We start from the raw sequence: 72089 nt of genomic DNA on the forward strand, positions 1-72089 counted from the left end.
ATCTCTGCATGTTAATCAATAAACTCATTACCTCCGGTGCTTAGTGAAGGGTTCCCTGATGCCCGCTCACTGATGTAGACTGAAAAAAAAGGAAAGAGGGAGGGAGGGCAGAGGGTGATGAGGAGGAGAAGGAGAGGTGGAGAGAGAGGTTGATTATAATTACAGATTTTAGCAGCCTGTGCCTTAGCATAACCTGCTCATTACAGTGAGTGTGTGTGTGTGTGTGTGTGTGTGTGTCGGCCTCACACTTTCAACACAGCCCCATAGCCTCAGCAGCGCTCCCCAGCTTCCCCGTCTGCAGAAAGCCAAGAACAGCCGACACAAGTGGCCCATTTAAAATATAAACACACAAAAACCTGTTATTTCAATTGACCTTCGTCACATCAAGCTGTCAATGATCTCAGCTCTGTACTCTTAGTCGTTTTCTCCTTCTCTCTCTCCAAGGCAGGCTGCATGGTAATGAACATTTGGTTCAGAATAGGTGAGGCAGAGACAGAGGGAAATGATATGCCAGGGCATTTAGCCTAGCAGTGTTTCTGGTGTAGGTAAGACAGCCAGCAGCATTTATGGAAATGGACAGAGCTGAAGGAGGCACTATGGCTGCTGCTGTGTTTTCCCCCCAAACTCCCAACAGCGGGGAATTGGAGAGTACTCTGACGGATTTGGTATTCCTTTGTTAAACGGATCTGCAAACTTTCATTTTGCACCTGATTTGGGCTTTCCTTTGTCATTAAATGCAGGCAATCTTCTCTATTTGCTTACTTCTAAAATAAGACGCGGGCACAGCGGCAGTGACGCCGTATTTCACATTTTGGATCTTCTGTCACGTCTGCGGATCTGAAAGCGCGCGCTTGCATGTGTGCCTGCGTCGGTTGCAGATTGTCAGTGGTTGTTGATCATTATATTTGTCAGTGTTGTGCCGTGGTGTGTCTCGCATGCATCCCTGGCCTGCTTCTGGCTTGTGATTACGAGATGAGAGGTGGTTATGATTGACTGAGCCATCCGCTGTCACTGTACACATCCATTAGCATAACTCTCCAAGCCGTCACTGTTTATCCACCTACTGTAGCGGCGTGTTATGTCGGAGATTGAAACCAGTAATTATGAATAAGGAACTCCTCTTCCTGCATTCTATCAGAACTCGTGTCATTTACACCACAGCTGACTTGAGCTCCAGCGTCCAGCTTCATTTCGTGATGGCTCGTGGAACATTGAGTCAGTTGGACGTGTGCCTTCACTCTAAATGTTTTCCTCGGGACAGGTAGTGTCATTGAAGTGTTGTTGGCAGAGGCAGTCTGCTGTGAGATTAGGTGATTAGAAAATGTAACGTCACATGCGGTTTCACCCGTAATAGTAAATGTTTTGTATGAGGGGGAGAGAATCGTTCATTTTAGGCTCTTTGTTTTTTGTTTACCGCTGTCAGCGAGTGAATAAAAGGCAAGGTAAATGGAGGTAATGGAATCTATATCTGCATATCAACTCACTTTGAGGTTTTAATGGTGCTGGGTAGTCTCATTCCAAATCCATTAATATTCTGTTTAATACAGCTAAATGCTGCTAACTGTTTTTAACACTAGGAGACAGTCTCTGGGCTGTCTGTGTTTGTGCTGCCAGCACATCCACAACATCAGGTCGATGGATAGAGAGGCCATAAATGACTGTGACAGCCAGTTTACAGTCAGTTTAGACGCTTCTACTTTTCCGTAAAGCTACATTACGTCTGCAAGCAGCAGGAGCAGCTGCACAGTCCTGTTTAGCTCAGTCTATTCAAAGAGACTCTGATTTTATATACGACCATACGGCTCATACAACTGTAGATTTAACTACTAAACAGTACATATAATACAGCTACTGTACAAAATGTTGCTGTAAATGTTTGCTCTTCATAAATATGTACATTTTGCCGCTATGACTGATGCATGCCTATTTAAAGCTGCACTCATCATTTTATATAGTGTTTATATGTCTGTTATATGAAAGGGGTCACTTATAGTGATGAAGCCACAGAGAATTATCACCTGACCCTGTTAGACCTTGTTATACTGAGCATTTTAGCAACTTTCAGCTCATTGCTTTTGCTTTAGTGACCTGCAACTTTACCTTTTTGGTACTACTGGACTTAAATTTTGCTCCAGTTTAATGTTAATGTTTCTCTGTGTCTGCTGGATGTGAAAATAAGGAACCATGTAAGAACAAGTTCAACGTAACAAGTTAAAAGGTAGTAATATGTCAATTTTGTGTTTATAACTTGCTTCCACTGCCCCCAGGTGGCCAAAAATGTTATTGAAGCTTTAAGTTTATTATTGTATATTTGTAGTCGCCTAATTTTGTGCTAATTAAAAAAAGATTTGGAGCAAATATTGGACTGCTCTCTGTCTGCTGGATGTGTGATTAACACATTTGCCATATCAGCTTTTAAAGGCCATAATATGTCAAACATATGTTTGTGTTCATTGAGGAGTTCTGATCACCGAACTGTACTCACGTAATGTTGGAACTAGTTAACTAGTTAAAGGAAGCGGTTGCCTGGTGGTGATTTTCGGATTCACTGTGTGTAACCTTGTCTAAATGTAATGTCTATGTGGGCAGCAAACAAACAAACAACCAAATAAACAAACAAACAAACTGATCCATTCTGCTTTGAGTAAAAAAATTAATGCAGAACTTTTACTTGTGATAGTATTTTTCAGGTTTTTATAAATTTTATATAACTAAGTGTTTTGAATACTTTGTCCACCGTTTCCTTCTATTACATCATAGTCTATAATTCAGGTAAACGACTCCTGCTCCAGTCGAGCCTGATCTATTCATGAAATTCCATATCAAGTGCAGGACTGTGACACCAGAATCCAGTTCATGTACACCCTGTGGTCAGGTTCAGGTCACAACAGCACTTAAGGTTAAGGTTAAGGTAAGATCCCGAACGCTGCAGACTTTTTCTGTATTAAAGTAGTCTATGATCTTTCATTAACATTACCCAAGTGCTGTTACTGCCTAAACATACCCATAAAAAAGTTAAATAATGCTGCTTCCTTCAAAACATATTTGCTGTTGCTAATTAGTTGTATATACATAAAATACTCTTCTGTGTCAGAGCCAGAAAAACAGGACAGAAAATGTCTGATTGAGAATGATGCAGCTTTATAAATCAGCCTACAGAAATGCCATATTCCTGTGATTGACATTAACTGCCCCTGGCCACTTCTGCTGCTTCCATGATGGCTGAAAGTGGTGTCAATGGGGATGCATATGTCCATCATTACAGATGTTTTTCAATCCTGGTCTTGGGGCCCCCCTGCCCAAGGATGTTTCAGATGTTTCCCTGCTACAACACATCTGATTCAAATGAATTTATCATTATTAGGCTGCTGCAGAGCTCAATGTACTACAGTGAGGCCACCGTCAGTTGCTTCGTTTGTCTGAGCAGAATTACTGAGTCACATTAAGAAACCACAGCACCTCAGCTCTGCTACAGGTTCCCTCTGTTTACATTTTATGCTACTGGAAGTTTTCTCTATGGCTTTGCTCTTCACTGAACTTTCCCAGTAAAATGTCCTGATTGTTGAATATTTCCAGAAAAAATTTCCAGATGTCTATCTGAGGTCTGACTATTAATCTCCCGCACAGTAACAGTGTATCTTTGTGAAACCAACCCAGTGGTTTGCGTCCCTGTGTAATTATGACCCTTCCATTCTCTTCCATTCACATTTGATCCATTCCATTTCATTTGAGGGCCTTTCTGTTTGCTTTAACTCCACCACTGTCCATTCCATTACCATCTAGTCTCATCCATTCCACTGTATTCAATTGCATCTCTTTTCTGGTAATTTGATTTCATTTTAGTCTTATCCAGCTGCAATTTACCAGTAGCCACAGTGTCCTATAATCTCAGCACACACCATGGAAAGGAATCCAGGAGGGGTGGGGATGACATGGAGAGGCCGATTAACAGACAGACTTGGCCGGATGGATTTTTTGATGGTCCACCGGCCCACCGATGCTGCGGCCCACCAGGATTTGTGCCGGCACATCACTGGCAGACTGTGTAAAATCAGCTTAGTTAAGTCCACTTACTGGAAGGATTGTCAATGAAGCCCAAAACGATCATTTGAAGTCCCTGTTTGTTTCAGCGGTTAGCTAACCTCCTTGCTTCCTATGGTGAGAACATTATCACCGTACAGAACACACATCCCATACGCACAAACACAGAGGCCACATGGTAAACCTCAACAAGTACGAGATGTAGTGAGGTGTTGCCGTGGTGATCTTACACAGAAAAAAGTTGGACTCAAGGAGTGAGGGAAACGCTCTGCCCTTGTCCATGATTTGTTTGAGTTCCAGCCTGGGCCCAGTTCAGTGGCTTCTGGGAAGAGGAAACTGGCACTGTGGGGACATCTGGACGCAAGAGGGGAGCGTCCGTACAGGCGAACTACAGGGACAGCCGTGCCAGAGAAACAGGCCCCCAGATCTGACGCCAGTGTTATGTTAATTTGATTTGTTAATTCAGTGGCCCTGTTTGAGGGAAATCTGCCACCAACACCTGCCACCGTTTCCAAAGGCAAGGACGCAGATCCACTGTGACACCGGCTTCATTAAATAAACAAACCAGGTCCCCCATAACAGCATTTGGTGGAAGGCACCATCAATTCTTATACATTTAGATCACAGCGATTAGAGATGACACTGAGGAGCTATGTCCCACTGTTTCACAGACACGCGGTGTGAAGCCTGCACGCAAGTTAATGTGCGTATCTAAAATGTGTGTTGTGTCTACGACTGTCTCTCCGTCTTTCGCCTTTGTGCGTGCCATGTTGTTTGCGAACGAGAGCGTTGGAGGGTGCGTGAACGCGCCAAGTGTATTTTCATTCTGTCTCCCAGCTTCACCGCCAGAAAAGATGGCGACTGATGTATTTTTCAGGCGTAGTTCCACAATCAAAGAGGCTCTTGTGGCCTTTCTGATGCGTCATGTAAATTTCATAAAGTGTGGAGCGGAGGAGAGTCGGCGAGAGCAACTGCAGCTCTGGAAAGCCTAATGTCTGTTTGCCTTTAACTCTGACAGGCTGTCTTTGCTCCTGTCTATCTTACTTCCCCTCCACTTACTCCCTCCTCTGTGGATCAAGGCCGGTCAAGGAGCATCTCACCACAGGGCCCGATGTCAGACAGAATGTGTGGACGTGTGTGGATGTCAGAGCTCAGCCAGCTCTCAGGAAGAGGGGGAAGTGAGGTGTGGGGAGATATCAAGGCGCAGACCTGGCTACAACAGCACAGCCTAAAGTTGGATTTGCATAACGTAAGAGTGTCGTACTGCATGTGAAAAGTGTGCATCAGCGTGCATCTGTGTTGACGTGTTTACATGCTCCATCTCGGTAACGGTCTTGGACAGGGAATCCGGGCCCTCACATATTTTCCTCAGCTGCAGTTCTGGCAGGTCCTCTGCCTACTGTGTGCTTTTCTAATGATTCAATTGGCTCAATGAGCATATGCTCTCCTCTGCGTCATAAACTTCAATTAGATGTGTTGTAATGTGATTTGAGTGTGTGTGTGCAAGTCCAAATGTGTTGGTTTAAGGGAGGAAGAGAGGCAGAAAGACACGATTTAGTCATTCGGCTTACGTTTTTCTGTTCATTCTAAAACAACAAATGTCATCAGATGTAGCTAAATTCCGTGTATAGCTCATACCTCTAAAAACGGACACTCTGTTATTGAGCAGTGTGGTTTGTCGGGTTGCACCTGTTTGGTCTGCAGTGCCGATGGAATCTTAACTGGTCGTGTGTGTGTCTGTGTGTGTGTATCTGTATCTGTCCGGAGCTGATCTCGCACACTACTGGACCAACCATCAACTACTCTGTTTTATATCGCCATTAGTCTGTTGCAGGCCACATTTTGGCCTTTGTTGTTGCTCAAAAATTGACATCCATACAAAAGTTTGGCCTCATCTTGAACCGGAGCATCTGCAGAGTAATTCCATACCTGATGTGTTATGATTCACTGAAGTTGGGCACGTTATGAGGTGAATAAATCCCTGCTTTTGTTATTTTCGCCACCATCTTGACTGTAACCCCGGTGGAGATCTGCACTCTGCGGAGCGCACTCTTCTAATTCTCATTACTTTATTAAGTTATTTACATTAACATTACCTGAATGGATATTTTCACTGTATGCCTGCAGCAACACAGTGAAACAACTTGACAAATGACACACTGGATGCTGCTCCCCTTCAAAATTCTGTGTAGTTTTTGATGAAAATCATTAACAAAACGTGCCCTGCTTCCAACAAATCTGAGGCGGCAAAGCGTCACAGCTGTGGCTGGCACGGCGAGCTTCAGGGAGACCTTCCAGTTTAGCCGGTTAAGCTGAAAGTCAACAGTTCATAGCTGCACCACCTCATGTTCTCAGCTGCCACGTCTCCCCGCCTGCCTGGGATGTTTACTGCTAAATATTGATAGACATCTGGAGTGCCATTCATCCACCATCAAACTTCAGCGTGCCAGTGAAGTAGTCCCAGCCCTCTCCTCAGTGTGTCACACGCACACGTGCAGGCAGACACAAATGCACCTGGGGAGAGGTGTTTGGCATCGCTGCAAATCAGAGGCCTTGGCTCCAAAATCAGGCCCCTGGAATTTAGAAAGATTGGCTGCTCTCTCAAAGGCACAGTGTTTTGGCAAAAAGCTGTATTGTGATTAGACAAATATGCCTTTGCTTGATGACTGTATTAATGCAGACTCTATATCACCAAATCTTCACAAGCACAGGTGGCAATAACATTGTGTAGCTCCCAGCCTAACTGAATCGCCATTGATTCTGGATGCATTTCTTTTGTCTGGTCGCTCGCACCAGTGGAACGAAGCCTGTGTCGCTGGAGCTGCGTTGTTTGTGTTTGTCATCTGGAACAATGGGAGAGGAAAAGACCTGGTGGCCAATTCGGGATAAACCGAGTTTCAGCAGTTCTGTTTTCACCGCAAACCTCTTCATGTTAGAGAGAGATACTTGTACAGGGTCAGATTGGAAACATGTGTTGTGTGAGCACCATGGAGAGAATGATCCTCCATCTTATTAGTGGAGAACTCAGAGTACACTACACTGGGGTTTACTAGACGCACAAAAGAAGGAGATACAGGAGGAAAAAAAAAAACAAGGCTCTTTTGTCTTTTCTTAATTATTCATGCCCAGGAGGGATGCTCTCTCTCCTTTGTTTTTGTCAGCTGACACATGTACAGGTGTGCAGACAGTGTGTGTTTGTGTGTGTGTTTATGTATTTGTGTTTGCCTCCGTCTCTGTTTTTGTAATTGCACAGAAATGCCAGTTAAATGCGCGATTCTCTCTTTGTCTGCGTGCGCTACGACGCGTACACGACGTGTCCATCAGTGTCTGTGCACACGGGCGACACGCAGCCGGATCAGCCGCGCTGGAAGCAGCAGCTTTTCTCCTCAGTCCAAATCAAAGTGAGGAGCCGAGCGTAACAATGAGCCCAGCAGTTTGAGCCGATGGGCTCTTTAAATCCACCACAGACAACAGCAGCTCGGCGACGACCCTGCCCCGCGCTCTAATCGCTTCAAATGAAGTCATGAAGGAAGCGCAGCACAGCCAGCCTGAGCTCTCCTGTTCCGCAAGGTGCAGCAGCACTTGTTTGTGCAGAATGTCTGGCAATTAAAAATAATTGGGAAGCAGGTTTGCCCGCGAATCTTCCAAGAGTGCCAGTTATGATCTAATGAAGCTTCATTAGGCGTGCTGAAAGCTGAGAGCGCCGTATGACAACGGCAATTAGCCAGGATCATAGGCAAAAAATAATCATTAAAAAATACCTCGGCCAAGATTAGCTTTTCACTTAATGACCAATTCATTAGCTAATTGATTTCTTATTAGTTACAGGCAGAGACGACTGTTTGGGGTGCTGGTGCCGGTAATTAACAGCATTTACGCCATTAGTCAATTGCCTAATTTTCCAGGAAAACAACTTTGGAGGGGAGCATAGCTGGAGGCTTAGGGCCATTTGCTTTTTGCTCCTCTGCTGTATTATCTCTTTAATATCGAGAGGGGAATCATCTTTCAGCTTAGGGGTTGTTAACACACACTAATACCTACTGATTACCCATTCATGTCATGTGACCACGTGTTTGGTGCCCGAATCCATCTGAGCGGAGATGGATGGATGAGGGGATGGGGAGAGGGGAAGGAGGGTTGAGAGAGGTGATGTAATTAAAAGGAAAAAAAAAATCAGGAATTTCACTGCAAATTTGTTACATTCTACATTTAATATGACGCCTTTTTTCAGAATCGCATCTGTGCTGCCTGCACCTATAGATTAGGTGTGTCAAATGAATTGAGGGGGAATTAGATTAATTATTGCTCCCAGCTGCTGGTGAAGCTGCTGTGGTCTGCTGAGGGTCTTCTTCCTTCCATCAGACCTGAGTTAAAGCAGACAAAGATGGATGGATGAGTAGTGACAGGTGCTCGCTGCCTACAGCAGCTCACTGAGCTATCAACTGGCAGCCTATAATGACTGTCTGGAGAGGGCATATACCACTGCCTACTTAACGAACATAAGAAGCAACATGATAAACACACAATCTGGGATGTAGCTGAATACCAATCACTTTTACAACCTGATCTATTGCTAATGATGCAGAAGTTTTCTCTCTGCTGATTCGTCAGAGGACATAATTATGATCTCATGACTTTACAAAGGCCTCACTGCAGTCGCTTAAGTGATGTCTGCCTCTTTGTATTAACATACGCGTGACGTTTTGGCTGCTTCTGCAAATAAAAGTGTCATTTCTGGATTATGATCTCATGACTTTGCAAAGGTTTCATTGCGCTCGTTTCACTGATGGCTGCCTCTTTTACATCTCCTAACTATACAATAATTTGTACATATATGTACGTATACGTATATATGTATGTCTAGCAAGTGCCGAAAATGTCCATTATAAGTCAAAAATACTGCACGCCACTCACGCCCGTCCTCTGTGTCTAAATGCCAATCCAAAGACATTAAACCAGGTTTGAGGTCTGCAGAAAGTGGACTGGAGTTTGACTGGAGTGACTGTAGTTCTGGGCTCCGTCTCTTTGAGGGATGAGAGATTCAAAGGGATGCGATGATAGACATGTCTGATAGGAGAGAGGCAGTGATTTGGCCCATCAAAGCTTGCCTTCAGCCAACCGACACAGCCTGCGGCACATGCCCGATCAGTCTTGCATGCACGCGGGCGTGTTGGTGGGTCACAAGTGTGTTCAACGTAAAGCGCAAGTATGTGCACCCTCTCCTAGGCCGCTGAGCTTCATATGGTGGGTGAACTGGTTTTATTGGGACTCTTCCCTCGGAGTCTCAGCTCCAAAAGGCACTCCTGTCCGATCGCACACTAACCTCTCAGCACGTGAAAACAAGCCTCTTCTTCATGCATTGCCATCCTCATCCTAATCTCTGGCATCTGGTCTCCATTCACCCTTTCTGCCTCTGCTCTACCTCTCTGTTTTCCTGAGCAGACCCCTCTTCTGTGTTTTCCTCGCCTCTCTTTATCCCTCAATCCCCCCTCAAATCCACTCTCTCCCCTTCTGTCTCTCCTCTGTCTGTGTTGGGTCTTCGGTTCTGTTAATTAAATCTAATGAAGTCATCTATCAAGGACTCCTCTTTTCTCAACACCACAGCGTAAATCACTCTCTGTAAAAGAAGCTATTCCTCTCTCTCTCTCTCCCTCTCTCTCTCTAGACCAGGCTTTAATTGTGTGATTGAGAAAGTGTAGCATCACTCCATAAAAGCCAGTCTGCCTCAAAAGGCCGTTCTCCGGCTGACACCAGAGGGACCCCTTATAGCCTGCTGTGGCGAGACGCGCACATACACACAAAGCAAGCGACTTAAAACAGACACTTATTGTAAATGGGCCTCATTGGTCTCTGAAGACGTTGTTAACATGTCTGTGGGACGGTTCCCCTGCCAAGAGGGAACTTGATCCATCTCCACATTTACAAAATTAATTTCTATTACAAGCTGTGACTGACTAACACTGTCCAAATGGGGATTTATTTGCTCCCAGAATGCACAGCAGTGATTTAAAATGGCCAGCACTGAAGGATGTAACTGAAATCAGCATCAAAATGACGGCTGTGCTGCTTGTTGTTTTGTATAATATCTCTTGTTCTGCTCCGCCGGGGGATGCACGATAAAAATTAGACAATTACATAAGTAGCGTGTTCTTCTTCTCGTCGTTTCAGGTCACCGCGCTGTGTCAACTCCAAAGATGATGATGCAAACCTGATGTAACAAAACGTACACGAGAAGCCCAGACACGTCTAAATAATGTATAAATGATACATCTTGTTAGCCTTGACTCGCAGGTTCAGTTGTCTTCTTGTGCACCAAATGATCAATGTCCTCCCATTATCCTCATGCACTCTCTACAGTTCCATTCCCGATTCTCCCCGCCTCTCCCCAGGTCTTTCATGTTGCCCTGTGGGAGCCAAACAAAACATGGTTTTCTACTGCAAATAAGGAGCTAAAACACCATGTGATCAGCCATGAATTATTTGAACGCTATTGATTTGTATAAATTGTTGCATTTCCCTGGAGAATTTGACCATAAGAACAATAGTAGCCTTATGAGGGACTTGAGGAAAATAGTGTCTTTTTTTTTTTGGCACAAATGAATGGAGACGATTTTAAGCAGATGCTAGTAATTAATGAGTAGATTTAACCTGAAGTGCAAACTGTAGCTTGTTACGGAGAGAGAAGGAGTATGTGTTTGATTTTCAAGCATTGTCAGTAGATTACTGTGTTTTCCCTGCAAATCTGCACTGCATTTAAGGATATAATGTCAATTTCATGCCTTTTTTTCTTCAGCGAGAGGCCCCGGTGCCCTGTGGGTAGATCGCAGTCAGAGAATGCACAGGGAAAAATAACAATCCAAAAAGGAGAACCAACATATTCCCAAAACATCCCAGTCGAGTGCGAGCTAATGTTCAGCACATTGTGGTATTTTCATGTTGGATTTTTTTCTCTTTCTCTCTTTCTTTCTTTTTTTTTTTGCCCCGAAAGCCTCATTTAGATGGCAGACAAGGCTTTTGAACACAGAACAGCCTGTAGTCTCCGTGGACCGCTGCAGCACTGGAAAAGGACCTAAATGAAGGCACCAGACAATGTAGCAACCACGAGATCCCTGCACCCCGCAGACAAGCCAGAGGAGTCTAATAAACAAACACACAATCACTGTCATTAACATGAGTGCAGGTTTTAAATTCTCCTCTTTCCTCACAGGAAAAGTTTGAATTGATCCACCAGGGGAACAATCCAATTTTCTGTCTCTGCACAGGACCATCTGTACGGCGTCTCTGCGTTGCTGAATCAGATTCAAGTACACCACCTTATTGCATCTTTATCGCTGCTCCCTATAGCATGAGATGATGATATTTGGAGATAAGCGCCGCTCTCAAAGACGCTTTATGGTCATGGAAATTCTATTAGAAGCAGGAGGTGCAGTCGTTGCTTTTTAAGTTCAATTTTAAAAACTCACTCTGCTCTCTTGGGGGCAAGTAAAGCATTTAGACAATCACATCTGTCATATATTATAATTTTGCTGGTGCAGAGACATCTCCTATTATCTTTCCACCTCTCTTTTACACACGCCCATAATTAGTTATACATTAGCATATGCAAAAAAAAAACCCTCAAACAAATCTTTTTTATTGCTCGGTTTTAAGGAATGAGATTATTTAGTTATTGATTCCTCTCAGAACTGGGAGGGGAAAAAATCTTGGCAGATTTCCAGAAGCTGAGATCTACATTTAGGATCATCTGGCCTTCACACATGTGGGATCAGTGTGGCAGAGGGAACAGGTTGAAGCAGTGCTGTGGCATTTGTTTGGAGTGGGGACTTGTGTCCAGGCAGGCAGTGGCAGCTCAGACCTTAACCTCAACCTTAACATCTTGAAATCTGGGTACGAGCAGGACCAGAGGGATTCAAACCTTCACACAGGCCACAGGGTGCTAACACGGCTGGGTTATGATATTTGACCAGCCACCCTAAAGTGTGGATCTGATGTACGATCAATTGAGGCTGCACAATCCTAATTTGCTCATTGCTTTGCATTGCTACAGTATATCCCCCACTTTCTCTCCCTCTCTTCACCCTCCCTCCCCTCTCCTCCTCCCCTCTCCCTCTCCCTCTCTCTCTCTCCCTCTCTCTCTCTGTCTCTCTGCTCTCCTCCAGCCGGCGCAGACTCATTTAAGTCTGCTGATGTCTTGATAATGTTCCGAAGCCTTCACAAGCAGGTAGAGAAGGAATTCCTCAGCTCCCTAATTAGCAGTAAACGGACGATCAGGCCACGAGGAGGTTTATGAACGGTAAACGACAGTGCTCGTCACCTCCTGCAAGTGACGAAGGACGATATTTTACTTGTAACTAAGTAAAGAGGCCATGTTGAATTCCCACTTAGCACTCATGTTTCCAATAGATTTGATAAAGACACACTTATCAGTATTTTTCTGAGCAAGTCGGTTGACGTTTTGTGACGATGTGCTTTAATTGTTGCAGTTATTGAATTTATCTCTTGGATAGAAGCAGCTGTTGTACGATGGACAGAAACATGAAAATACACAAGCGATACTGCAATTTTAGTACACATACACCACATTGATAAAAGCTGATAATCAGCAGAGACTTTTAAATTAGAAAAATTAGATATGAAGAAATACACCATTTAATTATTTAAGTTACAATTTCATGACACTAACTGTATAAAATAAACCCTGAATATAACAGGAACTGAATTACTGCATTACTGCCAATAATACTATTATTAATAATACTAGTAAAAAATAATATATATACTTTCTTTTATTGCTTTAAAATATATGTCTTGGTGCATTTACCGCACACTGCGTCCCTGGTCTGTCCTGTGCTCGGGCCACACTAACAACAACAATAACGCTGATAATAAATAAACAACTGAATAATTAAAAACAACACGCCTGTTTTGTTCGGGAGCGCACGTGCAGCGGTGGAGGCGGGGTGCCGGGATCGAGGGGAATGAACGGCAAGTGAAAATATGATTGAGGCCCCTTTAAGAGTTTTTTTGGCCACTAAACCGTAGCGACACCAGCGTCGGTGCGTAAAGAGCATCCCTCCTGGATTTCTTCTGATATTCCTCCAGGCTGCTGCTGATTGGACACCACATGCCTCAAGTCTGTGAGATTACATGCAATCATTTGGAAATGTTTTTTTGGGGGGTGGCACTGGAAAATCTAGCGTTACTGCTGGTGTTCTGCAATGAAGTGAAAAACAAAATCACATGCAATGTGCTAAAAAGCAAGACATTTAAAAAGAGACATTTTTTGCTATACGTTGTGTTATTTTAATTGGGCACTGTGTTTGTCATTCATATTAAACATGCGCTGCCTATGGGCCTTCTGGCAATATGTTTTCCTTTATTATTCCGGATGAATATATTGTTGCACTGAAGAATTTTGAATGAGCTTTAGCGTTGGTTACACAGATCAAAACACAACACTAAAAAATGTTTTATTGTAAGAATAAATGCAGTCGCATCTGTGCTGGTTAACCGCATTTATTCCCACTGGATGAGGATATCAGAATGTGTGTTTTTTTTTTGTAAGTTTCTGCATGTGCACAATGTTCCCTTATCCAGCACTGACAAATCTTTAAAATACGCGTAAAAAAGACCACTGGAAAAAAGAAACCTAAATTATCTCTTTTTTTACACCCCAGAGTTGGGTGGCACATGCAGGTGCCGTGCGTAAAGTTAGATTATTTCCTTTAATTTCATTCTAAAGACGCCCCCGTTGGTGGATTATTTCGTTTCACACACGTGCGCCTTTTGTAAACGACACTTTATTGTGGGACGATATCGAGGCACACGACAGGGAGCGCAGATTTGCGTCTTAAAGAGGATTTAGGTCTATTAACAACAAAAGGCGCAGTTCGTGGCACAAGGGAGAGACCTCGACTTGTGTGTCAGCCGCAGTGATGTGAAGCGGGCTCGCTGATAAATGGAGAGACATCAAACCGAGTCATTAGAGAGCTGAGATATGAGACTTTCACAGTGGCGGGCCGCTCAGGGCGCCAGACCCAGGGGATCACACTCCTCTCCCGGCCTTTTGTGTTTGTGTGCTGGACTGATGAACGACTTAGATAACGTTGAGCCATTATGGGCTCACTTATTCCCATGAAAATCCTGTAAATAGAGGGAACATTTTTTCACTGCTGATATCTATTGATTTTGTTGCCCATATTTGTAACCGGAAACCACAAAGGATTACGAGTGAATACTCAAAGGGGACGCGAATTTGTAACAACCAAATATTAATTACAGTTTTATCCCGTGATTATGTATTTGTTGCGGTTAAACGCTGGCTGCTTTCCCTAATGACTGCATTTGGATGAATGTGAATACATGTTTACGGAAGACATGTAGAGCTGAAATACATTTAAAAAATTACAAATTGTGGAAAACAAAGATTTGGGGCCTAATTAATTTTTTCTGGTATTAACTGACCGTAGTTGAAGGCCGTTGGGATGTGTGAAAATATTTAAGATGGAGCAGAGCAAGTTTGTATTTTTTCAATTAATTAACCACTTTTAAATTCAGATTTTCTGTTGTTGAGTCCCTCCATGCCTGCGTTTTTACACAAACTCAATCATACAAACTCCACATTAGAGAAGTCCAATCAGCGGATGCACCAGAGGTTATAGGTGGTTTATGGACGGAGTCAACACAGACACATATACGTCAACTCACCAAACACACACACACACACATGCACAAAAAAAGTCAAGGGGCTACCCCACAAACCCAGCATTTGTATCTCCTAATCGCTTTAATTAAATTTTCACCGAATTAATTAGCCATAACAGCCATATACAGCCTCCTCGCAGGAGTGAGCCACCGTGGGCATTTTAATGACCCCGTAATTCAATTAACCGCCTCCATCAGCTCCATCATTGATTTGTGGAAGAAGAAGCAGAAGAAGAAGGAGGGAAAAAAAAGCTGCTGAAAGTTGAATTCTGCAAAGTCGAGCCGGCCTGTAATTGCTCAAGACACAGAGATCTGGAGGAAGAGGGGGTGGTGGGGGTGGGTGGGTGCGGAGGGGGGGGGGCTGGGCTGAGGTGGCCGTGTATAAATAGTGTGCTCTCAAATACACAGTCACAACAGCAGGAGTGATCTCACCTCCTCTCCACCCCTTCTATCTATCGCTGCTGCCAGCCTCCAAAAAAGAGCGTATCCGTGAGCAGTGCTGGTACTATATAGAGACGGTAAGGTCCATACCGACAGTTCACGGTGGATTTCCCTTATCAGGACCGCTACTGAGCGACAGAGCCGACCATGGAAGAACTTACGGCATTCGTGTCGAAATCTTTCGATCAGAAAACCAAGGAGAGCAGCAAAGAGAGTATCACGTACAGGGAAGTTTTGGAGAGCGGCTTGACAAGGGCGAGGGAGCTGGGCAGCCCGGAGACAAACCTGCAGGACATAACGGAGGGCAACCACTGCCCGGTGCATCTGTTCAAGGACCACGTCGATCTGGAAAAGGAGAAACTGAAGGACTTTAATGTTTCGAGGGCGACGGAGGGTAAGGTTTTTTTTTTTTAATTTGGATTTCAAGTGAATGCTCCGTATTGTGTCGGGGAAATGTCTCAAGTTCAGTGAAGGCAGCCGGGAGCGACGTTTTTTTTTTGCAAATCCGTACAAATCCGTGCGTAAAAAACAGTTGTGTTTACATAACGGTGCGCGTTTAGTTCAAATAGATTTCCAGAGTGAACACATTATTCTGTTGTTAGAATGATTATTTTACAGAGCAGGAGGCGGGCCCTTCGTCTCATGGTCGTTTTTAACTGTTTGATGATTGTCTTTGGCCAAACGAGGGAAAAAAAACACAGTTCTTATAATTAGAATTATTAATAGAATTTCATTTTATCTGTGGCTTTTAATGCGGAGTTTAGCCTTATTTTAATGGTGATTTAACATTTTGTACCAACAGGAAAATATTTGACAACTACAATAATGCTAGAGAATGTATTATAAAGTGGATGGAAATCCTTCCTACTCTGCTTTATTTTCTTTATTTCTTTATCTTTTACAGTATTATGGCCGTCATTTTATATTATATTTGGCACTATTTAAAAGTTTGACTGTAATGCTATTGTGATGCAGGTCCACCTAAAACCCCGTAGCCTCTAGAGTGGTCATGCTCTTGTACATTATGCACCCGAAAGTCACACTTTGAGCTGTTAAATCCTAAATCTTAATCTCAAAAATGCATCTCCCTCATAAAAGCCTGTCATTTGTTCAGCGGTTGAAAAGTACAGTGGCACAGCAGAACAGGCCTCTTTCCACCCAGCAGTGCTGCGGGCAGAGTTTGAGACATTTAGGGAGTAATTCCAACTTCTTTCTGTATTTATCTCGTCAGAAAAAGGCTCAGCATTGTGCTGCATTCCTCTGCTTTAAACTTTTGTTTAATTAAAACAAGCTGTCAGAGGAAGACTGCGTGTCCTGTGGCTCTGCGTGTATGGGATTCATTTAATAAGCGGTTTTTTTTTTGACACAATATTTAATGGCTTTCGGTTGTGGAAAAACACATTTTCACGTCAGCGAACTAGAAACAGCAAAGTGTGACGAAACAGGCGAGAAACTGCAGCAGTTGTCAAGTTTGTTACTAACAATAACACACTGACGGCACCTAACAGTGCAGTTGAAACACATAGGATAGACCTGCATGTATACTGACAGCCTTGCAGCGCATTAGGCCTGTTCTGCGTGAAATGCAAACGTTTTAATGGAAGACTAAAGCTTTCTGCTAGAATGAAATTTATTTACAGCCTGAAATAACCTCAGTCTGCTTCAAGGAGGCGAGTAATCTTCCCGTTTAGCCTGGGCTTATTTCTCTGCCCTTTAAATCGCGTACATGCTTATTACGCTTCGATGCCATGCATTGACTGATCCACTTTTTTAACGGCGCTGACATTACGCACTGACTTATGGAGGCTGGAATTGCAGCCACAGGCCTCTCTCTCTTGAAGAAACTGCCGGTGTAATGTGTGTGTTGCTGCCAAACTGCCAGGCCTCAGGCCCCCGACAGGGCCCACTGTAAGGCTACGGGGGGCCATTAATGTGCATGCTTGATATGTGTGTTAGTGTGTGCGAATAAAGAGAGAGGGGGGCGGATAGTGTTTGTGTAACTCTTCCAGGGAGGTGGAAAGTCCAGAATTTGAACGCATCTTCCCCCCCCCCCCCCCCCCCCCCCAACAATGCGCCGTTTAACAGGGATATACGAGTGTAAGGAGAAAAAGGAGGACGTGAAGTCGGAGGACGAGGACGCACAGGGCAAACTGAAGCAGCGGAGGAGTCGCACTAACTTCACCTTGGAGCAGCTCAACGAGCTGGAGCGGCTCTTCGACGAGACGCACTACCCGGACGCCTTCATGAGAGAGGAGCTGAGCCAGCGGCTGGGACTGTCCGAGGCCAGAGTGCAGGTGGGGGTCTCCATCTTTCCTTCTCACACTTATCTGAGTCAAAACAACCGACAAGAATGGGTGTTTTTTCTCCCATAATGTGCGTGCAGGGACCGATAGTGTGCGCCTGCAGCACTTCCACTGTCTTGACCTGTCAGTGACAATAATCCTGGTGTTTTTCAGTGACAGCAGGATGTTTGTGAGATGCTATATACTGTCAGACTGTTATAGATCTTGCAGCACGAGGGGGGATTGTTTAGTGGCACCCACGCGCTGTGTCGGAGTTTGTTAATGATCTAATCAGTCGCTGATTTATGCTACAATCAAGCACTACTATAATTAAGAGGCAATCCAAAAAATAGTGTGCCACATGAAAAAGACTTTATGGATTTATCTTGGAATTATTTGCTTATAAAACAATCAGCAGGGGAAGAAAATATCGGAGCTGTTAAAACAAAGCTGCGGTTATTTTCCCCCCTTTTCTTTTCTTCTTTAATAACCCAGTTTACAGAGTCTGACCTCATGCTGATCAAGCGAAACTCTGTGTGAGCCGCATGTCGTGTTTAAATCGTGCGTAAAAAAGTCTCAAACGAGCTTTTCCTCGTTTCTTTTCTGACATAAAGGCGTCGTTGTCTGTGTCCTGAATGCAACATGCAAAAAAAAAAAAAAAAAAAAAAAAAAAAAAAAATGTAAAAGCAAAAATGTCAAGAGCTCATTGGCGGGATGCACTTACAAGCCTGAGAGGTGCGTGATGCAGCCTCTGGTGAAAATGCCCCAAGTCTAAAATACTCTTATGATATTCGTATGGGAATTTGTTAATCGTCTGTGACACTCAACAGTGGATTTATTTCATATTATTGCGATTTATGATTTTCCTCTCCTCGTGCCTTCTTTAGAAGTCACAACTTAATATGACAGAATAAAATTCAGCAAAAAATCACTGTGGATCTTTTAGGATTTGTAAAATTGCAGGTTGAAATTAATTCCTATTTCGACTGCATAGCTAACCCGGTGTGTGTGTGTGTGTGTGTGTGTATTGTGTGTGTGTGTGTGTGTGTGTGTGTGTGTGTGTGTGACTCCTGTGATAAGCAACTAGTTAAAATAACGCTCCAGTTTTATAGAGGCTCGGTTAGCATCAGTCAGCGATATCAAACAAGTGTAAACTGCTGTAAATCATCCGGGATGGAACAACCTCCTGAACTTGTAGAGCCAAACAGCCTGTATATACTCCTGCGATCCCAGCAGCCCAGGGGGCAAAAAAAAAGGGAAAAAAATCCCAAGCAATGATTAAAATGAATGAAGAGCCTGAATGGCTGCTTCAGGGGACGCGCTCTTATGTCAACTCGTATCCCTCCTCATTTTCTTTGTAATATCTGCCATTGGCTTGATGTAGTGGTCCCCATAAAAACAGATTAGAAATAATTCAATTCCGGCCCAACTCTGCCGCTGTTCAGCTTTCTAATCGGGTGAATAAGACCCGTCATGGAGCTTTATAAGCCCACCGACTAACATCGTCGGCTGAGCGCAGCGTAATGCGGGATAACGCTCCAGCGAAGTTTGCAGCTTGCGCATTAAAATAATTGAGGTGTGAATATGGTCGATAACAGCGTGACTGCGTGCTGCCTGTGATCAAAGCGACGTGCGCGCACAGGAGCCGTCGATCGCCTCTGCTCGGAAAATAAAGCGTCTGAAAAGTGGTTTTTGAAGGCCCTGTTTTGGGCGCGGGGACATGTTTTCTCCAGATTTAGCGGGAGTGAGCTGCAGCAGGGCTGCTGTGCAGGCTGTGAGCCTGCGCTCCGAGCAGCTGTCAATGAATCTAATTGAAAGTTATGAGAGCTTGGTGAGGAGCAGGCAGTAATTCACTTACGACTAATATCTTTGGGTTTCTGGCGCGCTGCTAAATTAAATGTCATTATTCACTGTCTCTATTAAAAAATCAAAAAGGAAATGAGATTAGGGTATTTGTGAAGCGCATCATTGAGTGGCCCTTAATGAAGAAATAACTGTCTGAACCAGTGTAGTTCACTTTGCTTAACATACTGGCACGTAATTGGAATTGATCTCGGGACCGTCTAATATTAGCCTTGATTTATCTGAGGGATTACTGTGCGACTATGCAAAATCACCTGGGATTTTTACAAACACCTTTTCTACCATCATTTAGCCCCGTGGAGCTGATAACTCACCGCCTATAGTCATGACAGTTCAAAATGTGTGCCTTTAATTACTGACAATAGTAATAATACTAATAATACTACTACTAATAATAATGACATTTAATTGTCAGAACATAATAAGAACCTTACATTTATCCTAATTAAATCTCATATTGTGTTATGAAATTCTATGTAGAACGTCTCTATATTGTGACATTCGTATAAAATAATTTTCGTGGGCTCAGTTTTTGAAGGCCAAATTAATGGATTTCTAGTTTCTGCTCACTTTTCCTCCTCTGCGGCTCGTTTATCGACCGGCCTGTTGTTGCAGTCCCATCGACACGCTGCTGCGCGCAGATCCACGCCGCTCAAAATGGCTCCACGGCACCTTGAGTCATCGCCGTCATCATCATCATCATCGTCGCCGTCATCATCAGTCTGCGCCCTTTGTGGTCCGCGACCAGCCGCTAATTTCGCGTCTGTAAATGATAATCATTGCGGGGTCGGAGGGGAGGGGAGATAATGTTATTCACCGAGGCAAATTAGGTTGATGATGATTAACAATAGGCCGCAGCCTGCAGCCTGCAGCTTCAAAGACAATCAGCAAATTAGAGGCTGGTTAACGAAGGCTTTCTCTCTCTTTTTCCATTTTTAAAATATCTTTATAGGATTCTTATAATATTTCTGCGCGGTCTGTGAGGTCGAGGCAGCTGCCTCAGTGCTGGATTTCTAGTCATTTTGTTGTATTTTATTGTCTGACCCCACGATGTTCCTTTAACAATTTATTGTGAAGCTAAACAGCACGTTTACACCGAGCTTGTGGATTTGTTTCAGGACTTTCTGTGACGTTTTTATTGAATAAAAAATTGAACATTTTATTTATTTGTATCCTTTAAATAAATCTTCATTTACATCCTGTAGATAAATCTTTTTTTTTTCTTATTTTTGTAGTTTTTGTACAAGCAGCTAAATAAGATTTGATGTGTTCATATTCAGATTTTTCTTTTTATTGGTTACAAAGAAGTGGCCTAAATTATAATATTATTAAACATCAGATATGAAAATAAAAAGAACATCAATTACATTTTTGTTAAAAACTGGATTTATTACTAGTTTTTACTTATTTTTCTTACGTGTCATTTGCTTTTTCAATTGCAGGTCTGGTTTCAGAACAGAAGAGCAAAATGTCGAAAACAAGAAAACCAGATGCACAAAGGTGACTGCTGCTTTTTATAATCTTTTGAATGATCTTATTTATATTTTCCTTTTTTTTTTTGAGTTACTTTAGTTTTACAATTTGACACCGTTTTTAACTGCATGTCGAAAAAAAAAAGTGACCTCCTCATCTCACATAACAACAACTGTCTGGCTGTCTGACAGACATCTTTCCCTTCTCTCCAGGTGTCATTCTGGGCAGCGGCAGCCACCTCGACGCTTGCAGAGTAGCACCCTATGTCAATATGGGTGCCCTCCGGATGCCCTTCCAACAGGTAGGCCACGTTCTTGTTTTAGCAGCAGCTGACAAAGCTTGAAAAATTCAGAAACATCTAATCAGCAAACTCAGGCAGAATTTAATGTAGAAAAGTTAAAGAAAAATGCAGGAGAAAAGATGATTACTCAGCATCCTATAATGCAGCGAAGGCGGTGGAATCTGTGAAAACAGGTCAAAGTGAGCTCAGGCTTCATGCGGGTGCTTCTGTGCATGCATGTAGCTGTTGTGCTGGAATCAGAGTCATAGTAGGCCATCTATATTTGCACACTCTCATGAATCTATAGGCCATGTGCAGCTATTAGATGCGAGTGATGAGAGACTGTGTGTGTGTGTGTGTGTTGGAGGAAGGGGGTGCAGCTCAGACCTCAGTGCACCTTTCACCTCCTGGCTGTGTGCACAGGGTCATGCTGCACAGGCAGAGGAAAGGTGGACAGACATTTGATCTGCAGCTATCTGCTTCTGCGGCCCGGCCGCTGTGTTGTCTGCTTGACCCCCGTGAAAAGCGGCGGCCTAATTAAGCCAACAGTGCGGCAGGCACAAGCACATAAAAGAGATGATGAAAGCGGGGAATGGAGTGGGCTCTGATGGATATTGGCGTTGAGCCGCACTGGCAGGGGTGGAGGCTTGAGGCCTGCATACCGAGATAGGCTCGCTGTTTGAGGTTGAAATAGGCACGGGCTGCACTGATATTACAATGCAGCAAACGCATTTAAAACAAGCGAATGGGAAGTGGTTTGGCTGAGTGCGGGGCACGACTTGTAACTACAAGGTCTGAGGGTTGAACCTGGCTCGAAACCTTTGCGTCATGTGACTCCTTCCCATCCTTCTTCAGTATCAACCAGGAAGTAAAGAAAAACTGCTAAAATCCTTGAATAAACAAAAGACTATGCAAACTGTGAGCGTGTGTATGAGGATATAAACACACGCACACGACGTCCACCACCTGTTTTGCCAGAGATGGATCGGTTTCTGTTGTGTCCCCCAAATCAAGTTTCCAGAAGTTGAATTGGGTTTTCCATCAGTGCTTATACACTTGAATCAGATGTAATTGCTCTATACGTTTGGGAGTTATCAGCCACAGCTGCAGTTTGTTACCTGATTGTCTGGAAATGAGATATGTGGGAACGCTCGTTGTTTGCAGGAGGTTTTGTTTGGATGCCATCGCAGCGCTGCCGAGCAACTATAAATCTGTGGTTCAAATTAATTTTCCCTTTCATTTAGCAGCTTCAACTTAAGTGATTTTTAGGCCAATATGAAAGGAGGGAAAGCGAAAAAAAAAAATTAGTTAAAACTTTGACTTTAAATCGTTCTATTTTGGTTGGAGGAGAGAGCATGAAATACTTTCGTTTTCCCACTTCTTCCTGTGGCGTTTGAAACACATGAGAAATGGCAACAGGCTCAGCTCTCTCCCTCTGAAGTGAGTGGATGCTTAATTTTCACCTACTTCTTATAAAATAATTGCCAAGAATGTGAAAACTGATATTCTATGCTCCTTATGGTTTCTTTTTTTCCCTTGACTCAGGAATATGTCTGGATAAATATTTATAACTCCAAATATGTGAATATCTTTTTAGTGCAAAATTGTTTATTTATGCAATTGAATACATAATCAGGATAACAAGACTGCATATTTCCAAGGGTATAACGGAGTCCTCAGTCTGAATTAAACAAATCTGTTCTGGGTCCTAGAAAGACTTTGATTCTAGACGATTAAATTGGATGTGGTGTCTGAGAGCAATGTATGATTCATTAACTTTTAGAATAGCTGACATGAAAAAAGGGCTAAAGTGCAGAGCGCAGCCCTTAACTATTTTCTTAGAAAACACACTGTAAGCAACAGCTTTGAGGGGGTAAAAATTGAGGGGGAATTTAATAGTGTCAGACGGTGAAACCTAAATCCTCACACACACACACACACACACACACGGCCTGAGGCGCCCACGTTGACTAACTTTGGGTTTTCTCGTTCTGCAGGTCCAAGCCCAGCTCCAGTTGGACGGGGTCACCCACTCCCACCCCCACCTGCACCCTCACCTGGCTGCTCACGCTCCCTACCTGATGTTCCCGCCCCCTCCCTTCGGACTACCAATCGCATCTCTCGCCGACTCGGCCTCTGCAGCGGCGGCGGTGGCGGCTGCTGCCAAAAGCAACAGCAAGAACTCGAGCATCGCCGACCTGCGACTCAAGGCAAGAAAACACGCCGAGGCTCTGGGACTCTGACCCCACCGGGCTGCCCCTCCGCTCGCCTGATGCCCATAATCGCCTCTCACACAAGACTGAGCCTGTGAAAGGGCCGTGACACTCACAGCTAAAAACTAAACTAAACAAAAACAGTGAGTGAGAATGAAAGAGAGGAACACATACAGAGAGGGGGAGAGGGAGTGTGTGTGAGAGAGAAGGGGGGAGAACAGTGGAGGAAGAAAATAAAAAAGAAGGAGGGAGCGAGAAAATTGTCACAAAACCAGCTGCCAAAACAAACCACTTGTAGAGAACGGTAATTAAATACCAATGAAATCACCTTTTACTTTTCGCCCCAACAGGCAGGACTTCTGCGGGGCCAGTGGCTCAGTCCACTCCAGGCACAGATCACATCCCAAGGACCGTACAAACACATGTGGATGTCTGTCTGAGGGCCAGGCCGGGGCCCGTCAGACCAGAAGACGTTAGAACAAAGCAAACTGGCAGGCAGCAGCAGGGCCAAAAGCAGAGCCCCGCTGACGCTGGCTGCCGCCATGTTGACAATGCGGAGGGTTGAGCATGGGGGAAAGAGACCCAAACACCACCTCACCGAGGCATTGGAACGGCTCTCACCTTTACACTCCCCCTGCCCCCCCCCCAAACCCATACACCCCCGAGCCCCACGCCCCATCCCGCACCAGCCTCACTAGAAAAATGAAGAAAAAAAGAAAACAATAAAAAAGGCCATATTTGTCTCCAACCACTGTGTTCCCTGCTGCTGCCAAGTGCATGAGCTCTAATGGAGGACCGTTGTGGGACTGGCCTCCATCCACACCTGACATAAACAACTGTTTTTAACACTGCCATTCTACATGCCCACAAACCCCCCAACACCTACACAGCGAAAGGTCTCCATCCTTCTTCTTATGGACTTGTGCTATAATAACAGCTCACCTTTCCTTCGCTGCAGAGGGCAGAGTTGCTGTTCTGTGTTGCTGGGCATGTGTCGGCGAGACTCGGTTTGCATTTCTCCTCACAGCGTGCTCTCTCTTTATTTCTTTCTGTTTGTTGTGTTGTGTCCTGGGTAAAGAAGTGAAGGTAGCCTTTGCACTTCAGGTCTTGTATGTGGGTGTTTACAAATGGCACTACAAGCAGATACTACTTTACTAATTAAAGGGGGAGGGGGGTTTGATATTGTCATGTGATCAGCAAAAAGGACATTATCTTGGATAAAGGGTATACATGCGTTTTTTTTCTTCTCTTTTGTTTTGTAATTCTGAAAATAAGAAGAAAGCATCAGTCAAACTGAAATGCAATGGTGTGCAGTTTAAGTGCAATACTGTAAATAGCAAAAAAGTAAAAACAGCTAGCAGTTAATCCTCAACGTTAAAGAGACCCAATGATTCTTCTGTTGTTTTTCATGCACTGTTGGAGTGTTGAATTTCTTTGCCAAACACACCAGGTTTTCTACAGCAGTGTACATTTTTATTGAGTTGGAGGAAAGTCGCTCATTACCAGGTGCCATATCCCACGTAGCCTCCTGTGTACTCAAGTGGTTTTGTATACATCAGGTGCAGTTGTCACTCGTTGAGGAAAACATGAGCACATTTTTGGATTGCTGCAGAAATTAGGGTCAGGTTCTGAATAATAATAATAAAAAAAATCTCCCCGCTTCTCTGCTCACATTAGAGAAACTTTTGGATATTGGGAAATGTTCATGATAAAACCATCAAATCAGCATTGTAATCCAAACCAAGCAGTTGTTTACAACACGATTAACTTAATTCTGCATGTTATATGTGACGTTTCATCATTCATTTCCAAATAATTCAGACTGTATTTTGCAAATTCTTCCGGACAAAACAGAACATTTGGATGGCTTTGGAATTATTTTTGAAAAACCTTTTGAACACTGCTGTCAGAGCTGCGCTAAACATGCAGATTTGTTTAAGATCTGTGTACCTCTAACAGTCTCCAAAAAAAAAAAAAACTCTGCTAACAGACCTCCATTTACAATCTTTTATCTATGTCTCCATTTTAAATTAATCATATTGGTGTTTTATTTATTATTTTGTCTGAAAGTTTATGAAAGATGAAATAGTTGAACTACAAGTGTACATTTTTACATGGCTTTGCATTTATTTTTGTATGTTTTTTTTTTTTTAAGTGTTAAATTTGAATTAGGAGGTGTGGCTGTAGTGCATTGTTTGCCGAAAAAAATGTAGCGTGTCCGAGTTTACAAACATTTCAGGGATGGTTTGAACTGAACAATACTCCATGGAATTTGTTGTACCCATTAAAATGATTATCATTTCATATGCAAGCATGCCTAAACATGAATCATCGTACAGTTTGTTTTTCCCCTTTTGATTCACAAAATATGAATGTACATCTTGTACAAGTAAACTATCAATAAAGTTATAAATATTTGTACTCGAGTTTTAAGGTACTTTTAAAGGTTGTTAAGATGCAGGGGGGACTCTGAGTTTCATACACAAAATATTGCACGGTTGCTGTGGAAACTTGCTTTGCAATGCCGTATACACAAGGACACAAACAAGACGATAATCCCTGTAAATGACTTGGAAGGACAGAGCTAACCGCATTTTTGAGATAATAACAGCAGTCGCAGCTAATCCCGTTCCCTAACGTCCTGATTATTTACGTCCTGATGCAGATTCATGCTCTCTGTGTGTCTCATACCGTGTTGTGGCTGACGCTCAGCAACTGTCTCAACCGGTGGATCAATATCAATATCAGTCTCCGCTTGACATTCACGTAGACTCCATGTTAGCCAGCCCGGCTCATCACATCCAATCTGAGCCGCGCACCAGCACGGAAAATTGAGCTACTATAAAATCCAGATGCAACCAGAATCTGGAGCCCCCTACATGGTCCATCTCCCTGCCTGCGTTCGTCAAAATGACACAGATAGGATTGGTATGGAAAGTGGGGCTGCAACGTCGTCAAATAGAAGCAAGATGGCTGTAACCGGAGTGGGAAGCCCATAAGTGTAGAGGGGAAAATAGAAGGCAAGCAAGAGATTTGCGGGATACTGTATATATGACATGTAATCTTCTTTGAGCTCAATGCTCAAAGAGGATCTTTTCTCCTTGTTTAAACAGCAGTGATTAACTTTGAGCAGATGACATGCGAAGGTCGAGAGTTAGCCTATGTTCATCAGCATGTACACTTGAAGTCAACCACCCCGCCACCGCCAAACACACATTTACAGACGCACATGCACGCAGGCACAAACACACTCGAATGCTCCCTCCACTTGTTCTTCCCACACATACTAAATTTTGCACATCTGAAATGGTTGGCCTCTTTTTTCTTTTTTCAAGTGTATTAGCTTCCACTGGGAGCTTAATTCCAGATGTGTGTACACAAAGTAATTACACCATGTGGTATAGTGGCCTATTGTCTGAACCCCATGCAGGAATTAGCCCAAATGGCGTCCTGTTGAGTCCAGTACCCCCTAGAAGGTCGCTGCGCGTTTAATTTGTACCTCTTTGCTCATACATCAAGATTGAGTGATATGGTTGCAGACTGATGGCTTCGTATTTACCCAGTGACCCCTCTGGCTGGGACCTGCTGGGCCCGGTCTGGAAATAACAGCATCCTTTTATGTGTACTAATAATTAGCATGGCACACACGGCCATCCATCAACCACCAATGAGCCATGGCTGCTTTGTCAACATGTTCAAGCACATAACTCTATTTATGTTGGCCGCAAGTAACAAACACACAATAATATATTAATAGTGGAGAGGAGAGTGTGTGTGGTGATATTTAGTGGATGGCCGGGCTTGATATTACATCTTGTTTTATTGCTGATGAGCTTTGGATTTTTCTTCTTTCTGAATGGGTTTGTTGTGTTTGGAGGAGAATGAGAACACATTTCTTATTGTCCCGACTTCTAGTTTTCATGTTAAGTGTTAAACAACAGCTTTTAGCTCTGGGAAATGCAGCACATTTGATTTCTCCTCTCGTATATTGTGATCACCTCACTGAGGTGCACAACATGCGAGTCCCAGAGGCCTGAGCCTCGGTGCTACGCTGCGCTAGCCTATCAGAGGTCAAGTGCTCAGGGGTCACGTGAAAATAGTTTTTATCACATTTCATTCTCATAATCCTCTTTGAAATGTCACACACAACTATGATCAGACGGAATGTGAGCTGTCGTGGCCTCCGCGTGAAGCTGGCAGCGGTGTGAAACGACGGCGCAGGCCCGAGGAGACGGCGAGTATTTGGCACAAAGACACGAAGTTAGAGCTTTTGTCATCCAATATCACAATAACTCGAGGGGCTACTCGCAACGACTCGGGAAAGAAGCGTTTGTTTGGCTTAGCTGAGAGTTTTTTGGTGAGCCAACTTTGCGGTTCTTAAACCCCAAGTAAATCCTGTTCCGGCAGTTTCAGTTGTAGCTTGAAGTGAAGCCACCCAGAGAAACCTCAGCTGAAAACAATCGAGCTGAAGTGCTGAAGTCACTACGGTCGGCCGAGGATCAAAGGCCGCCTTTCATCCCAGTTTGTTTGGGCTAGACTTGGGTTTGCTTTGTTGGCTAATGCTCACAAATGTATCTGGAGTCATCAGCAGTGCAGAACTATATTAAAACTAACATTTTAAGTCTGGGTCAACACTTTGTCTTTTCTTTTTTTGCAGGGGAGGTGGAAATTGTCAAGAATTCAAACTTAGAAAATTGAGGAAAGGAGAAAAAAAATAGCAGGGCATTAAGTTCACATTCCGTTCAGCCGTTTATGTTACACTCATTAGCAGTGTATTTTCAGATCAAGCATTCGGCTTGTGTTGTTGTAATCCAAGTAAGTTATCTAATACAAACACTAGATTTTCTGTTCTATTGCAGTGTAATGTCCCATCAATTTGGGCTCATTACTAAATGTATCTGCTCCATCTACAAACACAGAGACTTAAAAAATTGTCTCAAAATAAAGAATAAATTGAGAATAATTTAAGTTTAATCTTGACTTTTGGTGTCTTTTATCAGCCTCCATCACACTAAAGTATTGCATATACACGCTGGGATTTATTCTGCTTTTAAATGACTGGAGTAAGTTAGATGACAGATGTAGTAAGAGATATGGAATATCTGCGTTTAAGGTGACTTTAGCTAAACAGTGGGTTTTTGGTTGGAGCGGGTTTCTCTGTTGTGGAGGGTTGTTGCAGCTCCATCCAGTGGGCTCACGGTGTTTCTGACCGGAGCGTTTCCTTGTTCTCCTCTTCTTCTCTCCCTGCTGGAAGGATCCATTTAGGAGTCAGGAACAGAAAAGACGGGTTCATGTGGCAGCTGTCAAAGAACTTAATCACATAAATAAAGACGATAATGGATTTATTTTTTCCAGCCTAAGAATCACAGACTTTATCACGATTAAAGCAACATTCACCGAACAAAATTCCAGATTTCACGGACGATTTTGACAGGTCACAGCAGGAAAAGCACATGAATAATAAACCGAGTGATGGCTGAATTCCACGTAGCTGCTTCAGTTTCCGACTCCTGGTACTGCTCATGCTGCCTCGCTGTCACACTGGCACGCTCGAATATCACAGAGCCACTGTTAATGTTTTTATTAACACCTGTGCTTTTCCTGCTGTGACAAGCTAAGGCGTCTGCTGTGAAAAGCGTCGAGTAAAATGACTTTAAGTGTATCTAATTTAAGTGTGTTCTAAGTTTTGCTTGTCATGAGCAGACCACCAGCTTGCTTTTTAAGTACAAAATCTGTACACTGTTTATGCAACTATTGTTTATTATATGCATATATTTGTATTTATACTGATAATGTGTTCACATTATATCAGACTGAGCTGTCAACTTCTTAGACCCAGTTTCCATTTTCAGTCTGACGTTGCCTCCACTCTTCCTTGGGGAAGGGGATGGATTTCCCCTAACTAATCACTAGAGATCAACGTATCCACCTGAAACGTCATTTTAAGGCGAAATTGATGCGCAACCATGCCAACACACTGGTTTTGCCAAAGATTTAAGAGCGAAGTAAAAACAAACTTTGATGTTGGGCATAATTGAGAAGACAGCTTAACCATGGCCAGTCCTGCAGGTAGTCCTGATTGCCTAATCTTTAGTGCCCCCATGGCCCTTATTTGATCGATTGCTGTTTTTTGTTAGATGGGGTGGATTCAAAGGTCTGGACCCTGGCAAATAATGCACCCTTCATGCTGTGAATTTTCGTTAGCGAAGTTATGACTTAAAGGTGCTTCCTCGTCCCAGTGCATTGTGGGTGACCTGCTTCAATAGCAGAAGAATGGTTTCAAAAAGGAATCAGATCCCGAATATGTTGAAGAGGTAAACAGATGAGCAGCTTTCTCCCACAGTCAGAAGAAGACAAACTTGCTGCTCAGTAGCTGATCATTTTTGTGATCAGAACGGGAATTTAAGCCAGTTTCACTGAACACAGTTTTAGTTGAAAATAAAACGTTTGCTGTGTGAGTTGATGGACCAGCTTCAGAGTGATGACATCAGGCATCAGAGTCTTGGCTCTTATTTCCACTGACAGTTGTTCTTGTTCATAAACAGTCTTTGAACTGCCCACAGTCACTGAGAACATATGAACTCTATCGTCAAGTGACTTTTCTTTCAAAATAAAACTGCCTCAAATTTGAGGAAAAAAACATTCCTGATAAATGACGCATCATTGTTTTCTCTCTCTCTCTCTTTTTTTACGGGGTGGATATGGTACAAATAAACATCCAGCAGCATCTTAAAACCATAATTCATTTTGAAACCTCCTCCATTGAAGTACTGAGTAACAAACGCTTCACTTAGAGCTGTTTTCAAAACTATGTTTTTTTAAATGTCAAATCTCTTTACTTGAGTCGTCTTCAAAGCGTTTTTTAATTACGCAGCTTCAAACCAGTATTTAGACAACAAATTCACCCTGAGAAAATAATCATTGCATATTAATGTGATCAATAATCCTTACCAAACAGCAGTTTTATTTCCAGCCAGGCTTGTCTGAGCTGCGCTTGCCTGCAGACAGCAGGCTCCATCCTGCTGCACAGACAGCTCAGTCGATACCGTTTGGCTCGTATACACGGACACTTTAGGTTATGTTCATATTTACAGAAAAATTCATCTAGATGGGAAAGCAAATATGATTACGCTGAGAACAGTGAACGTTTGCGAACCATCCCAACAGACCATCAGAGTAAATTCCAAGACTATTAGCTGGAGTTAGCTCAGATTGCCAGGCGGTCTCATATTCACATTCTTCATCTCAGAGCACGTCTGTCCGCGGTGATGTTTTAATTGCATTTGTCAGAGTGAGTGAATTAAAAGATTGGAAGGGTTAGCCATTAAACACTTTGTTACCGAGGGAAAATCAAAAACAAAACAATCCTACTCCTGTTATTTACTCCTGAGTAAATATATGATGAGGGCTTTCTCATAAAAAGCTGGAATGATTTCTCCAATGCTGCGGCAGACTTTAGTGCGACTCTGTGACAGTGCAGAATAACCCTCCACATCTATTACCACACTCAGTCACCCAGAGTAGTTTATGCTCATCTGGAGTACAGTGGAGCAAAGGTCACTGAGATGGTTTCTCCCTTTCCAGCACTGCAGTCGGAGATCGTTCAGAGGCCTTTTGTTCTGATGTGGCTCAGCAAAATGTCTGTTTGACGGAGAATTAGCTCTAAGACTTTTCTGAAGCCAAGACACAGACTTCACACCTTGTTAAAAGATTCCACCGCTGACAGGGGGCATCGTGGGCTGTATGAGACGAGTTAGTATGATGTGACGAAATGAACAACTGACACCGCTTGCTCTTTGATTCTAATCTGTGAGTCTGAACCATTTTGTCCACACTTGCGGATTATTTCAGTGTGTTCACAACAGCAACGACTATGTGTGGGATGACTCCTGCCATTGATGTTGCATTAAACATCCAGATATTGTTTCTGGAACCTCATGAGATTACAATACCTCTGATTGTGATATTATGCACTTCGCTCTGCATAATGAAAGTCTTGACATACACAGCAATCATCTAATCTAATCCAATCCTAAACTAATTTGCAACAGAGAAAATGTTTTGAAGGAAAAGTAATGCTGCTTGGATTACATTTTTTTTACCAACACAAAGAGGAAGTGTTCTGATTTGATGATCTGACAAGCTGCACGTTGTTAATACTAATACTAAAAGCACCAGTAAAATGTTCACTCACAACATATTTCATTGCCAAAATACCATCCAGAGCTGGAGCTTTAATAAACGGTTTCAGTGTTTTGTTTAGGTACTTGCAGCACTTGGTTAAGATTTGGGAAAGCCAAACAATTTTTCCTCAAACTTTAACCAAAGTGGTTTTGTTGCCTAAACCGAACCACATGTAAGACTAAAGATGAGAACCTTGCGCTCTGGGTTCAAAGTCCTGCACTTTGAATGTCCATCATCCACCCAGAGAACCTCCTGACAAGATGTAGCCCTTAATTCACTGAACAAAAGTTGCCTGTGAACATAAACCGGAAAGAGATTACATTTATCATTATAATGCAGTTGAGGGAACAAAGTGGTGGCAAATATTTGGGGACATGGTTTTCTCATCTCATCTCATCTCATCTCATCTCACCCTGCAAGCTATCCCACAATGCATCTCATGTCAGTGAACAGATAAAAAGACAATCCCGCATTGCTGGGCGTCCTCTGCAGGGTGGCTGGGGGCAGATTTAAGAAGAAGGAGCCTCACAGATTCAGGCAATCAGACAGAGGGTGAATGTTAATGAAAAAGCAAACAGCCCACCGCTGCAATTTGCCCTGGAAAACATGTTTGAGCAATTGCCGCGGCTCTGTACTCTGCTCTGTTCGCCCTGCAAACAAGGAACACTTCAGGGAAAATAGTTATCTGTCATTTCCAGTGTGAGGGTCAAATGCATTTAGATGCAAATGAAAACAACTTCCGGTTTTAGAGTCCTAACAAAATGTAAAAATGCAAATGCGGTGCAGAAAACATTTGCACCGCGCGATCAAAACTACGTGTGTGAGATCACTGCGAGCTCGGGAGTTCGGAAAACTAACGGGCAACCTTGTGCCAAGTTTTTCCTTCTCAGACTAAAAAGGGATGAACGAGAGGAGGCTGACTGTGATTTTGTGTTGCCTGAAACAACCTCAAAGTAGAGCCATGAAACAGTATAGACATTATTTTCCCTCCATCGTGGAGACGTTTAGCATGAGTCATTTAGCACGAGTCCTCCGCTGCAAATCCACAAAGAGATTTAAGTGTGGATGAACAGATTAAGCTTTTGAGTCTCTGGTCTAAACCCGTACTTTCCAAGGCCAAAAGGTCAGACCTGACTGAGTGAATTCAGATTTTTGTCCTCAGGGAACATTTTGGTTGTAGGAAATGTGATTTACATAAAATATGGTCAGCAGCTCTCTGTGTGCAGTAATGAAAAATCAGTGAAGCTTTCAGGACTGCACATCAGCCTGATATAGGTCAGTAATAATATCTAAAACTACAGCTACAATGAGAAAAAGACTCTGAGCCTATGACAGAAATTGTTGACATTTAGAAATTCATGTCAGTAATCTGGCAGTGATATGTTCAGAGGTAGACAAATATTATCTCTGAAGAGAGAGAATCAACTGTATCGTCTAACAAAACTTGATCTTGTGCGTAAACGTCAACAACTAAACAATTCTTACCGATGTTTAACATTCAGCAAGAGCTGCTGCTGGTGAAGCAGTGGTGAAAAAGCATTCAGATCTTTCACTCAAAGAGTAAGTCTGGAATTTTAAACCTGGTCCCTATTTTGGGATCTAAATGACTAACAGGTACGAACCATTTTGGAATTGGTCCAGTGGATCAGCTCAGCCGGTGGGCTGCAGTGGCTGCAATGTAAGTGTGCCTGTCAAAGTATGTCCTGTAAAGGTGTTTGTTTTTGCCACTGACAGGCTCAGAGAGATATTCTAAGTGTCTGACAACCTTATGGAAACAGATAGACCTTTTCAGACAGCCCTTCTTACGGGGGGCTGAAGCTGTTATCGCTCTCTTCAAAGCCACCAGACTCCTTTGACAAAAAAGCAGTTTTACCTCACAGGACATGGGAGCTGCTGTCTACCGATTGGTTAGTTTGTTTGCGCTATTGTGTGACTTTGGTGTTTTAAAGGGTTAGTTTGCATCTGAAGTAACATGTGGTTAATAGAAAAATAGCAGAATTACCTTTTAAGTAAAAGTAACAATACCACAGTGTAGAAATACTCTCCTGCACTAAGTCCTGTCTTCAAAGTCAAGATCAAAATATAATTAAGTTACCAAAAGGAAAAGTGCTCATTATGCAAAATGGACCATTGCAGAATAATTGATGGATGATTGATTGATGATTTCAGATTACAATTATTGAAACATTAATGTGTAAGCATCACTAATGTTGCAGCTGGTAAAGGTGGGGCTAATTTTAAGTACAGTTATAATGTATATACTGCACAGTAGCTTAATCTATAATAAAACATTGTAATTTATTAGATGATTATATTTTGTTTTGATATTCTGAATCTGCATTGTATCCATACTAACTAAAGCTGTCAAAATAATGTAGTAGAGTAGCATCAAATGGAACTACTCAAGTAAAGCACAAACACTTCAAAAGTACTGTGCTTGTAGTAAATGTACTTTGTTTCTTTCCACCACAAGTGACGTTGAGGTGCTCTCTGGAAATTTAATGTTCAATCACTGATAACCACACAGATCTATTTGGTTTTTGAAACTGACACATTAATGCTGTTGGTGACTAGTTAATTTGGATAAGACAACTTTAGCGTCAAACGCAGACATGACCATTGCCTTCATGTGGCAAAGTTTCATGCCCTGTGGCACACACAATCCATCTTTTTCATGTACATATTTTCACCTTTTTTTCCCAGGAAGTGCTCTCCCCTGCTCTCCTAAATATTTTAGGGTTACATTTGTTCATCAAAAAAACAAAAAACAAAACCACAAAACCCTCCCACTTTCTGACCCTCCTTTCATTTTTACACGGTCCCTAAACTGATCAATCTGGAAAAAAAAAACACTGTTTGATAAAAAAAAAAAAATAGCCTTTGCTAGTTTATACATTACGGTTGAAAAAACTAAATGCTTTTGTCACTTCAGTAGAGATTCATCATGATCAGCAACAAAATGAGAACCGGTAATGCAACCGGTACAATAAGCCAACAGAATGTGTAGCAAATTAATCAGGCTTGGCCCAGGGAACGCTCTGGAAAAATGATCTCATTTGACCAGACGGGTCGGGGCTCCTCTCTAATTATATCACAGTACAACGCCATGATCCCTCATCTTTTGTTGAGCTCATTAGAAAAATAAAAACAGCAACTTCACTGTCAAACTGTAAACCAGCAGAAGTGCTGCTGAATCCTTAGCAGAAGAAGGGCCTCAGTTTTTGTTCAGCAACCAATTCATATTCTTTAATTTATGAATTATGCATATTTGCATTCCTAATAGAAAGCAGATGGACAGCAGAATTACCGTGGACCGTTTGTGCCCGGATAATCAATTTATGCAAATGGGGATGCATTGAGATGTATATTTACAAAACTGACACAATGCAATATTGAGATTACAGTGATTGCAATCTAAATAACAAACTGGTTGATGTGTGAGATGGTCTTTGGTTCCACATGCATGCTGGAATGATCTTGCATAATTAAAAGTTAAATACTAATGCACAGTTTGAATATTAAAAATCGATAAACTTACATTTGACTTCAACAGCATTGTGTTTTTATATCACACACTTCTGCATGCCCTCGTGACCCCCCGCATGAATCAGAGCCTTTATCTCAGTGCTGTAGCCTTATCTACAGTCTACTACTGAGCGCACTGCATGTGGCATTATGAGATAAATATGAATATAAATGGGACAAGATACATTCAAGAAAACTAGACGATCCCCATGACAGCCCACTGGGGTCATCTCCAGCCATGTAAAATAACAATACTATGTCATATACACACATCTGACCTCCTCACCCTGCAAGGATTTTACTGGCAAAGAGCAATGCCTTCAGGGGGGCACCCAGACTTCCAGCCCATACTCTCTGCACAATGGGTTACTTATTACACCCCCTTAAGGTGAAGAATAGGGGAATATTTCATACGATAAAGGCAAATGGGTCTATAAATTGCCTGAGGGAAAGCTAGCTTTCCTGATTGCTACTCATCTCACTGTTTCCCAGATGTTTTATGCTCTTCTGACTGGTAATCAATAGCTACACATGCAGCCTCTCAGCCAGCACCAGTCTTTCATAGTATGCCTAAGGAGTAGTTGTCAGTCAATGGCAGCCTTATAAATAGACTGAGGCTGCATGTGGACAGATGGATGCTTTCCCTGTCAATTGTGCAATGCCACAGTCCAAACAGTCAGCTTTTGTTTTTTTTTTTCCTCAAGAGATTATAGTTTTGTGTATATTGCAGAATCCAGGAGAAGAAGGCACCGTCTGAATAAAACCTGCAAAAATGATAACATGTAGGGAAGCTGATGTAGGTATCACTTCTCATAAGCTATACTAAGTAACTTACAAATGCATCATAGATCAGTTATGGGTCATTAATAAGAGCAATGTTTGTGTTGTCAGACTGTAAAAACATCATCATAAGATAAGATAAGATTCTGAAGGACATTCTTGTGCCAGTGTATGCTCAAAAATTACAGTAACAAAAGACTAAAAACTCTGATATGTCTCCACGTCCTTCTCTCTGGCACCTCCACCAAAGAGCTCAGCTCCCCTCCCAGGAAAGAACCAGTTTTCTTGATGAGCTTATTGAGTCTATCACCCTTCACCCTGCTGCCCCAGTGAGCGTAGAAGAGGACGCTGTGGTAAAACATCTGCAGAATGGTCCTGCGGATGTTGAATGATTTGAGCCTCCTGAGGACATACAGGTGGCTCGTGAGTGTTTGTGATGTTGAGTTGCAGGTGATTCAGTTGACACCACTTCATGAAAGTGTCGAACTACTCTCAGCCTCCTGTTCCCTGCTGGTACAGCCTGCAATAGCAGAGTAATCCAAAAAAATCCGCAGCTGGCAGGTCTGTGAGCAGTATCTGTATCAGTATCTGAGGTGTGGAGTATGAACAGGAAAGGACACAGGACCGTCCCCTGAGGTATCCCTGTGCTACCCACTATTATGTCCCACATGTTGTTCTGCAGCCTCACATACTGTGTTCAACCTTAGTATGTGAGGTCATGTCTAGTATGTGATGCCATTTTTTAAGTCATTAAAAAGGCCCCGTAGTTGAGATTACTGGTGCATGTAACTCGAACAGCGGATGGCGGTTTGAGTCGTGTTTGTGGCAACTAACCAGACCTCAACCACAGCGTTGTCACAACATAAAACCCCAAAGTATCAACATCTCTGTGGTTATTCTGGTGACTGTGTTGGGGTTTTTGCAACAAGTCCTTCAAGTCTACAGTTTTACATGTTCACAAGCTAATAATAAATAGATTTTGGTTCAGATACTGTGCTGCCATTTCCCACAAGATAAATGGTCACATGGTGTGTTGGACCCCGGTGTCCTGGAGCAGTAAAGAGCAATTTAAAAAAAAGACAAAACAAAATTCAAGATTCAATACTTTAATTGCCATATAACATATTTGATGGGAATTTGGTTTGGTAGAACACACATGCTGAGGGAGGATCAACACCAGTTAAAGGATTTTTCTCGAGCCTTGTTCTTGTTGTTTTTGTCCAGTATTTACAGCTTTCTGCGAATCAGCAATAAAAAAACAGATTTGCTGTTTCATGATCTATTTTTGTTAAAATACATCAGTTGTTTTAATGGCTTGTAACCAATGCCATGGAAAACATAAACCCATACATCTGTCAGCTTGGAAAAATAGTAATCTCTAGGTGTTCACAGGCACTTGCATGGACACCTTGGATTTCAGACACTGCAGTAATGATTATCCACCAGTGAAAGATACATCAGTAAATCCAGCAAGGCTGCTGTTTGCTTTGAAGAGAACAGAGTACCTAATTACCCTTATTTACAGGATGCTTCTGAGTAAAGCATCATATTATCTCGCTGTGACAGATTCACTTGCCTAATAAATATGATCATTAGGATTTTCACTTCTCCAGCTACGCCTCGTGGTTATTACTGTTTTCTGCTGGCAATCAGATTCGCACAAAAATACATCTTTGAAGTAAAGGGCAGAGAACCCTATCGTGAGTTATTATGGATGTGTTGGAGAAATTTATAGAGTGTTATTGACGCCTGCAAACCCGCAGGGATGACACACACATGCATTAACACACTAACAAAAATGAATGTACTGTATAATCGCTCTCAGAAAGAACTAGGAGTGTTTTTATTTTTGCCTGGCTGAGCTTGATAACTGTTTCTATCTGCACAGCAAATAAACGTCACAGGTACATAATGTGGGACACGCTGATGAAAAAGAATGGGCCCTGTTAAGTTACTGTTCTCTTTCCCTACAGGCGCGCTTATGCCATATTGATGAGCAAATTAACAGGGTTGGATTTGACGAGAGAGGCTTCTATTAGATGAAGCTGAAAAGCTGAATTCAATTGTGATTTGAATAGCACAGCCCACACTAGATGACTTTCAATGGGAGGCAGGAAATTGGCTCACGCTAAATTGAGTTGTGCTTGTTGTGATGAATGCTCAGCGGCATATCAGCTTGGATTGAATTTATCATCACACCCGGCACTTATACAGAAACTCAGAAGAAATACAGAAGTGCTCTGCAGAAACAAACACTCATCTAATGTGTGTATTCAATCAAACACGTGTTTCTCTGTAATCCTGCTTTGAATTCTTTGACTGAACCTGTTTAGTTTGGATGCTAAACTTGATGAACTCTTTCTCCTCTCTGCTGTTATTCTGAGACCCAATTAGATGTACATATCCCACACAATCCTGCGGTTTGAGGCCAGAGTGCGTCTGTTTGTCCAAAGGGAAGAGGCGTGGGAGAAACACACAGTGGTTTTACCCGCCAACACGCTGCACTGGGCATGGTGCATATCAATACAAGCAGTAGCTAATAACACTGGCTGCAGGTATGTCTCCCAACATCAGAGGGAGACGAGTGCAAAGGTTGTTTCATCTTTTATAGATCCCGTTTGAAACCAGCAATTGCCTCAAAGAAAGACTGAGTGAAGAACCAAAGAGTAAGAACCAAAGCCAACGTGTGTGCGTGTGTGTGTGTGTGTGTGCGTGTGCATATGTTCATGTGTTTAAGTGTGTATAAATCTCGCACATGTATTTTTTGTGTGTATACCGTGCCCCAGCGGTGTAACTGGGCTGTTTGCAACAATCTTTCCTTGTCTTTGAAATTGTTTATGTAGGCCCAGATCCCTACAGCTGGATAAGCAGGGGACTGTAGAGCTCCCTGTGGAGGTCAGCCTTTCTGGACCCCCCCCTCCTCATTTGCGATTGCCCTATGTGATAGCACCCAGCAGGCTTGAGAACACAGGCCTAATGTTCTGGATGGATGGTGTCATGAAAGAAGACAATTATCAGGCAGTGAGCGGGGTCTCCCAGGGTTATGGTTTTAGTCAGATCATTTATTTTATGTAGTTTTTGAGGCAGGAGCTTTAAAGTTTAACAGCCCTAGGGTTCCTCTTTTTTTTTTTTTTTTGCCATGGCTGTGTGTATTTGCGCGAGGGTAGATTGCTGGGAATAGGGTTTTTTTGATGATCTAATTGGCTATTATTGGATGTTTTCAGGCAATAACATTGTGTTTTTTTGGTTTTGTTTTAAGGTGTAGTACGTGTGATATTGAATCGACTTCACACAAGCCCTTTATACACCCTTTAGCATGTTGACCACGGCAGCTGCTGCATACATACACTAGAGAAATAGAGACAGATTGATAGTTAGAAAGAGGGGGTATGCTGCTTAGAATTACAACTTTAGTTTTCGCAAAGAAATGTCTGTTCTCCAAACTTCCCCAAAACACCACAACCATCTGCTATAGATGACTTTTTCCAAATTCCTTCTAATCCCAAAGACCTTATTTTAACAGTTTACCTTTACTTCATCCCTTAGAGATGCTTCTTTTAGTAAAATAAAGGGGAATAGGAGCAGGAACTAGTCGACATGACACCTGATGAGTAGGTCCTGATGAGAGTTAATGGTAGGACATTATGTGCTAAACTAGGTGTAGCATTGTACCACAGAGTCCAGGCTACCAAGAATCTATTAGAACTTAGTTGGAGGGATGTCAGTTAGAAGTTGTAAAGATTAAATATAACGGGTGTCCAAACATCATTTCTCCTCCACCTGGAACCCAGTGACATCTTATCACAGCCGACTAAAAGCCCTCCCTGATAATCCATGAGTGTTAAGTGTTGAGTTGTAACATGTGATGACACACAGCTAAACACAACAAATGTAATTCATTTTTCTAGGAATCATTCAATTCAGTTCAATCATTGGTAATTGTTTTTTTTATTCATTTTCATTTATTCAGAGTCAGAGTCATGCTTCCAGTCTTTATGCTAAGATAATCTAACCTCCTACTGGCTCCAGGACTGCACTCAATGCAGAAAACATGAGAGTGGTATCGATCTTCTCATCTATTTTTTGGCAGGAAAGTAAATAATTGTACATCCATTATATTTAAGAATATTTTTTTTAAGAATCTTTTTTGACAGGTGTGGTTATGCACCTGGGATCAGATTGCTCTCTTAGTTAAAACTCGATGATCCGTCTTAGAATAGATTAGTTTTAAGGGTGGTGTGGTGGTGTGGTCATATTGAAGTCTCCTTGCGGGCAGGACGCTCATGGGTATAAATCTCTCTACTCTAAAGCTGACTGCGACTGCACAGGTAGTGCTGGTAAAATGATTTGCTGTTAGTTCTAAGGGGTTTAATCACCAGTAAACCTTCTGGCCACATCCCACAGTCAAAGCCATACATACGCTAAATGCCTTGAGTTACCACAGACAAGAAAAGGAGCGCCAGCTTCTGTTAATTTAAGTTAATAAATAGACACAGAGAGAAACTACACCCCATAATTCAGCAGTGAGTGCGCTACTTTCCAGGCTCACAGTAGATACGACCCGCCTTCCTGGCCTTTGACAACCAATCAATAAACAAATGACAACCCGCGATCGTGACACTAACCAAGAGCTGAAAGCGACTGACAGACTGATGTGAAGAGACCCAAGAATCCCGAACTCTATTGATCATTTGTACTCACTGTATTAACAACATTTCATTCCTCACACATTCATCAGGTGAGATTCATACAAACAGAGAGCACATGCACCATACGTGAATAAATATGTGTGTGTGTGTGTGTTTTACATATAGTATATTTTGTGTATGTGCATGAATTTGACTATCAAGAGTTTTTGCTCCTGCACCACTTTCGACAAGAATTTCTGGAATGCAAGGCTGTTACATGGTTGAATGCTAAGATTTACACAGCTCATATTAGACAAACAGCTGTGATAAAAATCAGCGTGTTGAATGTACGACTATCTGAGAACACAATCTTCTTTTGGAGTAAAATGTCCTTTTCTGTAGTGTCAGATAACAAGCAAGGCTTTTGTAACAAAATGTTGTCTCTGCAGGGCATCTGTGCCTTGTGTGTTTTTCAAACAGAGAGAATGAGCTGGCTTTGAGTGTGTGTTTGTATACGCCTTGTGGCGCGCTTCAGGCCATGAGCCAAACTGCTGGGTTCCACGGCTTAGCACAAGCTGCACTGGCGTGGTTATACTACACTAATCGCAGTGGTGTACCGATCATAATTACATGCTCAAATCAATATTTATCGATGAACTTTAGTCTGTGAAGGGAAGCGTAAATGTTTTGCCACATTATTTCACTGGAGATTGATAGTTTGATTTCTGCAGAACCACTTGTGTCACATTACAGCAGCTCCTTATGCACGGCCAATAATACTACTTCCTGTGCAATCAACCTCACTACTTTCCCAGTGAGCGGCCCCACGTCTCCTGCAATTACATCCTCCCTCTGTAATCTGTACTTCCACCCAAATGAGGCCAGCCTGAGTAATTTGCGTGAAGATTCGCCAAATTAAGAAATATAATGGGCGAGAATCCGGTCTGTTCTCCTGGTTATTGAATACAGCAGCGCCAAAAGCGATGCTCTCTTTGTAGCCTATTGTTTCCTGTGAGTAATCATATTCACCAAGTCACAGGCCTTTGAGCCCAAGCCTCTCCCAAATGGAAAACAAAGGCGGTCATGACAATCTGTAATATTAATCTGATTGGGTTAACAGTGTCTCAGGGGCTCCTCCAGCCTGGACTTCTCAACTACCTGTGGCTGTGTTTTAATCTGATTGCACTAATAGCATATTCAAAATCAAGACCTTGCCACCTCCCCCCACTGTTACACATAACTTCTAATAGAAATTCCTGTATTTCACATGAACACTCACAAATTTGTAAATAATTACTATCACATGGGGGGAAAATAATAGGCGGCCCCAATTCAAATTCACTAGCTCGAGGCAGTGTGGTAATCATGGAGGAGAGCAGGACCGGGAGGATAGGGGATATGGGGGGTAAGGACAGAGAGGAAGGTAATCACATTGTATAACAACCACAGAGTCTGACAGTTTGATAAGAAAAAGAGTTCAGAGTGAATAATGAGCAACTTTGTACATAGTACTTGTGATTTTATGTGCTACATCATTTGTCAGTAACAACTGCGCATTCTTGCTTTAAAACGTCTGTTGCTCATAGTTAAAACGAACTTGGCACAATCTAATGGATTCATTGTTCGTTTATGGACGGCTCCTTACAAATAGCCGGGCATATTTCGCTGTCTACAGGCCTATATTTGTTACTTAAAAGCAAACAACACACACATTCTGGGAAGTTAGTGATGGATTGAATGTGTTATCTGCCTGTTAGCACAACAGCCCATTATCAATGTGCCCAGGTTACTGCGCTGGCTGTAAAGCAATAAAGACAGCCTGATTCTAGCCACAGCTGAGTAGGAGTTCAGTGGCTGCCTGCGTCCTATCACTTTCAAATGAGCACCACAAATCACTTCAGCGGGATGCCTGCACCAGTAATGTGGCCATCAGCATATGAAAATATGTATGGGAGACCATCCAATTTACTGCCAGCAAATAGCGGGAAGAAACCCACAGTGTGCTGAGTGATTGTTAGATGGCTGGTTGCTGTGCATACATCCACTATGTGTATGTATGACTCTGTATCTGCAAGTCTTGTTCTGAGGTTGTTAATAAAAGCAGAACAACATGTGATTGCATGAAATCCCATGTAAACAACATTATTTAAAATCGCCAGAAAACAGACAACATTTGTTGCATTAATAAGCAAATGAATCTCTCCCTGGGAATAATCACAGCATGACAAGACAACCGGGGGAAAAAAAGTTGGGCTTGTTTGGTGCCTGTGTTCATCTGCCGTTTGCTTTTGTGCGCGCGCGCATGTGCGTGTCTGTGGAAACACGCCGGTCCGCTTCTGATCATGCGTGTGTTTGTCTGCGTGTGTGTGTGTGTGCGCGCGCGGCATATATTTTGTACAAACCGGCCCGATCGTCACACGGGTGTTTCGTGTGCACTTTGTTCTCCACACTGATCCTGTCCCTGGCAGAAAATAATTACAGCCTGTTTGTGAGCCGCGGCGACGGAGGAAGGACAACACAGAAACCGGCTTCATTTTACTGCTTCAGAGGACGTCACATCGCCCAGGAAGAAGAGGAGGAGGAGAGGGGGTGACAGAAAGAGAGACAGTACCAGAAGATGAGACCATTACATGAGAATGCTAATTACTCCACCTCGTATTGGACGTCTGTCAAACCACCCACTACTCCTAATAAATCTAAATGTTGTGTGCTTAACACACACTTCACATGTGGCCACACAGAGGTACATCTATATAATACCTTGTGTTCTTGTTCCAAAACAGCTGGAATAATACAGTTTGTCCAAAGCCATGGAAAAAACAAACGAGGGGCCCATTTTTTTCTCTTTTTTTTGCAGAAAAAAGTAGTAATAGCAAGCAAAGCTTTCACTGATTTCAAGATAAATCAGACGACACAGTGGCGGAGACAATGCTGCCTCTTTTATAAGGATTTATGACACACATACCCACACCCACAGACAGTGTCGACCCCCCTCTCTATCACTCAACACGAGCATTTACATATTGTACACTCAGACATGCATACACACTCATTAGGAGAGGGGGCTCGTGTGTGCTATATGCTAGATGATGGTACATGATACCCACCTTCTTGACAAGAGATCTAAGAGAGATCCCTGTGTAAGAGAAAACAGCGTTGAAGGCTCCTAATATCTTTGATAGCATCGTTATGGTAATGATCAGGCGTAATGTAAAATTCATGAAGTGTACCTAGCATTTGAGGATTGCCAATACTTGTTCTGCTGGCAAGGAGGAGGATACAGAAAACATGTTACAGAAGTCATGCATGCAGATGTTGTTATGCTTTGCCCTAATTGTTTTTCGACAGTTAAGTGCAGCTAAATGACTTTCATGTGTTGGCATGTATACACAGGGAGGGAATTGCTTCTTACCTTTTCTTTCAGCTGTTTGGCAGAGCGCTTGTTGGAACAAAACATTGCCTTCCTAATTATTCCAACCATTAGACCTGTTAATTTGCCCAGTCAAACAACCCAGACAGACATTGTGTAAAAATACCAACAATAGAAATATTGTGATTTCCCAACATCTAAGCTCAGCAAAACAATCAGAAGGGGTCTGCAGCGGAAACCTGGTCCATTCTGTCACTTCAAAAAGTCTCCGCATCAACCTGTCCATCATTGACAGTTATGGGTTTGGACTCTCTCTCTCTGATAGTCTGTGTGCGCGCACGCACGCCTGTGTTTGTGTGTGTGTGCGTGCGCCCAACATCTCTAAGGAGTGTCTTTCAAACAAATTTCCATTGAGCAATCATCAGTAGGAGGTCCAGGTCCATTGGAGATGGCATAGTCACTCTGAAATCACACAGCTAACCAGGACTGTCAGCCAATCAGGATGTTTTTGATTTTTCTTGAAATCCACGCTCAGTTCAGATTAACCTGGACTCCGACACAGACATCAGAATGGAGTGTGATTAGATGGCTGTGGATGTTCACATCTGGGGAACAATTAGCCTGGATGCACGGCCGAGCTGGAGTGAACAGAAGTGACAGTATTGTCAGATTTGACAAGTGACTTGAGCTGTTCCAAATTTAGAGCCATTGAAGTTACATGAGGGTGAAATCGGGTCAAAGACGTGCGTCATGAAAAAGGGTCACTTTGTATGGGGAACCACAGTCACCTCACAACAGCATGTAAAAGAGCTGTAATGAATGTAAATGTGAAATTTGAAGGGGTTTGGACGCCAGACATCGAAGGCAGAAGCCTAACATAACAACACAGTCAAAGACTTCATTTTAATGATCCGGTCCAAGGAATGGTCCTTACACCATATTGTCCAGTTGGTGTGGCCACTGTCCAGGTTATAGTTTCTGACCGACTAGGATTTCTAGATGCAGCTGCATTCAGTCTGAGCTTCATGTTAGATGTCATTTGTAGATCCACTATATCCAGGAGGGACTTGGACCATGAAGGAGTCACATACTCTGGAGGTCAAAACACTACTGAGGAAAAATAGTCTCAACCAGTGTTGTGCCGAAGGCTGTCTCACAGCTTTCTACACACTACAGTTTTTTAAATGCAAAAGCAGATTGTTGAACACTTTGGGTGTCCTCTCTTTCGGGTTCAGCCCTACGTAAGTGGTGTAGATATTAAAGCAAAACAGCTTATGCACAGATTTTGAATGTGGAGTGTGCAGCACTGCTCCTTTCTGACAGGCTGCATCTCTGATACACTGATGCAGATTGATTAAACGCTAGCAAACTTTATGGAGATGCAGACGTTAACGGTAGCCAGCGATAGCAACATGTGCACCGACCGTGTGTGCAGAGCGCCTGTGGTGCGTTTGTGTGACAGCTTGGCTTGACTGAACTGAACAGAACTTTATTAGAACTCAACAGGAAGCCCAGTTCTTTCTGTTATTTTCCTCCAGACCCCTCTTTTCTGCTTGCTTCAATACATCCATGAGCTGGAGCCATACAGCCCATGAATGAACACATATTTTTAGCTCAAGATGAAACATTTTCTTCAAGCATTTTTAGGGACGTGTCATCTGCTCAATTTGCACCACCCAGAGCCAATTCATGCCTGTTTCTGTCCACTTCTGTCCTGCACTTTATATGCATCATGCCTAAAATTTGCATTCTTCTTAAAACCTTCACATGGTTGTGACAGCAGTCATGGAACTACAGTTATATTATGTGAGTATTAATTTGGCACCACATGCATTGGTTCCTACCAGAGAAAGTGTCCCACAGAAATTATATTGTTACTGTTGAAAAAATAATTCAAAAGCAACTTATTTGAAGACTGGCTGCCTGTTATCAAAGCGGCTGTCTGAAAATAAAAGGAAATCATTTCCCTGCAGAAAGTGGACACTGGTGAATTGCCAATGATGAAATGACAAGGATGTCTGTCAATTGGATGTTTGATGCAGGCTCAAACTGAATGAGAGGCCGTGAGCTGTGGAAAGCAAACACTCTTTGAAGTGTGTTATTTCATGACATGTTGTATTCATTGGTGGATGTATGGTAGTGAATTAATGAAAGATGAAAAAAAAATGTCAGTATTTCCCTTTAAGCACATCCAAAAACTTGTACACTAAGAATTAACATATGTGACTTCTACACTCTGCTCCATCCACTCAGTCAGCCGGGTTCGTCTTGAACTTTCTCAAAGAGGGAAAGAGTCAAATTAAAGCTGCTGTAATCAAGATTTTTTAACAAAATAACATTCTTGTAGGCTCAGTAAACTATTCTCAGTGACAACGTCTAATAAACCCGGTGTGCGCCACCTATTCAGCACCAAATACCAGACAGTCAAAGTTAGCATGTAGCTGGAGAACATAGTGGAGCACTTAGCTGCTAAAGAGCCAGATGTTTTTCTCAGCAGCGAGAGGAGACCAAGACTAAACCCTGGCAAACCCGTCTTCTACAAATTATGTTTATATACAGCTAATTTGTAACAGCAAACACATTTTGAAGGAAATGTAATGAAGCCCAGATTACATTTTGTATTATCACAGTGAGGGAATGTTTTTAATTAATGTGTCGGGCAAGTTGAAAAAATGTTGATACAGATCATATTTGGTTAAATTGGGATTTTTCAATACCGTATCGGCTTGCAGTGACTACTACATTTTAACGCTTCAGGCAGTGGTTGCATATCTCAGCAAAATGTAATTGGGAGAACAATTTAGTGCTATAGAAACACAATTTCTAGGAAAGACAGGGTTGCTGGATGGTTGGTTGCTAACAAGTTAAGAGGTGACATATGTCATACTCCTTCATAATGTGAGAACAGTTCAGAAATCAGCTGAATTTACTCCTCTGAATATTTGCTCTGATTCAGAAAACACAGTGGTTAATCCCTGCTCGTGCCGTAGTGATTATTTGTAATGTGTCATCACATCGTGAGAGGCTTGGTGAACGTTTTGTCTCGAGATAAAGTAAAGAAAGCTCATGAAGACATTAAACGTCTCTTGGCGCAGGAAAGGAATTAATATTTTCTCAGCAGCCCATGGCAAAAAGCTCAGGTGAGGAAATTTGCTCGAGCAAAACAGCAGCTGGTTAGCTTAGCTTAACATACGGACTGGAAATGGGAGGGAAAGTTAGCTCGGCTGTGACCGAAGGTGATAAAATCCACCTATTAGCACCTCTGCGGCTCACTAATTAACACGTTGTGTCTCGTTTGCTTAACTCAAAAAAGAGATGACAGTGCTGTTTCCCCCTGTGTTTACTGTGTGCTGTGTTAAGCTAACCAGTTGTTGGCTGCAGCCTTGCATTTACAGTACAGATGTGAGAGTGGTTTCAATTATCTGACTCTCTGCAAAAAAAAAGTCAACAAGCCTATTTCCCAAAATGTCGCACTCCTGCTTTAAATATGAGTTGAAAGGAATATTTGAAGCTGCAACACACTGGGTGTGTGCTGTCATTTTTCTGATCCCACCTCCTCATTTTTATTCTGGGTTTAATGTCACAGCTCCTCTGCTCTACGGGGCCTGTTCTCACCATAACAGCCAGAACCTCCACCCCTCCCCCACCCCCCTCTACCCCTGCCCTCCCCTGCTCTGTATCAGTTTGACCCGGAGGGGTCCGACTGCGTCTGCTCCCACACCTGTACACCATTTTACCCTCACGGTTCCCACTCTGGAAACATGTTGACTGACAGCTGCACTTCAAAGATCCGCTCGCTGTCTCGCTTTCATGGTTATCATCTGTTCTGGGAGTTGCGCGGTGGAGACAGAGGGAGAGAGGGAATGAGTCTCAGGCAGCCGGTTGTGTTGTGGGGCCAATTTGGATGATTGGCCTTGAAATGCAAGCTGAAACGGGCTTCCCTGTGTTCCTTTAAAGTGACCCGTGCCCGGCAGTGTAATGTAAAATTATCCTCGCCGTGTTTGTGTTGTGTCAGATGTGGTGACTGGCAGAAACTGTTAGTAATTGTCTAAGTACTCCGGTGTGTCAAAGCTGTCCGTCACTCATCCCAGCCCCCTCCTCCTTAGTTCTGCTTCTTCAGCTTCTCATAATATTTTCACTGAACTGCAGAGGACAAACTACTTTCAGTGATGGAGTTGTCACTTTGGTGCTTTTGCTAGGGAAAATATTTTACCTTGGGAAGAACACACAACCAACTGACATGTGTTCCTGCTTTTTGGGAGAGAAAAAAATGAGAGAGGCATACTTGTTCTTTCTTTTGTTCTTTGATACTTTTACAAATTCAAGACTATGAGCTTTTCTTGTCATAACTCATTGAAGTCGAAGCTAACCTGAACGTGGCATTATGAAAATACATTCCCGACTAAATCAACTCTAAAAGAATGGACACGCGTACATACTCTCTTATGTATACACTTAAAATGGAAAGTATTCACTGGATGCCTGAACGGTGCGGTGTCATAAAAGCCTGAAGCTGAATTTGAGTTTGGTTTCTCCCCTCGGAAATTATTTAAAGACATTCAAACACGTCATCTACCACACAGCGCACACAGTGCAAAGACACGAAACTCAAGTGTATCTAATTCTTTTTTAATATGAGGAACTCAATCAATATTCGATTTGATTAATATCTTTTAAATCATTAATTTTGGTGCCGGCTTGTTGACACTTTTCCAATGCACCAAATCTAAGACGTAGCGCTGTCGTAAATATTGAATTCATTGTGGTCTGATTCAGGGGTGTTTTCATACAGTAGTCAGTAGCCATTTTTCCATCAACATAGTTTTTTTTTTTTTTACGTCTATTTTAAAGTATTACATGAGAAAAGCTCGATGAAAATGGCAAAATTTGACAAAGCTTCGGTTTTTAGGCACACTTGAGATGGTTTTTGCCTTTTTTTGAAAGCGTCATTGGGCTTCATGGGATATGGAAAGAGCTTTTCTGCACAAGTTCTGACTTAAACTCACATGACTGATCAGCTGTTTCTGTCTCAGAGTAGAAGAAGAAGAGGAGGAACAAGATAAAAAAGAAGAGAAAGCTGTTTTTGCTGTCATTACATGTCGTTGCCTTCTCTCCCGGCAGCATGAAACATGGCCAACAGGAGCTCATGTGAAAGAATAATTACAACTGGCTCAAAAAAAAAAAAAAAAACTGTGAAGAAGTCTCTCCAGTTTTCTCTTTTCTTCTTTTTCATCTTCTTCTTCTTATTGGCGGTTGGCAAACAACTGGTTTAGTTTCCAGTTCTTGACCTTCTCCTCCTTATTACAGCCATGTGTAATGTAGCCAACTTTTGATGAAACTATGCTTTGATTGCCTCAAGAAATTGAATGGAAACAAACACACAAACATGTTATGGCTGCACTCTGGGGCACAAATACGACATCTGCCACAGTCTGCAGACTACTGATGTGAGCAGAATACTTTCAATGACATTACATATCACATCTAAGTCATGGGGGTAAGTGGTATGAATTCAGGACTTTCAGGGCTCTGAAAAAATGCACCAAATTCTTGCTAATTGATGTTACTAAAGCTCTGCTGCTCGGCGCGCCTCAATGTGACCTTTTGAACTGCAATTCCCAAAGGTAGCATGTCAATCAAACTGAGTGCAACTGATACAGTGATTATTATGGTATGGTATATTTAGGGATTAGAAAATGTAACCGCATTACAGTTACTATTCCCAGAAAGATTCTGTTACTTCAGCTTTTTTGCTGCATCACTGGGAGTTTGATGTAGCTGATATTTATTTCATTTTGAATCTTGTCTGAGCGCACAAAAGGCACCTCCTGTAAACCCCAAACACGTCATCAGCTAACGTTAAGCTAACTGTTGATGTTCACTAAATACCTCCAGACTTTGGCTGGCGGCCTGTTAAACCATAGCAAGTAATTTTCTATTTCTGCGTGTCAGATCAGGAGATGGGGTGTGTCAGTGTGGAGGCTTTGGAGCTATTTAAAGGACATTGAGTTAGGTCATTGAGGACATTTTTCAAAAACGTGCCCACCGTGCCTTTAGAGGTGAATCTCTTATCTGAATTTCGCTTGCCCTTTGACTTTCTGTTGGTACCCCTCCTCGCCTCCTTTGTGGAAAGTTGGTGTCTGTCACCGCTCATGGAAACCTCTCAGCTCTTTGTTTATTTATTACAAACAAACCTGTGTGACTGCAGAAAAATGGAGCCGTATTTGTGTAGCCGAATCAGATGTTTATGTGAAAACAACGGGTATTATTTGACCAGTTTAATGCTTCCTAATACTGTAAAATGCCTGTAATAGTTTTTCAGATTTGTAATGTAACGGACAGTTTGCTGTGTGATTTTTAGCCCGGGCTGCTGCAGAGCCGTAGGACTCGGGCTGCCGTGAAGTCACAGCGTGTTTAACCCCCCCCCCCCGCCTGTCCAAACACACCTTCTCTGCCTTCCTCTGGGGAGGAGAAAAATCATTCGTTATTTTAATGGGTGTCAAATATGTTTTCCAAATCTACTAAAAGGTTATCGTTGTTACACGAGGACAAGTGCTTATATCTGAATCAATGTTAACTTTGTTACTAGGGAAATTTACTGCCTCCCCGGCCGACCACGCTGCACAAACTTAATCGGCATGTTTTCACAAAGTGCAGCTCGAGGATGATTTATATGGCCGAGGTGACTGACTGCTCTTTGATAGAGCGGGAGAAAAACACACATCCGAGAGGTGCAATGAAGGCATAAATACCACGCTCTGTATTTTCATTTGAATGTCTGACACATGAAGATTATGTATTGTTAGTGTTAGAACAGCAGGGGGGTGGGGAATTAGGGGCGGGTGGTGGCGAATGTGGTAATACGAATGAATGACATATGACCGTGCAGACAAGCTCTGGTGGTTTCCACTGCCAGAAACTCATTCAGACCACCTCAGACCACATCCGACCTTCTGCTCTCTCCTCAGCTGACACTGCGGAGGTCTTGCCCTTCTCACAACGATCTCAGTATGATGAAATTGTGGGTAAAAAATTCATCATTTGTTGAAAAAAGAGAGGTGAGAGGAGGAAAAAGGCAAAAAGAGAGAACATGAGCAGTGCTGTTCCTCCAGTGCCGCAGCGTCACTATTTGTCTTGGGCAAGTTAGTTTTATCTAATAAAGTGTCTTTGTATTAAGATGGATACTTCAAACAGTCTTTTGTCTCTATAATCACAGTGGAGGGAGGCAGAACTCACACATTCCTCACTCAATTTATTATTAATAAGTACATCAGTGGGAGAAAGATATCCTGGGGACCAAAACACCCGCCGAGCGCAACATTCATCAAACGTAAACGAATATCACAATACACAGGATACAGGGGCTCCAATAACAGATAATTGATGAGAAAGGTCTTTGGGTGCGCTGGATCACTGTTGATGGTTATCATTATATAACATCATTTCATACTTTACATCAAATGATGAACTGTTTGTTGAAGGGAAACATTTTTGCTGCCTTCTGTGTGCAATTAAGTGATCTGTGTGCGGGCGTGGGGTCATCCTGTGCTCTCGTGATTAAGATGTGGTTAGCGGCGTAACTGCGTCCACTCAGTGCTCCTGTTTTCACACAAAACCTTAATCTTCTGCAACCGCAAGCAATTACCCTTCTGACAGGATAACAAAACACAACCACAAACAACATGATCACATCCAAGGATTTGGAAATAAATAAAAAATAACCTCTTCATCTCCTGCAGAACGAGGCTTTGAATCTCGCTTTCCGAATAAAATCTCAGTTGTAATTTGATGAAAGATGCAAAATAAAACACAAAAACTCAGAAGTACAAAGATAATTTAGGGAGATGTTTTCGCTAATATCCCCACTCTTATTTGGAAGTGATAATGAGGCTCTATTCTACGAGACCTTGACAACAGGAAAGCACTATTTCAGATGACAGATGGGACTGGCTGTGTGACTATCATAAAAGACCACTCCCCACCCTGCTGCACAACCTGTGCTCCGGTGTTGGGTTTCCGACAGCCAGTAGCAGTGCTGACACATGTAGCTATAGGACCCGTGTCTGAGGGCAGGAATTCAATCAATACAACTCACCCCTCGACAAGATACACCATGTTACAGCAGAGACACTGAGGGAGAGGGCCAACCATCTGTTCCTTTCTTTACCACTCTGCCCCCTGTCACATGTCAATCTGTGCTGCTAATGTCCAATATATTGGGTTATCATTCATATAGTTTAAACCGCCTTCTCTGGCTTTATATAATGAAGCTGTAACTCGATTGGTTTTGGTTTACTGTCCCCGAGGCCTGCCCTCAAATCGGCTTGCATCTGTCCCGCTCCCCTCAGGGACCAGTGTATCGCTGTGGAGCCGTTGTCACCGTTCAGGTGATACGACATCAGAGAAGCACTTCATTAACAAACCGCATGTATTTTTCGTCCGAAAACCAAGTGGTTTCATTTGATTTTATTTTGTTTTTTGGTGCCCACTCAAACTAAGTCCGTGGAGTGGAGTAGGTGCAGTCGCAGATTGGCGGCAGGTGGAGGATTAAAGCAAACAAAAAGACAATTCAAAGCTAAATCTGATGAGTTGACGCGTAGGGCCTCTGAGGACACTTATCCAGAAGAGCCTCTACACAATCAGTGCTGCTTTTGAGTAGAATAGCCATTTGGTACACAACCTCTGAGCGCCTTACAATGAACCACCCACATAATGAGAGCATCATTAGTCACATCCCTACATGATTTGTTGAAGTCTAACAACTCAGGAGGTGTTGTGGATGTTGTTTTTTTTTATCCTATTTTCGACTAAAATGACATATTACATAGTTTGGCTTTACAAGGGGAATGTCGTTCCCTTTTTGCAGGCTGTAAGTAGTTTTTTTGACATGTTTTAAGCTGTGACATTCAGTAGCAAATGCTGAAAATGAAGAATGTGCTTCCTGGTTTATAAGCTGAGAAGCAGATTCTATAATAATACTGCACTTGAGGGATGTTTTTGAAACGCAATCTGTCATGTAACTAAAAAAAGAACTGAGAGCAACACTGTGACCTGAATGCAGTCCAATGGACTTTCATCTCCACACAACCTCAGGGTCTCAGCTCATTGGGACAATTTATCTTTCGGGGTATGATAAGGTTCTCTATTGTTTCAGTGGTCTCTGCATAATTCTGCTCTCATAAGAATATGAATAGTTCCCCATCTGTTTGGTGTTAGCTTTCAAACCGCACTTAGCTGCAAACCCACAGCCATGCGAGACATCTACTGTTTAATTAAAAAAGAAAGGAAAAAGTCAGAATAAAATTATACCGCCATAAAAGAGTCTTGCCAACAATAACATTATCGTTTGACATGCAGCATGTCAAGAAAAAAAACACAGCTTCATATCACAGTAAAGAGAGCCGACCTTTGAAGAGTGTGTGTGTCTGCGTGTGCGTGCGTGAACCGCTGAATTAAGCTTCAAAGATCGCTTTTAGGATACCACAAAAGAATAACCTCTGACACCCAAACAAACAAACATAAGCCACATTTAAATAGCACAAGTTGGAAAAGTCTGAAAGCTCACTTCTTTGGTGTGTGTGCGTGTGTGTGTGTGTGTGCGCGCTCTACTGTATGTGTGTGTCGTAAAGAGCAGGGACATGTCTATTATGTGCAGTTTGATTAAAGCATGATGGCTGGTGTCCAATCTGCTTTCCAGGGGAGTGCTGTGACAGCCAGCAGCGCGTCTACCTGCTGCCTCCTGTGCGTGTTAGGTGATTTACGGCTGACTCCCTCCGTTTATGTACTGCCTTATTTTCATTTCTACCCCGCTGAGTGCCAGGTTCAGAACTCCTGAAGAAATATTATGCTTTGCTGACAAAATACAGTGACAGCCATCTCCCAGCCTTAAAAGAGTGCCAGAGTGTTTAACAGTACGAGAGCCTGGGAGACAAGGCGAGGTTGAAGGCATCTGTAAGCACGCGGCCCATTGAAACGAGCATTTGATCTAAACCAGCTCTGATTGGGTGGAATGATGTTTATAGCCGAGTTAGAATCTACTTTCAATTAAAAAAATGACACGGGGGGAAAGGGGAGGTCTGTAAAACAGGCGGTAAAATTTATTGAACAACTTTTACTAGGGTCTTGTCTGAGAAACATGTGGCGCACAAATGAAATGTTTGTTCCGACAGACGGGTTCGCCTGCAGACGAGCAGGTAACTTGACGCCAGGGACTTTTTCATTAACCCTGAGTTCAAACCCCGCTGCTGTTTCAGGCTTTTGAGGGGAAGCAACAATTTGATGTAAACGGATGAATATAAATACCACTGTTGTTCAAGTGCCGCCATGTTTCCTATTCATTCCAGCCTGTTTTCTCCTTTACAAGAACGACTCAGAGCTGTAATGAGGTGTTGTAGCGTCCCGAGGCGTTATCATTTGCCGCATTATTATTTCAAAAGCTTCGACAACAGCGCCGTCTCTGATGTAATTCTCATGCATATGGAAGGTGTTCCAGTGACATGATATCCCGGTTTTGAGGAGGAGGCGACCCCTTGCTAAATAAAATGAGTGATCACAAACCTAATGAGGCGAACGAGTGTTTGGAGCAGTTGGGGCCAGGCGTCAGATGGACATGCTGTTGTCTGTAATTAGCCTCTAGCTACATTGCTTATTTTTATTTAGATTCCAACCATGAAACCAGCATAATATGAATCTACAAAAAACCCACACCCCCCCCTCCCTGCATCTGAGACTGACTATAAATAAAGATTGTCATTGTAACCTAATCAAATTACGAGACGTATTTTGGTTAGGTTGTCAGTTGTCTAACGCTCTCTGTCTGTGTCTCTCTCTCTCTCCCTCTCTTTCTCAGCAGACGAGGCGAAGCAAAGTGAATCCCCTGAGGTCCTCTCATCTCACTTCAGGAGCTGCCGACTCTCTTCTCTTTATGGCACACCCAGAAGGATTAAGCACAAATGGCATTCACATGATTTCAATAAGCTCAGGGAGACAAGAACCAGCCTTTCAGCACATTAACTTTTTGCTGTGGAGGACACAAAGCAGACACCGAGCGACTGCAGGGGGAAGAGAGAGAGAGAGAGAAAAAAGAAACACACAGTTAATAATGATCATAATAATAGACCAGTCTGGCCCTGCCGAAATGGAATTCCACCGGCCAAAAAAAAAAAAAAAAAAAGGCCCCCTAAGTGGTGATGTCATCAATAATGGCCCAGACTGGGTTAGACGTGAACCTGAGGTGAAACTGTCGTAAAAGGTGACCCCTGTGACAAAGCCAGAGACGCGGCTTTTCCAAAAAAGTAATGAGAAGTGTTACCTGGAGAAAGTCAACATATGTGACAGGTCACCTTTAACCGTTTCTTTGAAGGCGCAATCCATGATCAGAATGCGAACAAAAGGTCCCCTCACTGCTAATGTTCAAACATATGATCGGACCCTGCTATCACTCCCATCTCATGCTACAGACAGCTTTACAAACACGCCTATGGTCACATTTATTAAAGCTGCTACAGTTGATATTTTTATATTAACAATGCGTCAAATGAGTATGACAAAGCATTATTACCCAACTCTGCAGTTTCCCTCAGCCCTTTCAGGTCATTTTTTAGGTTTTCAGACTGTTACTGTTCTCATCAGTGTTGCTTCCAGCTGCAGCGGGCAGGTGTTTTCAGGGAAGAAGTTTTGATAAATCCACTGTACCACGCACCAAACAGCAGACACACAGAGATGATAAGTCTCTGGTGAACAAAGAGGAGCATCTACATGCCAAAGAGACAGCTTTTTCCTTCAGGAGATGGTGGAGACCAAAACAGAGCTAAAAGGAGAGTGAATATTACATTTGCTAAGTGGCTAGAAGTATGACTCCAAATGAATGCTCCATGTCTGCTCAATGTGTAAATAGACAACTCTTTGATAGAAAAGCTTACATGAACTTTACAAGTGTTTACAATATTTTGGATTGACAACTTGTTTCTGCCGGCCAGATTTTGGCCAACAGTTCAAGGATTGACTCCTAGCATTTGGTTCTTTACGTTAGCCTACATAAATAAGATAAATATTCAAAGTAAGGCAGAGAGGGGACAAATCTTCTCCACCTCATTAGAGCATTTTCAACTGTTAGCTTGTCAATATGGCCTCCTACTTTGTAACCTCCTTTCTCGTCTGCCTTTTCTGCTGTTTTTCTCATTTCAGTTTTGCTTGATGTCCTTTCGCGCTGTCGTGTTCGCCCTGTCTGCCTCTTTATTTCTCCCTTGTGAATGTTACTAATCGTGTAGCTTGGCGAAGGTGGAATGGCACCAGGTCTCCTCCTTCCTTCCTTCCTTCCCCTCCCTCCCTCCACCCCTCCACCGCACCACGCGCTCCACTCCTGCACTGTCAGTAATTTTTCATCGCCCTTGTTGGGGCCGTTTTATGCATTGTTTCCCTGATGCAGTGATTGATGTCAGGGGCTGGTAATCTGAGGGAATGAGAGGCTGGATGGTGGCCGCCGAGTCCCCTCTGTCTCTGACACGTGTCGGCTGAGCGGTGGTGCGCCGCGCCGGGGCCCCCGTTTGGCCGCGGCCACTGCTGAGGCTGCTCACTTCGCTCACTCAGCCAGCCCTCATTTCCATTTCAATCTCAGCCTCATGAATGCAAAAACTCTGGCCGAAAATTAATAACACCACACAGGGGAAAAGTGGGCGCAAAGGAGAAGGATGGAAAGACAGAGAGAGATGGAGAGGCGAGTGAGAAAGAGAATGTGGAGCTGGGGTCTTTTTCACCCCTTTTGTTCCTCCAAAAGTGCCCCTTATTTTATTCCCCACTCTCTTTCACCAGGATCCTCCAATGAATGGCATTACAGACAATGCCATATCCAGAGTGACACAAATTTATTTCGGTTGCAGCGCCATAGTGTATTTCCACAGAACCAGGGGCGATTTGTCTGGGGACAATTTGGTTTCCATAAAGGATTTAAATGGTTTCTGCGGAGATAGTGGGGTGAAATTTAATTTGTTTCTCATTTACTACAGCAGGTATGAAAAGGAGAAAAATTGGACGGCTGATGGGCTAAAAATTGGTGCTGTCCCTCTGCTGTATCCCCAAAGGACCAAGGCCCTGCATCATATAGATTGAGTTCGACCCCCCCAGCCCTCCCAACCACAAGCCAAGCCAACACGCACACACACACACGCACATACACACACACACCCAGTCTGCCTCCAGCCTGGAGAGAGCTGTAACCTTAAACCAACTTAAACAGTAACCTTTGGGGAGGCTGCCAATCACTCCTAAAACAACGTTTCCATCGATCGGCCTGTCTGCGTGATTTATGGCCTCATTTTACACTAATTGAGAATTAGAGGGCGGATTAGTGGGCCTCAACACTTCGGCCTGATATGCACTCTGAGCAGTGTAATCTGTCACACCGGGATGTCCGACACTCTCTTACTCACAAAGGAGGAGAGGAGGGAGGAGAGCGAGGGGGGTCCTTTCTAATTGAATTTCCAGATAACACGGAAATTAATTTGACACCAGCGAAATTTGACTACAGCTCTGGTGCTGTGCTCTCTTGCTCCCCCATTGTGAAATGTATGTGTTTCTCCTTCTTCCTTTCCCTTTCTCTCGCCTCGGCTCTTTCTATCTTTGTTTCTGCTGTGCCTTGCAAACACTATTGATCCAAATCACTTTGAGTAGAGGGCCGTCTGAAGCATGGAATCTCTAAATCATATTTGTGCTCATATTAGGGCAGTTCATCTGCTGCTATCTTCGGCCAGATAAAGAATATTACCTTTCATTTTGTTTGACTGTGTTCAGATTATCTTTTTTTTTTTTCTTTCTTTCTTCTTGTGGAGGGGAATCTCCTTTCCTGAGGCCGGCGAATGCATGCAGGCGAATGCCCAGAGTCAACAGTTGGAATTGAATTATGGTCCCGGCTCGCCAGGTCCATTGTCTCGGTAATTTGTCGTATAAGTGGCAAAATGAAAGCACTCTCCACGGTTCTCCGAGCACCTGCTGTTGTGTCACTCATCGCTGCAGATACAGAGAGCGAGAGAGAGCTGTGAGAAGTGTTTCAATGCTATCAAAGATCACATGCTAAATTGCTTTGCCATTATCAACTCAGATGTCATCGCAGTTCTTTTTGTCACGAATTTATAATGACATCAAAATAATCAGCAGCTGTAAAGGGTAATTATTTCAGTTTGAAAGATCCATAAGAATGAATATGTAATATGCATGTTAATGCTTTTCCCACACATATTGTGCACTTATAAACTCAATTTCCTCCAACGTTTCATAGCAAAATGGAAAACTGCAGTAGTAGATTTGCAGTCGTGTAAGATCACAATCACACAATGTAAAAGGTTCAGCATTACCAGCAAAGTGCACTGAGGCATCAAGAGTGAAATCATTAATTATGCAGAATGGCCAAATCGTATTACTGATTCATAAACTTCTTCTTTACAGCGGGTAACGTGATGCTGATCTTTACATGTTGCTGTATGTAGCTGACACCATAAAATGCATCATATTTTATAAACTGTTCATGTGTTGCTTATAAAATCTTAATATGTGGAGTAAAAAAGGCACACTATTTCACAATGTAAGCATTACATTACAGGGCCTTAAAACTGAAGTTGAGTATGTAGTTACTGGTTATTTTGAGGTACACAGAAGTGCTAACAAATAAAATGATCCAACCTTTTTAACTCAATGAGAAACCTTTTATTTGTTGCTTGTATTGTGTGGGAGTTAAGTTTGCACGAGGGCTCTTTAGCAGGCTAAGAGATGCATTTATCTGCGTAATGAACTTTGGACGCTTGCTAACTTAATCCCAGTAATGCCTGCGAGAGTCAATTAGCTCAACTAGATTCAGTGCAGTATTTATCTGATAGAGCAGGCCCGGCAACTACACACACCAGAACACGTGCGCCGTATTGACCATCTTCATCTTATCTTTCGGCTAATGGGACCACGGGGCCCATCATCAGCTCCGCTCTAAAATACAGCGTTCGTTTTTTTGAGAAGCCTGTGGGGAGTTTTGAAATTGAGTAGCTGTTGATTTGCAGCACTAACAAGTTTTTTTTTGGAGTTGATTTTTCCTCCCCTGATCATTTCAGTTTGTGATCCAATGAGCGTGTTAACCTGGATTCGCTTCAATCAATGCTCGCAGGATATTATCAGTGTAGCACACAGGTGACAGCATATTACAAGAGCTGTAACAGATACCTCTGGGATCTTCATGTCCCCTATGACAGGGTCTACTATCTGGAGCAGGAGCCTGTATAGAGAATAATAAATGACAGGATGTGATAAGACTAGGCTGTTAGCAGGCACGGTCATGGTCTACATTGCCCTTCTTGTCTCTCCAGGGACGAGTGCATGTGCGTCTTTGTGCATGCATGAATGTGTGTGTGTGTGTGTGTGTGTGTGCTCCTGCTGTGTTCTTACGCAGACCTGCTTAACTTTTGCAATAGTGTCAGTGGTGGCCATTGTCTTGTAGAAGGCAGCACACAGAGGGTTACAAAGGTCTCTATCTGCCTGCTTCCTCATTTCTTATTCAGACCCACAGGGACGGAGGTTGGGGAGGGCGGAGAGAAGAGGAGGGGGAGGAGTGGGAGAGGAGGAGGAACAGGGGGATAACTGAGAGGCTGATGGAGACTAGGTGACAGGTTGGAATGGGCCATCAATAGATCCATCAGGCTGGTAATTTGGAGCGCGCTTAACATACATCAGTGGAGTCGCAGGAGCTGGTATCTGTCTTGTCGTGGAATCACAGTAAATAACAGTTAAAGATGGTGTCAGGCCTGACCTGGCTGACCCCCCCCTGCACACACACACACACACACACACACACACGCACCACTGCAACAGAGCGGCAGTGGAGCCGGCCCAGATGGAAAAGGATTAACACATAGATTAACAACATTTACATTCACACATGCAAGTGAGCAGTCACAGACAGACACATTCAGACTCACTCATGCTTCAAAAACATAAGTCTCACTATATCTGTTAACCTGTTTTTAATGTTTAACACTTCATTTGCATGAGAGAGGAAATAACTCCATTCAATGATAATACGATAATTTAACTTCTTACATTGTGACTTCCTTATTTCGTGAATTTTCCACATAAGTTTCTGTATCTCAAAAGAGGCAAACTAAAGCATGCTGCACTAAAATAAAACCCTTGTTTTTGTTTCTATTTTTTTTTCATTGTAAACTGAAAAAAACTCTCACCATAAACTTGTATAAGCAATATGAATACCGTCAGTGCCTTTCATTTTAGATTGCTATTTGACAGGAAAAGTCTTAACCAAAAGAACAAACCTGCTCATGAGGAAGTTGACAAATAGGCTGGAGCATCTTTCATTGACAGACACTCTCTGAGAAAACAAATGCTGCAGGTGCTTTGAAAACTGTATAGCACCAGAGGGCAGGCAGATGAGCCTCATCCCTATGGAAGATGTGTCTGTCTTTGTGTAAAGGTGGGCGAGTGTGTGTGTGTGTGTGCTCACAGCAGAGCATGTGACTAAAAAAGTGAAGCACCTTAGGCTAACTGCTGTTCCTGCCACTCACACTCCCCACTAACCTTTCGAACACACACCATCCAGTCTTAAAGGTGTCATTTCACATTTGGGGGTAATTCACTGGGATAATGCAGTGAAGCTGGATGACATTAAGACACAATTCATAATGCTGCTTTCTAATATGCAGGTATTCATGATCACTTTTACTGTCATGTTCAACACTGAGAATACTTGTAGTCATATTCAACCTGCTGGGCCTTATCGTCCTACATTTAATGTATGTTGATAAATCTGTAACTCTCAAGTGTGCAGTGAGGCAGCTTTAGAAATCTTGAAAAGTTAAAACCAAAATCTCCAGTGCAGCATTTGGCAGTTATTTTGACAAGCCTGTTACCAGAAAAACGTGTACAGGAATGATTCAGGTTAGTGTCCTATTGTAAGTAAATGCATGGTTTTGGAGGAGGAGGACCTTGTTGTCTTTATTGTATTGACAAAGAAGACTTTAGACATCATTGGTTGATGAAAAACCAATAATCTGTGTATTAATATCTTGCAGCAACTTTGATATGAGATACTCAAGCCTACAAATAGCAGAAAGACAACATTTTTGCTTTTGACTGTCATTAGCATTGCAGGATTTTACAGGTTAGCAGCTCTCTCTCACACCACTTCCACAGCTTTTTAATGAAATAAGTGATTCAATTTGAACCATTGGAAAAGCTAGGTTGACATACCATGCCATATCTTAGAATGTGTTTTTCACTTTTTCATGTTACAGTCTCAGAGTATGCTCTCCTGTACACTGCAAAATGCCATACTAGTCAACCCACTTAAAGTTCATTTATACAGCAAACTCCTCCCTGAGAGCACAAATTTCTCTCTGCTCTCTCCTTCTCATGACTTCATGTTAGAAAAGTCACTCCTGCAGCTGCACTCCTTTCCTTTCAGAGTAGGACCGCTCTGCTGACACTGTATAATGAATAAAATTAGCGTTCGATGACTGGATCCAAAGCGGACAGGTCTAAATAAGATAACCAAAACAGGGCACATTGAGCCCCTATCACTTACAGCAGGTCATGTAACCACATGCAGCCTGATCAATGTTGTGCTGTGAATATATCACAACAAACCTACTCAACACGGCTATAATACTGGTCCAGTAACCGCCACCAAAATCCTTTTCTCTGGTCTGTGGTCGAGCACAAATGTGCGTTTTTTCAGTTTAATTGTGGTTGTAGATTCCCTATAGAATACATCAAATTAGTGAGAACTTGAGATTCATTCAGAGCAGGGAACAGCAATCTGTCTCCAACTGGATCTGGACACAATCTGCACCAGGTACACACAGAAGTTTGTATCTGACTGGTGCTCCCACTGGTCTGGGGTGTACACTTCATGATTATAATATGACACATATGGGTTTAATCTGATGCAGCACACAATGAAGCGCCCCTTTTAATCTTACCTACGGTAAATATAACAGCATCAACAGCAGCTAATATTTTAATTAAAGTGACAACTTGAACTAACATACTACTCATTTTGCCACTCAATTTATAATCAATAGTATCCACACTGAAATGATTAGCAGAGACTGCAGGTTAATTGCAGCAATAACTATGATTACATGCTAGCTATCATTCAATGGCCAGACAAGAGTTAAAGAAGGATAAAGAGAGGAGAGAAAACAAGACCAAGAAACAAGCACTAACTAAAAGTTAATAAACTGTAAGCCGTGGTTTTGACCTACACACTAATGAGCACACATAACATGCACACAGACGCACACACAACACAACACAACACAACCCAGAACCGATCCATGACTTTGACCTGTTCCTCTGTGTGATTGAACTTGTTACAGTCCTCTTGACCCCGATTTAATTAAACCCAATTAGCTAGTCAAGGTTCCACGTACACCAATGCCGTTCCCCTGACAAATTTGGCCTCTGCTTTTAGCTTTAAGTGTGTGTAGCTACTTTAATCAAAATTGTCAGTTAAAATGAAACTACAGCTTGAGTAATTAAATTTAATTGGATCTTGTCACTTCTTATGCTGCCGGTGTTTTGATCCTTGTTGAGAGTTTGCTGCCTCCGCCTCGTCCCGAGCTTTATTGCTGTAGCCTGCGTGTCCTCGACCTTGCTGGGGCCAAATGCATCACGACTTGGTCGAAGCGGAGAACGCTTTGAACCCTGATCATCAGGTAAAGAAACAGCCCTAATTTGACATTAGTTCATCAGTATTTCTAGATAAAATCTGGAAATACGTCTGCCTGATCCTGTACTGGGCTTCACTGTGGAGGAGTTGAAAACAGGTTATAATGAATGCATAAAACCACACTTAAAATCACAGGGAAATATAGATCAGCTGTTTCATAATGAAGAATTATAAATGCACAGATAATAGCCTGTTGTAGCCGTTGACCCTCTGTGAGAAGCACTGTGTGTAGGTGGTTAAAGCATGCTTTCAGAAGTGATCTACAATATTATTGCCTTGAACAAATGCGGTGCATTTCAGAGATCGATTATTAGTGTTTATCATTTTTATTTCTTCAGTTAATGCTTGTGCTGGAAGATAAATTGCCTCTTAGAAACCAAAGCCTCATGACTTTTCAGTAAATATTCAGAAAAGAAGCTCCTCTTGGCTCTTTCTTCACCAAACTCAATGATTTGATGGGTCATGAAGGAGATGACTGCTGATGTCTTCATAGATTGTGCTTAACACGGAGATACGGAGAGCCAAAGGTGGAATAGCTTTTACTGGAGCGTTGGTTTCGTGGCCAGGTGTTTGTGTTGCCAGAGGAATGAAAAATCTAAATGAAGTGGTCAGGATGGGCTTGGCAGCGTTGGAGCGACCTCTCAACCCCCAGCCTTGGGAGAATATGGAGGAATTCAACATGCGGCCATGCTTCCTGAGGCAGGAGCGGCGAATCTTTATTCACTGAGAGCTGCTTGCTGCTAAAGCACATTCCCTTTCAATCCATTAGAGCTCACCGTCCCCTTCCCCTTCATCACACAGTGCACCCCTTAATTTGACAATGACAAAGAGCCACTTGCAGATTTTAAATTTCATAATTTTAATCTGTCAAGTCTGACATTTAATTAGTGGCTTCCTAACCTGTGTCTGCCTCGCTCTCTGAAGGGCACCGTTTGTTCTGAGAGCGCTGCGCAATCTCTCGGCAGAGGAGAAGAGAGAGTGGATTAATATATATGTACATTACCAGCTGCTGCAAAGACAATACACAGAGAGGGAGGCCATTAGGGCCTAATGCAGACAGATGAGGTTAATAATATTTGGGAAGTGTTGCTCTATTAAGCAGAGCACTGATTAAGACCTGAGTGGGATCCCCCTTCATGAGGCGCTGATTGGGAGCCGGGCTGCCTTTTGTTCTCCCGCTCCCAGGAAGAGGAGAGAGGGACACAGTAGTGGAGGAAGAAAGGACGGGAACAATGTTGGCCCACTTTGTGTTGCAGCTGACAATGAGGATAGGCTTAATGAGAATCTTTACAGACCTGGATGGGGGTTTATAGAAGTCCAACACCCACTGATAACTTCATCACAACCATAGAGCAGACAGATGGAGCCAGCTTTGGGAATCTTTCAGGTTTCGCTCTGAAGGAAGAGCTCCGTGATTGCTTTTAGCTCACACTTGATTTCTTTTCCTTAGTCGCTATAATGTTGCCAGACTGACCTCATTAATTTATTTCCGTCATTATATAGCCTGAAGTGTGGAGATTCAGCCTCAGCTGTAGTTTGAAATTCTTTCCACCAGAAAAAGCAGGCTGCGCCTAACACTATTTCACACGGACAGCTCTGGTGGGGCCGCTATTGATTTTAAAATCAATAGAAAGTGAAGGGAGATGGGGTGGAAATGGCTTGGAATTGGGCGAGCAGGCAAAGTTTCAGGTGCTGCAGGTGTCTCTGTGTGTGTGTGCGAACCCGTGTGTGTAGCATATGTTTTTTGGTGTGTCACATGTCATCGTGGAAGTTTTATGATCATAAACACGTCCACTCTTTTAATGAGTGAAATGTTATTGTCTCAGATTCATCCAGACTTTGGGAACAAATCCTTTAGATTTGGCTCTTCGGCATTGCACTAACAAATGAACCAGTGAATCAATAAATCCTGACTCAATCCAAACCCTTTGTTGTGTTCTGAAAATCTTTCTAATTACTGGCAGTCGTCCACTGTGTTTTGATTGAATTGTCTCTGGCAACAGGCCCTTCTGCACCTTCCAACGCCAAGCGAGTGTGCCGTTGAGACAGAGAGGGGGGGGGGCAGTGGGACGGGGTGGTGAGTTGGTGGGAGGAGTGAGGACGTCTTCCTGGGGCCCACTAGTGGCTGCTCTGTGCCTCTTCAGCCACTGAGAGAGAAAGCAGATGACAGCCACGAGGAGAAAGAAAAGATTAAAGAGTCAGAGAGAGAGAGAGCGGAGAGTCGATCCACGTGCTCACCATCCTCCTTCCCTCACTCTGGATGTGGACAACTCTCACACCACAGGGAGGAGAGACAATAGTGAAAAAGACACCTGTTTGACTCCTATAAATCGCTTGTGTGAGCATCTGCATCTATTTGCCTGTATCTGTGCATGCATGTGTGCACCGGTGTGTGTGTAAATCACCCTCTCGCCCTAATTGGTGGCTGATAATGCTCTCATTTCCTGTGAAGGAGCTCTATAAGTCATCGGAGGCCATGCTGGGTTCCTCTAGGGCTTCAAACACGGCTTGACCAAACCTCTGACTGTGTCTTAATCTGTACCAAACCTCTCCTTTGCTGCGACTCTCTCTCTTTGGTGAGGTTTGGATTTCTGCGTGAACACTTTGCCGCGCATGTGTGTGAAAGTAAGTACTGTATGTGTGTCTGTTTGTGTTACACTTGATCGCTGCCTTCCCCTGACAGTGCTCATAGAGAGAATTAGAGAGCGGCTGAGATAATCACATGAATAAAATGCAGCCGGTAGCTCATTACAAACCCTATTATTCATTAATTAACATTATTAAAACGTCTAATAGACCCCGGCACTCCTCCCAAGCCCCCCTGCCTCTTTTCAACTAGGTCCCTGCTCCTCGGTCCCTCCCGTTTCTCAACATGAAAAGAATAGCACATCAAACGAGGCCTGGTTTCAATGTGTTGGGGATTTGCAGGTGTAGAATCACACTGCGCAGGGGATCTGCTTGTCGGTCGCGCCACACTCTATACTCTTCCACTTCGGCCTTGCCGTGACACACGCCGCTCGCCCGCGCCATAACAAACGGCTCATTAGGAGTGGGGAGAGAACTGGGCTGTGCGCTCCCTAATTAGGTCCCCATCTGAAACTTTCTGTCTTCCTCTCATCCCTCATCCTCCCCCACTCCATGTCCCTTCATCACAGGGAAAAAGAATGCTGACATTTATGGAAGGAAGTTTAATCAAATGAATGTGGAAGGCAGATAAGGGAAAGTTTTGATAGCAGTTTGTGTCTGTGATATGCACATGCAACAGAAATACATTCCTTTAGTATTCTAAAGAGATTGGGCAATGTTGCTTCTGTCTCTGCAAGACTTTGTGACATATGAAAAGTCTTTTACAAATGTTTTATAGGTTTATCCACAAACTAAGCTGGAGAATATCTTTTTTCTTCACTCATCTTACTTTGCAGTCATTTGCTTCTTCTTCTTCTTCTTTTTTTTTTATGTATAATCGTGCATTAAAATACACAAATGCAGCCATGAAATGCACAAATGCAGCAGATTCATTTGGTTACAACATGGTGACCAATATTCAACTCAGAGAATAATATCTATCAAAAGTTTCTAATTGTGTTCTGTGAGAACCAGATATATTAAACATGCATAATATATGCGGGTAGCAAGATTTCTGTCCCCGAAATGTAATGATTATCATGCATATTCAAATGTCCAAACAATACACTTTAGTTAAACATTAATACCATAATTTAGATACAATCAGTTTAATGTGTCCAGGAAAAGAAGTATTATTCCTCATTTTGTTCTCATTATTTTCAAATAAACAGGACACTATGTGTGGAGAAAAGGGGCTGAACAGACAAATGATGAATATGTAGAAACTCTTGGAGATATTAGTGGGGTTTAAACTACATCCTCTGATTACTTTTCTAGTTTTAAATACTTGATGCTCCAGTTGTACCATGACCTTAAACTCGATTTTATTGGAACACAATATCCATACCATTAAGGGAGTCTTTTATCATTCTGAGAGGGACACTGGCTCCTTGTATCCTTTAGTGGAGTCTTTGAACATTAAATTACATTAATATTTCTATTTGTGGCACCGCATTCATATGTAACGCAATACAGCACATGCATATTGTATAACGCTAAAAACAAATATTTTCTCTGGGGATATTTGATGTTATAATACAATTTTTAACTGAATTAATTTCTAAAACATAGTCACAGACACATACATACACACACATATACAGATATATATAGGAGAGTATAGAAAAATGTGGAGAGAATGGAAATTTGGGTATTTATCAGAAAAATATCTACTTTATCAAAGCAGCCTCGGAATTACTGGCCATATATGAGTATGGAGACAGCACTCCCTCTCTTCCCTTCACACAAGCAGAGTGACGTGTCCTGACAAGGAAATCACAAAAAAGGTGGCATTCCCCCATGTGGCTGGAGAACCAGCATCCTTCACTGAGCCCTCCTATCTTTCCTCCTTCTCTTTTCTCCTTCCCTCTCTTCCTCCTCTCCTGATTAAATCTGCTGCTCCCTGCAGGATTATTAGGATTCTAATTCAATCTGAATTTCAGGAACTTGTTTGCTTGGTTACCTGTCACAGCATATCAGCTTGTCATATTAGTGGTGATCGTTGGCTCTACCTAATCTGCTTTAAACAATTTCATTGGGTGCTGGTCTATAAATCATTCCGTAATGGGATTGACACGCGCGGGCTTAGCTAGGTAAACAAATCAGCTTTGTTTTATGTTAGGCAGCAATGAACTTGGCTTTATCAACTTCCCATCGATTCACACACACCACAAGGTCAAAATCTCTCCGGCTGCTCATCAGTGGGAGTAGGGGTCAGCACTCAGCAATTAGAATATGTATCAGATAGAGGCAGAGGAGCCCATCACATCCTGCTATCACTGCCTTTCTCCAAAGCGTTAATTCATTTCTTATCAAAGTGAAGGCATTTCAAAGTAAAGCTTTGCAGCATTGCAGGGGAAGTACCCTTTATGGGAATTTGAAAGAGAAAATAAAATGAGTTTGTAGTTTATTGACGGGAAGTCCCAGAGGCTGCTTAAAAACTCATTAACTTTCAAAACTAATTCAAACGTGTTGATTAACATCTGAGGCTGTGAGTTTTTTCTATAGATGGATGAAATATTTTAGGGCCGGTGTTTTTGGATCTTGCAGACAGAGTAAAAGTCTTCAATTTGACCTGTTTAGAAAAGCTGATTTAAATATGATTTTTCATTAACCACATCACAGCCTCTGCTGGCTTGTTTTGCAAAGAGATTGGATGCTGTTCAATACATCAAAAAAAGGAGTGGTCTGGCACAACATTCAACAGTATCCTGCTGCATCTCATTAGAAGAACCTTATGTAATCTTATGTGCATGCTACATCAAATTCAACCAGCTGACTTTTTTCTTTTTTGGGAAATTATATGCAAAAGCAAATACATTTCCACATAAGTTCCTTGATTTTGAATCATTACATTAATATCTCTATGCATTCTGCTGCACAGATCTGCCATTCAAACTGCTCAGGGGGATGTTGGGTGAATTTTAAGCTCACCAGAATGATGCATGGTTCAGTAGTACTAAAAGCCAAATACAAACAGCAGGCAGATAGGTGTCCCTATCCGGGTTACAGAGCTCAACTCTGGATCCCACACGGCTTCGCTTTCTAGAATACAAGATTATTGTCAGAGAGCAGTTGTGAAAACCTCTCTTGTTTCTTGTTCTTTTGTTAGATGTGTGAGAAAGCAGTAAGTGCTTTGAGCTTAGTGCATTGCTCAAATGAATATCTTCCTATCACAAACACAACATAACATTATTATCAATTACATTAATGATTGTTCTACATGATGTATGTGAGAAATGTGTCATGTGCATACTAGTAGCGCCATTAAGAACAAAGACAAAAACATAAGAGACCACTGAAAACCCAACTTTTCAGACTAACCTCCACACCACACCCCATTTACCTCCACATCTCACCTCTCTAAAATTATAAATAAAAATAAATACTTGTAACATCACTCTCTAACATGTTTTTTAGCTGATTATTTGGGTGGGTCACACTTCCAATTTCTGCCAATCTAGCCCTTGTTAATTTTTGGTTTGATTGCACTTATTGCGAGCACTTTGGAAAAAAACTTCTACCAAACACAAGATTATAATATACTGTAAATAAATGTTTCAGTCGGCATTCAGTATAATTACTGAATGAATAATACATGTCACAGATACTGGCATCTTTTAGCAGCTACTAAACTGTATTATACAGTATTGTGTTCCTGGAGTTGGATCATGCAGATTGTTTTATGCCACAAATCAGAAACTACTAATATTCCTGATCCAGCATTCAGCTGTAAGTGGGTAATTAGAGATATAAAATGGTACAAGTTAAATGTGTAATATACAGAAAAAATGATGCAGACCCCTTACTGAGTCTGAAGATAAGACTAACAGCTGAGTCAAAGCTTGACTGAACTACAGCATCACAGCACCACGTTAACCTTCACTCATGTCAGCTATCAGATGATGGAGCTACTGTCTGTGCATGATTAACAAAGCATCAGTCTACTTTGACTAATTATAATCTGCTGGAACATACTGAGATTGATATACAGAGGCTGTGTCTGAAAATTTCACACTAAGGTGCTATTTAGTGTGCTAAAACAATAAATGACACTTTTTACTAAAACTTTCATATGAAACCAATAGTACTTAAAGTGCATAGTACTTACAAGGAAATATTACAGTATGCAAGCACTTGACACTACACCGCCATGAATATGTAATGCAGTTGTGATGACAACAACAAAATAAAAGACAATGGTGGACCAAGGCAGCTCTGGTCCATGATGCTTCAATTGAAGTGCAAGTTCACGGTTTCACTTTGCTGGCCGCAGTCTGATATATTTTTAGGTTGTTTGGTCAGTTCATTCACATAGGTATACACACTGTTGTGGTTGCAATGCTAACTGAGTTAACTAACAACTTCTCCAGCCGGCAAGGAGACTCTCAGGGAGTGACATGTAGGTGCTGAGCAATGCATCCAAAGAGATAGACTACATGCTACTATTTATTCAGCCTGAAGCATGTTGAATGATAGCGCACATATTCAGTACAGTATGCAGTGCATAGTATGCACTACAGTAGAAATCCTCTATCCATCCATTTTAGGTATCTCTGTGCACATGATAGTGCTAATCCATACAGCACCTTAAACTAGCATGGGGCAGGGTTTTAGGGGAATGTTTAAAGTGCTGTGTTGAATTCATACATCAAAGACCTCCGATAATAACTGATCTGGGACAGACGACTGTCATGAAACTTGGTAAACGTCCCTAATCAATACAGACGGGATTCATGTAAATAGACTAATTAGACAACCTTATTACTGCTCTTTCTAAAGCAGATGGAGAATGAGAGAGAGAGGGGACGCAGGGAGGAACAAATAGCAGAGAGGTGACCTGTTCAGCAGCATGTCATGGGATCTTTTCACACCAATACATCTCCCTAATGCAGGCAATTTCCTGCAGCTTTTCACCCTAAGAGGGGATTTGACCTCTGTGGGCAACACTTAAAGCGAATTCTAATGTTTGCCAATAAGGAGGGATTAAGTCAGCCAGAAAGTGCAGGAGAGAATGTGACTGTGCTCTTTAGCAATAAACAGCCGTAAATATGTGCACGTAAGAATGAACGAATGATTGCGTGGTTCGTAGAAGTGCATTTATATAAGAACTATTTTCAGAGAAACACGTGTACGCACATAAAAGCATGCGTTTATGGTCGGGCTTTGCTGTTGACGTGTCTTAGCAGGGTGGATTCGGGGGATTGGGGCAGCTGAGACCTTCTATACGGGGCATGTTCTAAATGCGCATAAAATGACGGTACATGCTGGTTAGAAGCTGCTTTATGGAAAAGCAGAGGAGCTTGGATGAATATATATCTGCCAAAGTGGTTGACAAGGCGTCTGGAGTAAACACAGACACGTCAAAGTCTGTGTATTGATGTTTTAGGGGAAGGCTTTTGTTGTTTTGATGTTTATGTGCAATATTTTGGAGGGAAACTTTCACCACTTGAAAACCCTCCAAATCAAAGCTGGCGTGTTGAGGATAATCTTTTCAATTACACGTGTCTCAGTTTCTGAGTGTGATAGGCTCTTAGCCCTCTGATTCCCCTGCACCCAAAAACCGTGTGCCGCTGTTGACAATGAGAGGTAAACAAGACGGGGGAGAGAACTCACCAAATCCTCCAGAGGCCTGGAGGGGAAGCCACACAGCCCAAACTCCTTTCACTCCTCAGCTGTGAAACAGCAGCCGCCTTTAAGGCTGTGCTCAGGAGAGACTGACAGCAATTACAGCTTTCTCTTTCTCTTTCCTTCCCTCTCTCTCTCAGCGAGGAGAGAGCCACTCGATGGGAAACCACGAGAAAGGAACGAAAACCTCCCCTCCTCCTCCATCTTACTTTCTCAGAGAGAGACATTTACCTCCAGCTCTTGGTGAGGCGATGGTTGTTTACTTTGAGTGATGTGCCATTATGACAGTTCAACAAATCAATGTTACACAGGTTTGTGGCAAACGGTGGAATTTTAGAGTAATCCCATGTAAATTATTAATCCTTTCAGGGGAAGTTGCAACACAGAGGCATGCAGCACATCTCTTACACACTCCAACCTGACAGTTGTACTGCTGTGCCAAAACGTTTGACAGCCTGCTCTACTTTAGATTTGTTAAGAAGACATTGGGGCTGAGTGAGAGTCAGATTCAAAAGCTGATCTGAGATCATTGCTGCATCTCTTGCACATCATCTTTAATGGTTGCCTGGCTGGACTGCATGGCAATAAAACACAGCGAAGCTCTTTCACCCACCGGATGTTTAATTTACACAGTGTGCATCTTAGCGTGCTGCACCAGATCATTTCCTATTGTATCATATATTATGTGTTTTAACAATCTCAGAGATTATTCCTTTGGCACTTTTATTGGTCGGAGAACATTGAGGGTCCGTGAAAGCTGATATGAGAACATGGTAACTGAGAAATATAAGAATGACTCACTGACAGCTCATAACCATTTTAAAACTAGAAATAGATCCACAGCAACTGCTGAGGTGTATTTGCCTTTTCTTTCCCCCGTCCTCCGCGCCTCAGCACCCTCCCCTCCCCTTGGTGGTCAGTGCAAGGATCACGAGGTGAAGCAGAATCAGAGTGGTACACATATTACTCTCTGTCTCCCTCCATTCTCTTCTCCGGGTGGTTGACAGGGCCTGTCTGGCCTAACCTGGGTGGAAAGTGACTCTAATTGTCATCTCCACAGACAAGGTTCTGCAGCATTTCTGGAGGCAGGGGCAAAATATACTTAGCTACTTTATCATATAGACAGAAACCCAACCACCGAGGCACCTTATTGACATAGACTTTATGCAAAGATAGACTTTTTGAATTGGCAGGTCACGTCACCCGCTGCTTAGCATGCATACATAATGAGAATAAAGCTTTGTAGGCTCTGGCTGAGACACAAGCATCTGACAGGTAGGGTTTGCGAGTTCAAGGAAATGTATATATTCCCTGCCTCATCTCCCAGACCT

The 72089-nt window shown here is 42.6% G+C and overlaps 1 protein-coding gene across 2 annotated transcripts; it reads left to right on the forward strand.

The window, feature by feature from the left end:
• Window positions 1-15171: 15171 nt before the first annotated feature.
• On the forward strand, window positions 15172-23884 carry shox (short stature homeobox). 2 transcript variants are annotated; one of them, XM_041950595.1, is made up of 6 exons: window positions 15172-15580; window positions 17272-17480; window positions 20774-20831; window positions 20996-21105; window positions 23082-23294; window positions 23648-23884. In XM_041950595.1, the coding sequence occupies exons 1-6, from the start codon at window positions 15334-15336 to the stop codon at window positions 23735-23737; spliced, it is 927 nt and encodes a 308-aa protein (XP_041806529.1). In that variant the 5' UTR covers window positions 15172-15333; the 3' UTR covers window positions 23738-23884. The 2 variants fall into 2 exon arrangements, with proteins under 2 accessions (XP_041806529.1, XP_041806530.1); XM_041950596.1 differs by having other exon boundaries at window positions 21017-21105.
• Window positions 23885-72089: the final 48205 nt, after the last annotated feature.

The sequence above is a fragment of the Chelmon rostratus genome, chromosome 13 (genome assembly GCF_017976325.1).
Source record: "Chelmon rostratus isolate fCheRos1 chromosome 13, fCheRos1.pri, whole genome shotgun sequence".
In the NCBI taxonomy this organism is placed as follows: domain Eukaryota; kingdom Metazoa; phylum Chordata; class Actinopteri; order Chaetodontiformes; family Chaetodontidae; genus Chelmon; species Chelmon rostratus.

What these genes read in the sequence shown, in the direction of transcription:
- shox (XM_041950595.1), top strand. Translation starts at nt 15,334, where the DNA reads ATGGAAGAACTTACGGCATTCGTGTCGAAATCTTTCGATCAGAAAACC. An exon ending in TGTTTCGAGGGCGACGGAGG is followed by an intron (nt 15,581 to 17,271) that starts GTAAGGTTTTTT and finishes GCCGTTTAACAG; the next exon opens with GGATATACGAGTGTAAGGAG. An exon ending in TCCGGATGCCCTTCCAACAG is followed by an intron (nt 21,106 to 23,081) that starts GTAGGCCACGTT and finishes CTCGTTCTGCAG; the next exon opens with GTCCAAGCCCAGCTCCAGTT.